Source organism: Vigna angularis, chromosome 7 (genome assembly GCF_016808095.1).
Source record: "Vigna angularis cultivar LongXiaoDou No.4 chromosome 7, ASM1680809v1, whole genome shotgun sequence".
NCBI classification, from domain to species: Eukaryota; Viridiplantae; Streptophyta; class Magnoliopsida; order Fabales; family Fabaceae; genus Vigna; species Vigna angularis.
In genome coordinates, this window is record NC_068976.1 from 4,663,165 (window position 1) to 4,735,253 (window position 72,089).

The window sequence follows — 72,089 nt, forward strand, 5'->3', positions numbered from 1 at the left end:
TTGGAATAATATTATTTTATTTATTGTTTAAAAGCCAATATACTATTTTAATTTTAGGGCTTAAAAATTGGTGAGATTTGCATAGGCCCATTTTTCAGTCTCTCTCATAAGTGGTACTGTCTGTCTCTCCCTCTTTTGTTTGTTATTGGATTCTCAAACCTTAAACATTTTTCCAATCCCAGATTTTAACTAGATTAATGTTTTTGTGAATGAAAACAGACTAAGACAAACAAAATGATAAGTTGAAAAGAAAAAAATGTAAGTGTTCGGTTTCATGTGTTGTTGAATGTTTTCATTGTTTTCTTTAGCATTTAAGGTTTATTTTGTATGTATTTTCTTAAAGTTGAATAAAAAAAATATTATTTCTTACTTTATTTTATATTTTACTCCCACTCTTAAAAATAAAAATTAAAAAAAATTAAAAAATTAAGAATATTACATCTCACACCTGATGTATACAGATATTATATTATAGTCAATTTAACAAACTAGATCAACTTTAAGAAAAGGAAGATTTGACTGAACCCAAAAGAAATAAAGAGAATATACTGAATCAATCTAATAAATAAGAAGAAAAGATTTATTAAACCTTATTTTAACAAGAAATTGTGATACTTTTATTTTCTTCAAATTCTACACATATCTTCCACTATTGTTGAAAATCTTTAATTATCATATGACCATTTTCTTAAGTTTTAATATTATTACAATCACAGATCCATAAAAGTATAAGTATAATTTAGAAATTTCAAACTGTTGGTGTAATTTGGTTTTATTATTATTATTATTACTGTTAGTAATAACTGGACTTTTTGTAGTGGACGTTTTTTTTTTTTGGTCCGTCTCTTTCTCATCACACACTTAAAATGAGCACGGCTCTTCAGTGTCTCCAAGTTGAAAACTTTCACATTAGGATTTTACTGTCAAGGTATTGTTCGTACTTTTTGCTTAGCTCGAATCTAGTTTTGATATAACTTTTTGTTATTGTATTTTATCTTCGAAAACAAAATAAAAAATTGTTGTTAGTATTTGAAAGTGTATTCAAAAGGTGGGAATCTGTGACTTGCTCGGTGATGAAAGCATGTTAGATTAAAAATCAGATGATGCGGGTGTTCAAGTGCTTATTCATCCAAAACCAGTGTTTATGATTTGAAATTGTTTGGTTGATAAAATCTTCAATTTTTTGTGGTATCTGGTTTGAAACTGGGTTGGTTTGGCTTATTTCAACACATCTTTTTCAGAGAAGAGGGTTTTGCTTGATTGTGAATTAATTTTGTGTTATTTAATGGTACTTAAAAGGTTAAAATTGAAAATAGATTAGTTAGATGGCAGTGGTTACTTATATGTGCTTCCTAAGTTGATGACTTTGGTGAAGAATCTGCACACAAGAAAAGTTTTGGGACTAAATAACCCTAGTATAGGTTTGCTGTGGTGCTTTTCAGTTTTTTGCTGGCAAATCTTGTCTTGCACTGAATTCAATTGTTATCTTGATTTGGTTTTGTGCTTTTATGCGCTTTGGATTTTTCAGTTGCAAATGTATTCGTTTTGTTTTGAATATAGGTAACCTGCAAATTCTTTGTTCGCATGGTGGAGTGTTTGAGGACTGAAGTCTGAACTCTATCCCAAGCTGATCTTTTATTTCTTATAATTTTTATTGTTGTTTCAGCAGAAGGAAAGAAAAAGTGGAACAATCTCTCCCTTAACTGAACAGAATGAATACAGTTCACATTTCTCCAAACCATTCAATTTCTCAACCATGTTACAAACCCAGGCAGTTTTTCAGTTTGGCAAGAGAGAGCATTTTGATTGGAAGAAGTCCCGGTATTCAGATCAGAGGTCGGAGTGTTGTGAGGGCATGTCTTAATGTGGATGTTGCTGCACCAAACACTGGGAAGGCAAAATTGGCGAAAATTAAGGATGTGATCGAGATGGAGGGGAAGCTTTTGGTGGGGACATATGCAAGAACAGCAGTGGTACTTGAGAGGGGGGAAGGTTGCAAATTGTATGACGTTGAAGGAAAAGAATATTTAGATTTGAGTGCTGGGATTGCTGTCAATGCTCTGGGGCATGGTGATGTAGATTGGTTAAAAGCTGTTGTTGAACAGGCCGCCACCCTTACTCATACCAGCAATGTATTCTACACAATACCTCAGGTTTGGGCATGTTACTATATGTCTGAGTTATATCAATTTCTTCATATGTATGTGTTAGTATACAGACTGTAGTTAACCTGCTTGGTTTACAAATGTATTGTACAACTTCTTATTTTCTTTGTACTGCAACAGGTTTACATGTAAACTATTTTATTACTTTGTACAACTGTCAGTTCTTATAACAGTTAGTAGTAAACTACATCTATAAATACTGTTGTACTCATGGTTCTAAGTGTGATACAATAATAAAAAGATTCAATTCATGTTCAATTCTCTCCCTTTTCAGTTTTTCTAAGATGGTACTTACAGCTTTTTCTTCAACCATCTAGTCTCTTCAAGTCTTCCGTGATTTCTTCATTGTTCAAAGTACAATTGCTTCTGCTTCTCCTTCTTGTGATTTCAATTGGTTATTTGTATGAGACTGATTCACTTCATCAATTTATGTTTTTGATTGCTGTGAAGAAACCTCCTCTCAAAAGTGTTATTAGTACTGAAATAGAAATAGTCACTAGGAATACATACAAATCAACAGAAAACAAGGGATCTCAGAGATAAGAGCCCGTAGAAGAGATATAGCAGTATCATTCTGTCTGCCCCTTTTCCCCACTCTCATTTCCTGATAAATACTATCCTCAGTCCTTCAATCGTGCAGGAATAGTCACCAACAGCTTATTGGACCTAACAAACTCTGGTGCCTCATGCTCTTTATCATTGTGGACTGGCAGCTGTCCCTTGGTTACACTATGTGACTCTCCTACCTTAGCTTGTGAGAAAGTTAATTTTCAGGATTGATTACTGTTTTATACTGTACCATTAGTTAATTGAAGGGAAACCCAGTTGTTGTTATCAGGCATTAAGCCCTAGAGTATAGTGCCTACTTGATTGGTAATTCTGTAAATTAGAATTGTCTAGAACTCTAACAGGGAAAGGGAAACTAAACCAATATATAAAAATGATAAACAAGTTCCCAATGAAACATACATAATGTTGTCAGCCCTTCAATTTAGAAGGAAGGATAATTTAGATATAATGATAAGCCTTGTATTTATATTTTTTAGTTTACAATATGAAGGACTTCGAGTAATCCTCAGTTATTAGTCTTCATAGGTGTTAAAAGATTACTTTATATCTCTCCAATTTTATACTCTACTGTTCATAGAATCCAGAGTGTTGTAGTTTCCCATTATCAAATTTCTTCCATCCCATATATGTTTGCATAAATGCCAGTTAATCTGGCATTATGAGTCCTTGATTTTATATTTGTTAGACAAATGGAAATAGATTTGTCAGTGATCATTTGGTTTGGGGATTTCATTATTTATTGTGCTTTGCAGATTTTAGAGTAAAACATGGTCATTGATCATTTGATTTTATTATGTCATTCTGTTATTGCATCTATATTATGAAAAGGAAAGAAAACAACTTATGCTTTATCTAATAAGTATATGGTTCTAATATTATTGGACATGTCTTTATTATAACTTTATTTTTTATCTACCTATTTGTAATTGTTTCATAGTGGTTCCATTATGCTTTACTTTGGTTCATTTCTTGTAGAAACAGGTTATGTGTCTGGTTTTGCATTGCATTCTATAATTATATTTGAATTGTTGCAGGTAGAACTTGCAAAGCGTCTTGTGGATTCCTCTTTTGCTGATCGAGTGTTCTTTTCAAATTCTGGAACAGAATCAAATGAAGCAGCTATAAAATTTGCAAGAAAACATCAGAGACAAACAACTACTAATGCGAAGGAGCCAGCAACAGAGTTCATTGCTTTTAGTAACTGCTTTCATGGGAGAACCTTGGGTGCTCTTGCTTTGACAAGTAAAGTACAATATAGAACACCTTTTGAACCCATAATGCCTGGAGTGACCTTTTTAGAGTATGGAAATGCTCAGGCTGCAACAGAATTAATTAAGCAGGGCAAGATTGCTGCAGTTTTTGTGGAACCCATCCAAGGAGAAGGTGGAATTTACAGTGCCACAAAAGAATTTCTACAGTCCCTGCGCAATGCTTGTGATGAAACAGGGACACTTCTTGTGTTTGATGAGGTATCATGCATCTAATATTTGATATATTACTGTTAATGGTAATGCCTAGTGTTCCTAAACTTTTAAACTTAAATTTGTCTATGCCATACTCCTTTGATTTTCACTTTTAAGCGTTTTTTTTTTTTTCAGTTTATTTCAAACTTGCTTTGGAAAAGATTGTCTAATATGTTGATGACAATGTGACCCAAAAAATGGTCTGTTGGTCTATCTTTGCCATGTTATTGGTTGAATGATGAGAAGAATGACATTGTCACATGAATTATGTTGTTCATAGAGTGACAGAATATAGGTGTCATATGTTGAGGTATAATTATAGCTAATTTAAGTGTTGTTTTTGGTTTTATATACTATTCTATTAACTATATGGTTTTTGTGATTTTGTAGGTTCAATGTGGTTTAGGTAGAACAGGGTTTTTATGGGCCCATGAGGCATATGGTATCTTCCCTGATATGATGACCCTTGCAAAGCCTCTTGCTGGAGGCCTACCTATTGGAGTAGTTTTGGTGACGGAGAGAGTTGCTTCTTCTATAAATTACGGTGATCATGGAAGCACTTTTGCAGGAAACCCTCTTGTTTGCAGTGCTGCTCTTGCTGTTTTCGATAAAATATCAAAACCTGATTTCCTGTCATCTGTATCTAAGAAAGGTCTCTACTTCAAAGAACTACTCAACCAGAAGTTGGGAGGAAACCAACATGTGAAAGAAATTCGTGGTGTTGGGCTAATCATAGGAATAGATTTAGATATACCTGCCACGCCCTTTGTTGATGCTTGTCGAAATTCTGGCCTATTAGTGTTAACTGCTGGAAAAGGAAATGTAGTGAGGATTGTGCCACCATTGATCATATCAGAGAAGGAGATCGAGCAGGCTGTGGACATTTTGTTCCAAACTTTACAAGTTCTTGATAACTAGGAGGGAGGAGAAAGAGGATTGACATTGCAAGCAAAAGTTAACTTATTTGATTGGGTATTGTTGAGTAGTTGTTTCATATGCCAATCTCACTAATTCCCTTTCATTGAAGAAGTTTCCATTATAAGAATGTTTCAACTATGTTATTAGTAATGCATGCCAGATGAGATGGTTCGTATGAAGTGCAATAATGATTGTAAAATCTTCTTAGTTCCTAATGTAACTATATATTTCCTTTTGTAAAAGATGTTAGTTGTCTATGATTTATCTGGATGATATAACAAAAGATAATATGTCAAATACAGGGCTAAAAGAAAATGACTATTTTTATGCAGAGATTAAAATAGACAATATATTAAACAAATGAACCAAATTCAATACAATTATAACTTTAGTAAATAGCAAAATTCAATTCTAAACATTTTTCATGTAATGATTAAAATGTAAAACTATTTTTATCTTCGTATTAGGAAAAGGAATGGCTAAGACCTATTTTTGTCTCTATCTTCATAAGTTTTGTTTAAAGTAATTATTGATTTTTTTCGGCATTCAAAGTGGTTTCGATTTTTGTAATTTTTGTTCAGTTTGGTCATTTTCTATAATAACGTCTAAATCGTTAATCACACACTGCCTACATTAGTCATTACTAAATGGGGTAAGTTGTTCATATACGTGACAACTTAAATGAAGGTGACTTGGAATGATGGTAATTGAAAGTGGTTTTTGTGAAAGGCGTTTTAGTTTACTTTAAGCCTTTTTAGTGGTCCCTTGTTGTCGGTTTCCATTTGTAGAGTTAGATTTAGGACGTGTGACAAGAGGTTTGAAGTTGTGGTCTACCATGATGGAACCTTGGTAAAGGAGATTCCCTTTAAATATATTGGTAGGGAAGTAACTTATTGGAATGTTGACCCCGGCAAATGGAGTTATTTTGAAGTCGTAGATGCCCTTAAAGATGTGGGCTATATTGAATTAAAGGAGTTCTTTTATAGTATTGAAATTATGATGCATAAGTTGTATGATGATAGGGTTGCAATGAATATGATAAACGTGGAAAATTATTATGGGCAAGTTCACTTATTTTTGGTCCACGATGTGGATGAGCCATAAGTTGTAGAAAATCAATTGAATGAAGGTTGTCAACTATGCCATGGACCTTTAGAGAGTGGAGAGGGTAGTCATGTTGGTGATTTGGCAGATGTTGAAGTGGAGTTTAGGGGTGGTGATGAAGGTAATGTTGAGGCTGAGGTTGAAGTGGAAGTTGTAGGTGATAATGTAGTTCAAAAAATGAGGGTTAAGAAGAATTACAAGTTGAGGGCACTGTTGAAATGGAGGTGCACAATGACACTTAGTTGTAGGTGTAGAGTGAGCCTGAGTTGTAGGTGTAGAGAGCGGCTGAAGTGGAGGTGTAGAGAGAGGTTGAAGTGTTAGGTGTAGTGTTAGCACGAATTCTAGAGAGAGGTTGAAGTACAAGTGCAGAAAGGGGATGAAGTACATATGCATGTTACTTCAAGTCAAAATGATAAGCAAGTGGAGGAGGCAAATGTAGTGGATGAAGGAGCATTGGGTGAAGGACTAGTAGATATTGATGTAGATATTGATATTGATGTGCATAACAATGTAGAAGATTCTACGGAGGTAGAAGCCTATGCAAATGCAAAATAAAGTGATGAAAAAGATAGGGCTGAAGAACGTGATACCAAAGCAACAGCACATGCCAACGGGTTATCGGATGATAAATGGGAGTCTAAAGTTTTGTTAAGTCCAGAAGGCACTGGAAGTGAGGATGAATGTGATGAAAGACAAAGTTGTGGTCCCTTTCGCACATTTAAAAAGCAAAAGTCAATGGGAAAGTATAAATGGGAAGTTGGCACAATCTTTACAGATAAGCATGACTTCAAGGAGGCTATTCGAAGCTATATAGTCACTGTAGGGAGGAATTTGAAGTTTGTGAAGAATGTTAAACATAGGATAAGTGTGAAATGCATGGGTTCCCAACATAGGTATCCATGGATAACTTATTGTGCTTTTTTTCCTTCATGAAAACTTGACAATTAGGGAAAATTGTTGATACCCATACTCGCAATAGACAATTCAACATTAAAATGGTGAATGCACTAGTAAAAAACAAGCTTTTTAACGCGCTATATACGCTTCGGTTTCACAAAAACCGAAGCGTATAAAAATGCGGTGGCATTTTCGTAGTTGTGGCGACATTATATGCCTCGGTTCATTGAGAACCGATGCCAAACAGATATACTGCCTTGATTGCTGCTCAGAACCGAGGCAGTATCTCCTGCTAGAACCAGACATCCTCTTAACTGAATGTTATAATTCATTTTGTCCTGCCACAAGCACACATCCTCTGAAACCGAACGTTCCAAAATCCATTTTGGTAACCTTTATTGTCTTGGTTCCTTCTTAGCCGATGCCGAACGGGTATACTGCCTCTGATACTACTTATAACATCCCAAAAATATAGCATAAAACTATATACAAGTGTCATCATTTAATAATATGATAAAATAGTTACTGGAGAAATAAAGTTAACCTTATAGTTATTACAAAATAACCATAAATTTAAAATTTTACAAAAGTCCTACACTATTCCAAAACTATGTACCTAACCGGACGATTTTTACTAAGGTAGGATCATAACCGAACGGTTCATACAAAACTATTCACAAGACCGAGCGGTCTTGTACTAAGCCGAGGGGTCCTCTCATTCCAAGGACTGCTCCACTGAGAGCTCCTCTCCAACTGCTCATACCCACGGGGTGATCATTGCAAAAGAAGAATCGAACAGGAAACATGGACCAAAACAGGAAATAAGGGTAAGCTAATGTAATTTAATTGTATACACATACATACATTTCACACAAGACCGAACACTAACACATACCTCCACACCGATTACATCTTCTAATACTGCTCTTTTAAGGACAAACTGATTGATAATGTGGACCTCCACAAGTAAAAAACCTCACATTCCCCGAGAAGTTTGGCTGATCGTGCGGCACTGGAGGCCTTGAAGACTGGCCTCTAAATCCTGAAGAAGAAGACCGAACATAAGGAGTCTTCCTAGGACCGATACCACTTTTGGAAGACATCGGTCCTCCAAAATTCTACTGTTGCCTTTGCTGACTTTCCATTTCCAGCTTGGTCTTCTCTAAGACCTTGGCTCTCTCCACCAAAGAGGGAAACTCCTTGATGCACAAACCGGCAACCATCAACTTGAGATCCCCTCTCAATCCATTTCCAAACGTTCTACACGGTCATTCCTCGTCCATGGCAATGTGTGGAATCTGAATATATGCTTAAACCGATCGGCATACTCAGACACCGAAATGTTTCCCTGAACCAACTATAGGAATTCCACTTCCTTGGCAAACCGAACATTGTTTGGAAAGTATTCGGTATAAAACTTATTCTTGAAAATTTCCGATGAGATGGGAGTACCACTGCCCTCTAGTAGCATCATCATGCTACTCCACTAATGATTGGCTTCTTCAGTCAGCAAGTACTCGGAATAGGCCAACATGTTGTCATCCGAGCACCTCTTGGCGTTAAATATTCTTTCCATGTCACGAAACCACTGGTCTGTTTCATCCGGACTGCACTTGCCATCAAACTTGGCCGGATGGTGTCAAAGAAAATTTTCCAAACTACACTCTTGAGGATGATTGGTGGAAGAAGAACTTGTTGTAGCCCGACCACTTAGCATTAAATCCAAATATTGCCTCTAGGATGTCTCAGCTGACACCCTAGCAGCATCCAATTGTTGTAGAGCTACGATATGTTGATGAACTAATGCAATATTTTGTTCTTGCATTGCTTCCAACATTAATTCCATCATTCTCAGAACGTTGGACATATCAGGATTGTAAGGTGGAGAAGGAGGAGATCTATTTGTCATCTTCTGTTTACACATAGAGAAAAAGCCATCAGTCTAGCTCAAGAAGACAAAGACAACCACTATACATAACTAAGAGTACACAAGCACAAACAAGGCACACTCAAAACCTACAGGATTCCTAAGGAAAGAACTGTTCTGATACCATTAATGTAACATCCCAAAAATATAGTATAAAACTATATACAGGTGTCATCATTTAATAATATGATAAAATAGTTACTGGAAAAATAAAGTTAACCTTACAGTTATTACAAAATAACCATAAAATTTAAAACTTTACAAAAGTCCTACACTATTCCAAAACTATGTACCTAACCGGACGATTTTTACTAAGGTAGGATCATAACCGAACGGTTCATACAAAACTATTCACAAGACCGAGCAGTCTTGTACTAAGCCGAGGGGTCCTCTCCTTCCAAGGACTGCTCCACTTAGAGCTCCTCTCCAACTGCTCACACCCACGGGGTGATCGTTGCAAAAGAAGAACCGAACAGGAAACATGGACCAAAACAGGAAATAAAGGTAAGCAAATGTAATTTAATTGTATACACATACATACATTTCACACAAGTCCAAACAATGCAAGACCGAACACTACAACATACCAAAACCGAATACAAGCATGCATATACGAACCGAATACTCAAGTGATTATGACCAAACGTTATAATCATGCATAGAAATAACACCTGACTTGACCATCCAGATTATATGAATGTCTAGCTACAGGTGTTTTTGCACTTGTGGTGGTAAAACAACAAGACACCCATCAAGCTACCCCACAAGGTAAGTCCAGTGAAAATTATCTCGATACTCTGAGGTTAAAGGACCTACTGTCATTCTCACACATGAGTTACTCCTCTCTACTTGAGAATGAGCAATCATAGAATATCAGGATAAACACCAGCTTAGCACGATATCCACATTCATACTTTACAATTCAATAACTATCCACGAGACATTCCACCTTGGAATTCTCTTCCACAATACTTAAAATATATTCCTCATCATTTAACATATAATATCATTCAACCATCATATCATCAATCATACAACCCAGAACCTTGTGAATGTTGGAGACTGAATGGTTTCTCACTACCCAAGGGTGTGACCGAATGCTAACACTAACATAACTACTAGTGTAAGATCGAGCGCTAACATTAGCATAACTGATAGTATAAGACCGAGTGCTAACACTAGCATAACTGCTATTATAAGACCGAGCGCTAACACTAGCATAATTGCTAGTATAAGACCGAGCGCTCCTAAGAAACTACCCACTCACCTAAGACCGAACGATCATGAACGGGTAAGACTCCCAAGAGACCGAACCCAGTTAATGACCGAGTACCTGAACATGGCCAAACGGTCAATCAGCGCATGGTCGAGCGGTCAACAGCGCATACTTCGCGTTCTGCAGAATTCTGCAGAATTACGAAGAACACCAGAATTTACCCAAAACTCAATATTTTCCAACTTCTAATCTTCCAAACATGATTTCTACATCCCTTCAAACCTATCTATGGATACCTAAACATCTCTAACCTTCCTTCACCTAATTTCACCCAAAAGCCCACCCAGAAATCTGCATAAACTCAACTCAAGAACCCAAAATCAGATTTTACCACTTTTATATATTTTTTACCATCTTAATGATTATAACAGGTCACAATACCCTTGTTCAAACTCACCTTACCGCCAAAAACCACTCCCAACCTCTAACTCTCATTTTCACCCTCTCACTTCCTCAAATTGATATTGGTCGAACACTTTTTCTGCATAATACTCCTCAAATCCAGTTCAATGAGTTCATTCCTCACATTCAATCAAAAACATAAATTCAACATGCATTTCAATCAATCATACAATTCATTACAAACATATAAACATACAAGTTAAATTATTTAGCTTCTTTTACCTCTTAACTAGACCGAAAACTCACAGTTGCAGAAACTCGCTCACCACCAAAATTTCTAGAAACATATGGTTCACCGATTAATGGAAATAGACCACCCAAAATATCATAAATGTGATCAGAATTTAAGAGAAGAAGATGATAAACACATGCAACCAGAAACTTGGCTTGCATGTGCCAGAAAACAGAATTTCTAAGAAGAGGATGAACTTACTAGCTCAAAACAACAACTTGATCGGTTCAAAAGAAAGCTCTTGACACCAGGAAAGCTCAGGCACGACCTGATTTATAATCAGATGAAGAGAACGTGAGAATTTCTAGAGAGAATGAGGAGAAAATGAAATTCAAAAACTTGGAGAGAAGAAGTGCATGTATAGGAGAGTGGCACGAAATTTTGAAAATCCTTTATATACTACCGTCAAAAACCGATGGGTTCAATCAGCTGCATACACTTGTCTTCCACTTTCTCTGAATTTCTGAATCCTTACACTGCTCAGAACAGAGGCAGTTCGAACGTTCCAAAATCCATTTTGGTAAACTCTATTTCTTCGGTTCCCTCTTAGCCGATGTCGTGGGCTCTTTATGCTTCGGTTTGCCCACGGACCGAGGCAGTATGTCTTGCCACATGCACATATCCTCTGAAACCAACGTTCCAAAATTCATTTTGGTAACCTCTATTGTCTCGGTTCCCTCTTAGCCGATGTTGTACGCATTTTATGCTTCTGTTTGCCCACAGGCCGAGGCAGTATGTCCTGCCACAGGCACACATCCTTTGAAACCGAACGTTCCGAAATACATTTTGGTAACCTCTATTGCCCCAGTTCCTTCTTAGCGATGTCGTTCACGTTTTATGCTTTGGTTTGCCCACGGACCGAGGTAATAACATGCGTTTAGGTTTAAATTTCGCGAAGAGAGGCACTTTTAGACATAATGCCTTTGTTTAAGTTTTGCGCCGCTGCTCTCTCTAACCTTTGGGGTTCTCTTCGCGCAATGTTTTGTTCTCTTTTTCACTCCTATGTCGTGACTTCACAAGAAGGGGGAAGCACTCATCTTCATCTTTTTCTTTTCTTCTCGTTTCGTTTCGCCTCATAATGAGGAAGGCACGAACCTCCTTTTCCTCTACTCCAACTATGGTTCATGTTTCGTGTGACACCCGGGCACTGACGAGGGCGGGGAGTGATCGTCGGTGCAAGAGGCACGAAGTGCAAGGGGCACAAACAAGGAGCGGCTCCTGGCAGGCTTCCAGTGGAAGGGACACATGGATGAATCGAACATACACCGGATGTGAGGGATCTAGAGACTGTATAGGTATGGGACTATACAGTTGAAGGATAGCTTAAAGGGATTGATTTGACTACTCATATCACTAAAATGCATTTGCTTTTCAGTAGCCTAACCCATAAGAACTCCACGGTTAAGCGTGCTTAGCCTAGAGTAATTTAGCGATGGGTGACCTTCTGGGAAGCTTTCCCGGAAAGTGTGCGAGTGAGGACAAAGCACATTGGAAAGCCTCATGGTGATGATGTGGGGGCAGTCAATATTCCCTGTAAGTTGTCGGGGCGTTACAAGTGGTATCAGAGAATCAAACATACACCGGATGCGAGGGATCTAGAGACTATATAAGTATGGGACTATACAGTTGAAGGATAGCTTAAAGGGATTCATCAACCGAGGTAGTAGAGTCCGACATACTGCCTCGATTTTCCTCGATTCACAACCGAGGAAAAAAACCTACCCATTTTGCCTTGCCTGTAAATGTTACAATTTCTAAAGCACGCAACATAAGGCTAATGACATCATGTCAAGTTGAAGGTTCCTTTAAAGAACAATATAGAAGAATTTATGATTATTGCAGCAATGGAGTTCTTAAATATAGACTTAGAAAATTATATTCCAAGTTATTTCAAACGATCCACGTATGAAGAGACATGTGCTTCCATCATTTATCCTGTGAATGACCACCTGCTATGGAAAACAACAACCTTCCTAGACGTCCTCCCACCATTTAAGAGAAAGTTGTCTAGCAAACCAAAGAAAAAAGAAGCTTAGAGCATTGGGAGCTAAGAAGAGATGAGTCGTAAATGACTAAAGGTGGCCATAGAAAAAAAATTGTAGCATATGTCGTATAGTTGGCCACAACAAAAATAATTTTCCCTTGCATCCTCAAATAGTAGAACCAACTCTTGAATCCAAACAACCATCAAAACCACCAACTGAACCAACTCCTTAATCCCCACAACCATCATAACCACCAACAATACCAACTCAACAATCCTCATTACCATCACAACCACCACAACCAACTGACCAATCCCCTCAAGCATCACATGGACCACCATAACCAACTAAGGAATTGACACATTCATCATGCGCACCACTTTAGCCAATGCAGGAATCCATACAACAATTAAGTCAACCAATGAGATGGGAGAAATTAGATATTAAGAGGCAAACTGCTTAGTAGTTTGTAAAAGATTATTGGAAAGAAAGTTTATGTCATTTGATTATATACTTTTCAACATTTGACTATCAAACACTTATTTTTTGTGATTGACTATGTTCACATTACGTTACTAAGTGATTAATGAAACAAAAGCTATTGGTCAGTCTATTACGACTTTTGTTTAATATATTATGTTCCATATCCTTTTTATGTATCAAATTAACACACATAATTGAGACCAAATTGACAAATATTTAAGTAAAATGGGACTAAATTGAACAATTGATAACCAATTCAAATATTCATCGTCATTTTTTATTCATTGTTTGCATTGCATGTCATTATCATCAATTCGATAGAAAATACTATAAAAATTTGAGAACAAATTTAAAGCATTCAAAACAGTGGGATAAATGAAGAAAAAAACCGTCACATGAAACAAAAGAACTATTAAACCAATAAATTATAAGGATTAAGTGCAATTTACATGGAAGAATTAGAAGAACTAGTGAAGCTTAAGTCACTTGACATTGTTTCATCTGGAAATAAAGTAGGCTTTGGAGGTATTTTCAAGCTTTCAATGTCTCCTTCAAGCATTTTAACTACTTCACTCATTGTGGGACGGTCATTTGGTTTCAATTGTATGCACCAAAGTGCAACTATAATCATTTTCTTTACTTCTTCCTTTTCTTCCTCTTTGACATCTTCAATATCTATATCTTTTTCTTTTCCAATATATTTATAAATCCAAAAAGGAAGATACAATTGACTTGAATGTTGTGCATGTGGATTTAGGTTTTTTTCTTTTGTTTGTCATCTCCATAAGAAGCATTCCAAAGCTATAAACATCAGCCTTCTGAGATATTCTTCCAATGTTATTATAAAATAATTCTGGAGCCATATACCCAATGGTTCCTCTTGCTCCTGTCATTGTAACAACATTATTATCTATTGGATATAATTTTGCCAATCCAAAGTCCGAGACCTTTGGGGTGAGCTTTCCATCTAGTAAGATGTTGTGGGGTTTGATATCAAAATGCAGAATTTGCATCTCACACCCATGATGAAGATAAGCTATCCCTCTAGCTATTCCAATTGAAATATGATATATTTCATCATAACTTAAATGTATATTTCCATCTTTGGAAAAAATAATTTTATCCAAAGATCCATTAGGCATGAATTCGTAAATAAGAGCACGTTTTGATCCTTCAACACAAAATCCAACCAATTTTACAATATTTTGATGATGAATTCTTCCGATAGTTGCAACTTCACTGATAAAATCTTGACCATTACTTGTTGATTTACCTAACATTTTTATTGCCACATAAGGTCCACTAGACAACTTTCCCTTAAACACAGAACCATATCCTCCTTCACCCAATTTATCCTTGAAACCTCCAGTCATTTTCTTGATTTCCTTGTATGAGTATCTGATAGGCATCAAATTGGCATGTTCCAAGTAATTTTCAATATTTTCGTACATGGACAAATGCCGACTTTTCCATTTGTATATCAATAGTGCAATAAATAACGTCATCCCAAAAAAAAATTTGCCTAGCAAGAAGGATGGTAAAACGTAGTGTCCAATAATTAAACCTAATTTATTGTTGCCGAAACCATCAAATTCTTTTTGTCCTTTTAATGTTTCAACCAGACCTGTAAGTCAATATAATAAAAATAACCATGTTTTAATAAGTAATGGGCAAGTGCAATGAATTGTTAATGTTTGGAAGTTGGATGAAGAAAAGTGGTTGAGACTGTCATATAATCAAAAGTAAATAATAATTCCAATTTATTTAAAACTTTTTGCATGGATACTATATATAGAAGTAGAGCAACTGACCTATCCAGGCAGTATAAATAGTATCTGCAAGAAAAATTAAGTTGAGTGAATACATAGTATGATAAATAATTGTTTGATTGATTATAATGTTGACATGAGATGCAGTGAGTAAGATATCACGTTATTTAAATAAAACATCAATTTGATTCCTAAATTGACACACACTTCCTAAATTGAAATATCCACACACACACACCAACGAACGATTTTGTTCCAAGAATTGAAATATCTACATGTATTTAAGGACTTATAACTTTAATGGAACAACTGTAGATGCTAAAAACTTTATGACTACTTAATGTAATTGCATACTGATCAGTTTGATATAGGTTTTTAACAACCTCGTTTGAGTTGGCTACGTATAATTGGCCATTAACATGTGTGCATTGAGTTTATCACATGAATAATGAATTAGAAATTACATATAAATTTTTTACTGTGCATAATGTTCTGATAGTTATCGAAAAAGAAAAAATATAATATGAAAGTTGTGAAGCATAAAATTTGGTTCTTGTTAAAGGTAATGAAGTGGAAGTTACATAGTGTTTTACAGCGCATTATTGAATATGATAATTATCCAAAAAAAAAAATATGATAGTTGGGAAGAATAAAATCCATTCATGCTATTATGTATGTATCTAAATGAAGCAAAGGTAAACAAACTAAGATGATAAAATTCTTACCTCTTGCATATAATAAAAGCTGGTACCATATTGGCGTGCCATCTGAAAGTGAAACAAAATATCATTTTCCGACTTCCTTTTATCACAAAACAATTAAAAGAGATAATTTTTATTCAATTGAAATCAATAATTAAAGAAGAAATCAATTTAATTAAGCGTAAATATTTTTTTTACGAAGTTAGAACTGTCTACGAAAATGATTATCTATAGAGAATAAGGAATAAAATTTAATATACGTAGGTTGAATATTTTAAATGATAATTACATAATAAAGGGCTATACCAAATATTAAAAAAAATTTATAAGTGTACTCCTCCACAAAAATACACCTATTTCATATTTTTACTAGTTCGTTAAATTAGTGTAATATTTTGACTAAATTAGTATAACTATTAGTTAATTCCATATCATCAACTTTGTAATAATATGAAAAGTCAATTATCACTCAATTAGAACATAGAAGCATGATATCTTAATTTTTTTAAGATCACAATACTTTGATTAAACCAATACAATATATTAGTTAAATTACAGCATAATTTGAGTTAAAATCTATATAAACAGTACCAAAGGTATATACAATTTAAATTTAAAGAGTGTACATCTATCAGCATAAGCATTCATATCTTAAATTTCGCAATGGTCACAAGAAATTCATAATATATAGAATGAAGTATATTTACTTTCTTACCACATATACTCAAAATTGACAGGAACCTGTGGCAGTTGGGCGAGCAATCAACCCTCCCGGAAGTGTCCCATATGCAGGACCTATCCATTGAATTTGCACAAATGTCCTTGCAGGCGCGATTCATCCACGAAATCTCAAACCCATACGCTAGTGCCTTGTGCATCTCACTGTAGGAATATTGAGGTGTGCGCAAACCCCACCAAGATGTGGGAGTAACCAGCTTTACATTACAACCAACTTCTAAGTCCTCGGATATTAGGTCCCCAGCTATAGCATATGTATAACCTTTGGAGTGCCAATTCACGCAGGGAGCAGTATCTACGTACTTACCATTGTCACTCACGGAATGGTTACAATTCATGAAAACTACATGTTCAGAAACCGGCTTTGGAATAACTTCGTACATTCTTATATGATTAAAATAGGTAGGTTCGGATCGTTCTTGAGTAATTTGGTATGCATCCATATCAATATCGAGGTAATTATAGGTATCACTGAAATTGGATGGAGACAAGAAATAGCGAGGAATGGAGGAGCAATTTGATTGCCGAACACCGGGATCAACCACTCGGATTGTGAAATTATTGTAGTTGATGGCCTGCACATGGTATTTTCCGGAGTACAAAGATAAAATTGTAACGTTATTTTCACAGGCGAGCTCATACCTGTGGTCGCCGCAGCGATCTGGGTCGCCTTTTAGTCGGAATGGATGCGTTATGTTGGTGACTTTGCCACAGGAAGAAGGGAGACACGAATGAACATAGTGCTTTGTAGCAGAAATTTGCTGAAATCGAAACAGCAGAATCACCAATAACGCACTCTCTCTCCACATACCGTTCCTTCTCGAATCTCAACGATGAAGGCAGAGACTCGCCCTGATGAATTTTGTTTTGGTGGTATCTTTTTGTTTTATCGAGTTTTTATTTAGGCTAATGTTACTAAACAATGTTAAATAATGCAAGAGATATGAACACGTTTTAGAAAGAAATTGAAAAAAGATAATATCATATTATATAGAATATTCCACAAACCATTTTACAAAATAGTTTTTTAATATTGAATTATGCTTAAAATTTCTCTTCTTAACCTGTATCAAAGTCTATCTTTTAAAAAATTGATTTATTGAATTTATTGTTGATCCTGTTATCAGTTATGATGCTATCAGTTAGTAGGTTCGTGGAAGTTACCAATATACGTGTTGAAGAGTCACAAGTGGGCCTTGTATTCCAAATCGCATTTAAGATTGGAGAAGACTTGGAACAGGGGACTACGTTGCTTCCTTGGAAAATTCAGCAATAACACTTAAAACACAGACGTAGACTTTGACGAAAAACTGCGATTTTGGATTCTTTCTTTCTAACGGGATTCCTAGGGTGACTGTAAATAGTAATAAAGAAACATATAAAATAGTGCAAAGATAAATCAAGTTTGGTTGTCTCTCGTTTTCTCTTTTTCCCATAAGAGATAAAGCAGCTGCAATTCTGGGATGGCGGAGTCTAGTGTGCTACCTCTCCAAGGTGAGTCCTTATTGATAACACTACTGTTAATGTTCTTGCTTATTGTAAGTAGCAGCGGTGAAAAAGAGTGCTCGGAATTGCCTAATTGTGGGTCTAAAGAACCGCCTATTAGATTTCCCTTCCAACTCGTCCAGGGGATGAAAGATGCATGTGATTCTCCTGGTTTGTGTGTATATTGTAGTGAAAATAAGGAGACCATGCTTCTTCACCCTACAGTAAAACTCCGTGTCACAGATATACACTACAAATTTCAGATTATTTACTTGAACGATTCAGAAAATTGCCTTCCGAAGAAGTTTCTAAACCTCAACAATTTTACGATTCCTCCTTACCAACTTGGTTCATCATATGAACCACAAACAAACTACTTGAATTTCTTCGATTGTTCTTCACTTGGACTTCCACACCTCAGAAACAGAGACCAGACATACTCGAGTTCGCAAGACATGATTCGTTGTCCGACTTACGTTTCTAACTCTGACGAAAGTGTCCTTGAATTGGACCTAACATCTTGTTCCAAGATGTTCAACATCATTTCGCAGGCCTCGGCATCTGACCTGCGGAGGAATTGGTTGAATTTGAGATGGTCCGAACCAAACTGTGGTGAGTGCGAAGCAAAAGGCAATAGATGTAAATGGAAGACGAACAGCACAACGGAAATCGAATGTGTAGACTGCAGTCCCAAACGACACATTCACATTCACAAATATTCTATTTTCACTGCTACAGGTGAGACCAGACTCTATGACATTACTTGACTTATTTCTAATTTTCTCTCTCTCTCTCTCTCTGTTTAATCCAGTCTCCCTATGCTATTGTAGGTTCTATTGTTTTGGGGCTGGTGGTTATTGCAGTGTTTAAGATGGTGCACCATTTTAAAAAGAAAGAAGAAGACCAAGCTAGAGTGGATAAGTTTCTAGAGGATTACAGAGCAGACAAGCCTGCAAGATTTACCTATGCTGATGTAAAAAGAATCACTGGTGGTTTCAAAGAAAAGTTAGGGGAAGGAGCTCATGGAGCTGTGTTTAGAGGAAAACTTTCAAATGAGATTCTCGTGGCTGTGAAGATCCTCAATAATACGGAGGGAGATGGGAACGATTTCATCAATGAAGTTGGAATTATGGGAAAAATTCACCACATCAACGTGGTTCGTTTGCTTGGTTTTTGTGCTGAGGGACTCCATCGGGCTCTTGTCTACAATTTGTTTCCAAACGGTTCGCTACAGAGTTTCATATTTCCACCGGATGACAAGGACCATTTTCTTGGCTGGGAGAAGCTGCAACACATTGCTCATGGCATTGCTAAAGGGATTGAGTATCTTCATCAAGGTTGTGATCGTCCCATTATTCACTTTGACATCAACCCTCACAATGTGTTACTCGATGAAAACTTCATCCCGAAAATTTCTGACTTTGGCTTAGCCAAATTGTGTTCAAAGAATCCTAGTTTGGTGTCCATGACAGCTGCAAGGGGAACCTTGGGATACATTGCACCAGAAGTTTTCTCCAGAAACTTTGGAAATGTGTCTTATAAATCCGATATCTACAGTTATGGAATGTTATTGTTGGAAATGGTTGGAGGAAGGAAGAATGTTGACATATCTTCAGCACAAAATTTTAATGTTCTGTACCCGGATTGGATCCATAACCTGGTTGATGGAGATATCCATATCCATGTTGAGGATGAAGGTGAAGTTAAAATTGCAAAGAAACTGGCAATTGTTGGACTTTGGTGCATTCAGTGGCAGCCAGTGAACAGACCATCCATAAAATCTGTCATACAAATGTTAGAAAGTGCAGAGGAAAACCAGTTAACTGTTCCTCCTAACCCATTTCACTCAACGTCCTCCACTTCTACTGGTAGACTCATTTCAACAAGACGTCCTATGGAGTTGGATGTGATTCAAGAATGAGGGAATAACAACTTTTACCCTCACTATTTTATTGATGTATGCGTAGTGGTAGAAAATAGTATATTAATTTGTAAAAAAGAAAATCCACATGTAATATCATTACATTCAAACTAGTGTTTAAATGCATTTTCTTTTCTTTTCACAATAAAAAAATTGTTGGGTTTGAATTAACTCAATATAAAGGTTATTCTATATAAAGTAAGACCAACTAAAAATATTTAATCAAACCCATTTTTACTGACAAATACAATTTATGCAATTGTCAGATTTTTAATTTTATTTATTTATTGTAGGACTACTCTCAATAATTTTCGTAATATTGATCAAATTTACAAATTAAGTATGTTTATAAGTAAAGTATGTATAGCAACTCTTGATCCTAATTAGGCAGATGTTAATTAAAAGCTCAATCTAAAATTTATAAATACATATTTAAGGTAAGAAGGTAAGTCATTAAATTTATTGTAAGAATTAACTTTGTTTATTGAACAATCATCTGTTGACGCAGCAAAGGAAGATTCTAGCTACTCAAGGAACATTAAGCATCCTTTGTTGGTCACTGAGCATGAACTACTTTGGTTGGGCGAGCTAAATCTTGTGTTGGGCGACCATGCTTGCTTCATCTCCTTTATTCCAAGTGGAAATTGCATGTATTCTTCCCTTCTTGGTAGCATTCTTCCACCTGATTGATCGTTCCTTTGTCAAATTCCTAATAGGAGATTCAATGGTTGGCCTTATGTCATCATCTTGTTCATCTTCAGAAAGATTTGTCCTTAAATCTGGCAGGTCGTTTTTATTCTGAGAACTTCGAGATTTATTTTCACACCTCTACGAGCTTAACCTAACTGCATTTGCATTAACACACCTCAAAATATCCAAAGAAAGAACATTTATCCAACTAAAAAACTATTGTTTACATATTTTTGTATCTCATGATCAATAAACCAAATTATAACAAATCTTAATTAAGATATTCTTTTAAAGTACAAAAACCAATTAAGAATTCAAGATTAAAGATTAAATGAGGGCATAAATATGCACTCAACGGTTACTAAAGGAAATGAGGGTAGTCATAGAAAGAATATGTTTCCTTCTAGTTATTGTATGGAAAAAAAGGTTGTGTTCACTAATCATAGATGGAAGAAGTTGCACAATTATGATCGACACAAAATCAATGACCATAATGAACTTAGAAACTAAACCTCATCCTAGACCATATAATCTACAATGGTTAAGCAAGAAAGGAGAGTTAAAGGTTAAAAAACAAGTAAAGATTGTATTTTCAATTGAGAAGTATGTAGACAATATTATTTGTCATGTAGTTTCTTTAGAAGTTAATCATAGGTTGCTTGAAAAATCGTGACGGTTTAATAGAAAAAAAGAAAAGAAAAACTCAACATAATGGTTACACGAACAAATATATACTTGTTTACTAAAATCACAAAGTCACTCTTATTTACTCTTATTTCTTTATCACCTAAAGAGGTTTGTAAGCATCAAAATAAAATGAGAAAGAAAAAAGAATAAAAAAAAGGAAAGAAAGAAAAAAAAAGTTAAAAAGAAAAACAAATGAGAGGAAGAAAAAAAAAACAAGATAACAAAAATATATCGTCCTAGCTTAGCATACATATATATCATATCATTTCAAACATAACAAATTAAATCCTTCTCTTACCATAATATCATCCAACATAAAAAAAAAACACACATTCATAGAGTTAGCTATCTACGTATGAGAGAGAGTATCATCCAACATAACAAGAACACACATTCATAAAGTTAGCCATAGAGTTAATTTCCCTTACCTTTTTCTTCTTAAGATCTCACAACATAATTCTTCAGCCAAGCACTAGGTTACATAAAACAACTCTATAATCATTATTCTGGAACTTCTTATTTAAGTAAGCTCTCTAAAATCAATACTTAGAAGAATCTCATTCTGAGAGCATGTACTTATGATCTACAATTCACAAGAGACTATACTTACCTAACATCATACTTTGAGCAAAATACAACAATTTCTCTTTTGTCTCAAGTTAAACTTGAATGTTAAACACCCCGTGTTATCACATTTTTTGAGTGTTTCATCCTGCACCTTCAAGCATTTCATCCTGCACCTCCAATATCCTAAAATGCCCTTAATTAATAAGTGGTTTAAAAGTTTAATCTTTTGATTATTAAAAATTTTTGTGCCACCATTGACTCCACCTCCATTTTCCACCAATCAAGAAACATGCATTCTTGCCTTCTGTACCTTTTCACCCCTTGCACCCTTCACTCTTGCACCCCTACACCTCGTGCATCCTACACCTCCTGCATCCCATTTCATTTTTATAAAAGAAACCCTACGCTCTTCCACAACTCTTCACAGCTCTTTGATAATATTTTTTCTCTTGAGAGTGATTGAGTATTGTCTAAAGAGAAGGATTGTTCGAGTGTGCACTTTGGAGTGGTGTATCGGCAGCTTGACTTTGTGTTGGTGCAGTTTCGGTGCCTTTGTCTTCTTTGTGCTTTTGCTGTAGAGAGAGGTTAATATTTGTTTTTAATCTGTGTGCATAGATAGATTTCATGGTTGGAATGTTATTGATGGAGATGTATTTTATTTTCGTTAATTTGTTTGCATGCTACCGAAACTGAAGGAAAAACGAAAAAACGATATGAAGTCATCGACTGCGGATAGCCGATGCATGCCAATCGGATGTGGAGATCTGATGGATGCAGATCGGATGTGGACATCCGATTATAGGAAATTTCGGATATAGATATCTGATACTCTAACTTAGATTATATTAAATATTATGTATGTTTACCTTATTTAGTTTATTTATTTTTAATATTTCTTTTATTAGTTTAAATTAATTTTTTTATTTTACATATGATATTAAAACAAAATAAGAATAACCGAATGAACAGGAATCAGACTTGGAGATTCGATGGTGATTCGGATATCAATATCCGATACATGTTTAATTTTATACATAAAACTTTAATTATATTATTATTTTAATTATTTTATTAATTTATAATGAATTTTAAAATTATGTATGATTTTGTATTAGTCTATAATAAAATTAGATATTTTTTAATTGATATAAATTTTTTTCTGAATTTATTAAAATTAATAAAAATAATTTAGAATAAATATATGTATATATATCGAATTTCCACATTCAAAATTATCTACACGATGTAAATTTTTTCTCGCAGTGTCTATATTATTTGTAACAGTGCTTGTTATTCAATTATTACGATTAACATTTATTTCAAAAATTGAAGATGGAACAATAATCATGTATATATTAGATTTTCATAACATATTTGACAGCCATTCATTTATTTTGTTATTTTACTTATTATTTTATTATTATATTTAAGTTTATGTATAATTTTTATGAATTTATAATATAATTAGATAATACGTAATTGTTAAAAAATAATTGTTACGAATTTTTCATATTTTTGCTTGTTGTTTTATGAATATTATTTAAGTAGGTTTGTTTTATATAAAAATTTAATAAAACGAGTTAACTTTATTTTTATAATTATTAATTTTGTTAATATAAAAAATGAATTTTAAATATTTAATTTTTATAAGTTTTAGATATAAAAATTGTTATGAAAATTTTTAATAATTTTTTATATAGTTTTAAGTTTATTTAACTTGGTGGATTTTTAAGTTAGATTATATTGTTAATAAATTTATAATTGTATAATTATTGTATTAGTTTTTGATTTTATAATGTAATTATAAATTTTAAATTTATTGTATTAATTTTTTATTTTTTTATAGGTGATTATAATTTAAATGGACGAATATCATTATTGGATGGATTCTGAAACCATGTTATCAGAATTTTCATCATTTATAAATGAGGTTGCTGATGAAGATCTGACGAATAATTTCACAACAAATGAAATTTTTTCTTCTCGGGAAAACTTAATTGAATGGATAAAAGGGATTGCATATGATCTAGGATTTGTTGTGGTAACTATAAGATCCGGTAAAGCTACCGGTCAACCTGGGAGGAAGACGTTTGTGTTGCTAGGATGTGAAAAAGGCGGAAAATATAGAAAATACAAACCCGACCAACCTAGTACATATGGTACCCGAAAATGTGAGTGTCCTTTCCAGTTAAGGGGCAAACCATCTGGTAATGGCGATGGGTGGATATTACAAGTGATATGTGGATATCATAACCACGATTTAGCAAAAACTTTAGTGGGGCATCCTTATGCTGGTAGTTTAAATCTTACTAAACAAGCAATACTTGTTGATATGACTAAAACCCAAGTAACACCAGCAAATATTTTGTTGACTCTGAAACAAAATAATGAGCATAATGTAACTACAATAAAACAAGTTTACACATCAAGGTATACATATAAACGCTCATTGAAAGGGTCGAGAACTGAGCTGCAACAATTGATGAGGATGTTAGATCGAGATAAGTATATACATTGGAGTAGATGTGCGGAGGATTCTGAGGTTGTCAATGACCTCTTTTGGACACATCCTGATGCAATCAAGTTATTGAATGCATTTAATGTTGTTTTGTTAATGGATTCAACTTATAAAACAAATAAATATCGGTTGTCATTGTTAGAGATTGTTGGTATGACATCTACTGGGTTAACGTACTCAGCCGCATTTGCATTCTTATCAAGTGAGCATCAAAATAATTTCACTTGGGCTCTTCAAAAGCTTAGAGGTTTATTTTTTACATCTGAGGTCGGTCACTGTTCGCATCTGCAGTGAGTGGGTCTCGAGGGATGGACTGCTGAAATCCAAACTGCCTCAAAACACACTGTTAAACTCTTTGGCAAGTGCACCAAATCGTTCAAGTAATAAACCGTGGTAAGACCAGGTATCATTTTCCCAAGAGACTCGTAATACTAGAAAATTGTGCGATTAACAACTTATCTAGACTCAAGAACAACTCATCATTTAAGAATATGTGATAAAAGATAAATTCACAAGTAATTACAAGGTTGGACTTTGGTATTTAAGGCACTTGGAAATGGAAAAGACTAGAAATGGTATGAAATGACATTGTTAAGATTAGTTTTCACTAATGCACTCTTGTGTATAACTAATTTCATCTCCTCTCTATCAATTTACTAAAGTCAATCCACTATAACACTCTAGCCCTAATCCCTTAGGTGAAAGAGCCTAGGTTTTCCTTATCAAACTCCAATCCCTTGGACAATCTAACAAGCAAACCCGCATTAAGAACTAGGATCTAAGACAACGTGTGAATCATATCCCATCCCTGGCTCAATGACCCACAAGGACTCTTGTTTCAGTTCAAGATTTCATATCCCATCCTTGGCTCAATGAAACCCCAAAATCAAGTCATGAACGTCCCCATTACATGCAAGCTTTAAGATCGGAAACAAGAATACTAGTAATAGATAGAAAAGGCATTTATAAATACGAAACAATCATTCATTACACAAGAGTTCATAGGCTACATCTAACCCTAACAAGATGAATCTGGTTCTCCATTTCCATGGAGAACCCTAAAGCTTACAAACATGGAAGATGGAAGAAGAAGGAGACCCAAAGGAAGAGGAGGAGATGTTCCCACACACTCCTCGCGCCCTCCATGAGCTCCAGACGTGAAATCGCGCCTCTAAAGAACTAAAGACCATTTTTCTTTCTGCCTCGTGAGTATATATACTGCCCGAATTCTTGCTTAAGCTAAATTATTCTCGCTTAAGCGAGAATAAACTTCTTGGAGAAGATAGTCATTCTCGCTTAAGCTAAATTATTCTCGCTTAAGCGAAAATGACTTTTAAATCGACGACTTCCTGGATCACCAAGGCTCTTTAATGTAATGGAGGATCTTCCTAACATCGAAATAGATCAAAAAACAAGGGATTAATGTAGCTCAAAATATAGATAAATACTAAAACTAAATAAAAGAGAGGATTTAAGAAAGTAATAAGCTAAAGAAGAGTTGATTTTGCTACTAAAATTATGCTTAGATAATGGTAAGAATTAGCATTATCACACGCTTAGGCAAATGTCGACACAATGTCTCACCAATCCTGATCCATCCTGAGAACATACAAACGCCATAAAAAGGACGACTCTCCTGATGTGACTCATAAGGGTACTAGATGACTGAATCATATGTCAGCGCATCCAAGTGTACCCTGACCTCTAAGAGGGTGGAACCCTGCCTCGGTGACTCCCACTTTGCAGCACTTGGTCTGTCTTCCATGTACGAAGACACCAGACGCCTTCTTCCCAATGTAGGGAAGTGCTCATATATACAACTCTACAAAACAAAAAATTATAAATTATTTCATAATCGACATCGAAAAAATTCAATCAAATCAAATTGTAAACTAAATTTCTACCTGTAATAGAGTCAAATAACCTGCCATCTGTCTGGTCGAAGCCAAGTTGGCATCTCTTAGCTGGTCATACATGTATGCTAGTGCAGCAACGCCCCAGACATATTGGCCACATGCGTGTACGTCTCTAAAGAGCAAAAGATAAGACACGCGAATGGATGTGGCAGTCTTATCAGCAAATATACGGCATCCAACTAGATGCAACAAGTATGCCCGGGCAGCGTACTCTCACTGGTGCTGCTCACAGTGCTCAGCGTAGATGTCTCGAAGCCAGTTCAATCTGACTTTTGCACCGTGAGCTGCATGTAACTCAGCACCAACTCTCCCGCTATCCACGCCTAAAAGCTCCACAATGGCGCGTCTACTGCCTTCAAAATCTACTTCCTCTAGATGACATAACTGCCCTAAAACTGGGAGGTGTAGTGTAAGATCCTTGAAAATATTTGTAAGTTAGATACTAGATAAAAAAAAAATTAAAAAAAAAATTATTAATAAAAAAAAATAGTGAATAGTAAATTGTGAATAGTAAAAAGTGAATAGTAAAAAAAAATTATTTTTGGAAAGGATAAGTGTTACACGTAGCTTTGAGATCAGAATTCACCAATTTGCAAATAAAAAATTATTTTTGTAATAGTAAAATGAATAAAAAAATGAATAGTACAAATGAATAGTAAAAATGAATAGTAATTTTTTTTACTATAAATAGCCAAGGGGGAAGGCTGAAAATTTACACCAAAGAACTTAGAAAAATGTTGAGAGAAGAAAGTTGGAAGAATTTCTAATTGCAAAGGGGATATTCTGGAAGTTTTCAGAGAGCGAGGAGATTAAGTCTGTAATAGAGGTAAGGGAAGCCACTCTTATACTTTGCTTTTCTCTAATCCTAAATCTTGAATATGTAGTATTTTGTTGCTGTATGGTCTTGAATTTTGAATGAGAACATTTATTTGTTTCTTTTGTATTTTGGAAGGACGAGAAGTTGTCTAACCGGCTCTGCCAGATTCAACTTCTTATTTCCCCAAAGCTTTGGTTGTTTCTTATATCTTTATATGGTATTTTTGGAAGGACGAGAAGTTGTCTAACCGGCTCTGCCAGATTCAACTTCTTGTTTCCCCAAAACTTTGGTTGTTTCTTATATCTTTATATTGTATTTTTGGAAGGACGAGAAGTTGTCTAACCGGCTCTGCCAGATTCAACTTCTTGTTTCCCCAAAGCTTTTGTTGTTGTTTTTTTATATCTTTATATTGTATTTTTGGAAGGATGTGAAGTTGTCTAACCGGCTCTGCCAGATTCAACTTCTTGTTTCCCCAGAAATTTTATTGTTTTATCTATTCTTTTTATTGCATCTTTGTGGAAGGATGAGAAGTTGTCTAACCGGCTCTGCCAGATTCAACTTCTTGTTTCCCCCGAATTTTTATATTAATATTATTTTAATGGTAAGGGCAACTAATTATTTTTGTATGAATTTATAAATATACGAATGTTGAACTGGTGTTCTCTTGCGAAACTGTTTTATGACTTTTATTATATTGGGTGTTATAACTGAAACTGTTAAATTGTACATGTTGTGATGTGATGAATTTATTGAATGAGTTTGTTGGCTGAAATTGATCTTGTTGGAAGGTCTGGAGTAAGGGTTCTGTAATAGCTTATATATGAGTATTAAATAGATATACAGATACTGTTTGAGGTTGTTGTGAGAGGAAGTAAAAATATTAAAATTAGGCATTTTAGATTTAGAGCATAAGACAACAAGGTAGATAAATTAAATAAATAAATTGATTAATTATTGAGGGCCTCCCTTTGTTGGTAGGATAGAGGAACCTTAAAAACCTGAGTTGGCACATCCCTGATCATAGAGCAGCCCTGGCCTGGTCCAGTCAGTTGTGACTAGTCATATGTGCTGGCGTCGAAGGTGAGTTTGATGCGTTCAGACATCTGGGTCCTCTCCGGTGACCAATTAGGGTAAAGAAAAATCTCTACTAGGATGAAAATAAAATAAAACAAGTTGATTGTAGATGCATAATATTATCATGGTAAAAATTTCATATATATTTTATTTATCATTACATTAAGCCCAGACTTTAATATGTAGTTCCTACGATATGTTGATATATTTTGGTTGATCCATGATCTTTGTTTGGTGAAAATATGTTGAGTTATACTCGTTATGGGCAAAATGAGTTTATAATATGAAGCATGATATATGGCAATATGTTTAATTTATTGATACCAAAACGAGTTATTATGAATTCATGATTAAAGAATGAACATGATTGAGTTAGGTGGATAAGAGGGTATGAATTGTTGGTTTTATGAAATGTTGGAGTGGATATGAGAAATCATTACTTATGAAATGATGTTTACTACCGGGAGTAGTATGTTCGAGTTATACCATGAGAGTTTGGTATGAGCAACGTAACACCTGAGGTTTATGAAAGCAGGCAGAAAGTGGTCTGACCATAAGGCTTTGACATAAACATATGATTCGTAAGTTATATAGAAGCAGGCAGAGAGGGGTCTGACCATAAGGCTTCAGAAAGTAAGACATAGTATATAAGTGAGGCTTAAGGAAGCAGGCAGAGAGCGGTCTGACCATAAGGCTTCATGAGTAAGCATGGTACACTTGTAAGATTTATGGAAATGGAAAAGATGATTTTGATAATGATGAATTAATGACATCGGAATAATGATATTTTATCAATTGCAGAAATACATGATTATAATATTTTTATTACAAGTTTAATGATTTTATGATATGGTTGGCTTACCCTTATTTGTTTGTACTATGATCATATAACTCATGTTATATGTGATTAGATAATGTTGCAGATGCGGTTGAAAAAAAAGCTTAGAGATGAGAGAGATGCGGGGAAAAACTTTCAGGGATTTTTGTAAAAAGAATAAATTTGTATTGGGAAGATTATGTTGTGTAAAACTTATAAGTTGAAATTTCAATGGTGAAGACTATATTGTTAAAGTGTGTAAGTTTGGTATTGTACTTTGGAGTAATTGAAATAAATTTTGATTGTTTATATGAGATATCAAATTAATTTAGTCTCTACTATCAGTAATACCCTTTAAAATATTAGGGTGTTACATTTTGGTATCAGAGCAATGGTTTTCGAAAATATTTTGGGACTCTGGGGAGTGAAATTATTATTCTTAGTAAAATATCAATTGAGTTGATTCTTGTTTTATTGGAAACTAGACTCAAAGAGCTTCAATTTGACTACTCATACGCATATTTTGGACTTCGGGAAGGGGTCTAACTGAGCTGGGGAAAATGTGACAGTTTTACTGTCCAGGGGCTAGCGTCCAACCTTAATTTTAGGTGTATTTTTACAAGTTGCAACTTTTTGGAGGAGAGTAGAGAGGTCCTTGGTGGGAGGTGAACGAAATCCTAAGTGTCCTAAGTGTGGAGGCTGACTTGGTCTAGCAAGGAGGAGAGGAGTTGCTCTTTTTGAAGAAGAGTTTAAGGTGATTTAGTCTTCATGAGGTAAGGGGAGCTAACTCAACTTAATTTCTAGAATTTTGTAGTTAGAAATATGGTTCCAATTGCTTGACTTTGATGAAGGGGAGCTAATCCTTTCTTGTTATGATCATGAATACGAATATGAATATGTTAAAAATTTGGTAATGGTAGTTATCTATTGACTTGTGTAAAATTTGGTTTTCATGATTATAATTTCTTATTTTCGAGTTACTGTGGTGATAAATTTCTATTAATTGATTTCACCGTTGGATTTAGCTAAAATTTTAATATGTTAATCCTAAGACATATTACTAAACTTTGACTGTTCGGATTTGAAAATAGAAGTCTGTACTTGGAGAAATAAATCCTATAAGTTTGAGTAAATTAGTTACCCCTGTAGTTCTGTTACTAAGTTGTCTCAGTAAAATATAGAATTCTGACCTATTTGACCGTTAGATCAACCTCAAAATTTGATATAGAATCTCTAAGACATATTAATACACTGTGACCGATCGGATTTGAAATTGAAGGTCTATGCTTAGAGAAAGAAATTTCGAAAGTTTGAAATATTTGATGAACAATGTAATTCTGTTCTTAAGTTATAATGGTAACAATTTCATATATATTCCATTTACCGTTAGATTGAGCCCAAACTTTAGTATGGAGTTCACAAGACATATTAGGTGATCTTGACCGTTCAGATTTGGAATTAGATGTCTGTTCTTAGAGGAATTCATTCCGTATTTTGAGTTTAACCGAGAACCACTTAAATTTCTGTCTCTGAGTTACCTCGGTAAGACCTTCATATCTACTTAGTTAACCGTTAGAGGAATTCATATATATTATTATTATTAATATTATTATTTTCCTTTATTATTTATTCTTAATATTACTTTCATTATTATTATTAAAAGTAACTAAATTTCGCACTTGGAATTGATTCTCTCATCTATTGGATTCGATTACAGTATTGCAGCCTATTTTCTCACATCCTCAGACGATTCCATGCATTTTCATACATTATTACAAGGGGTAAAAGTGCTTTTTCACTACAATCACCCCGAAATCTCTCCTATAAACTAAGAATGAAAATTTTCTATACCCGATAAATCATCATCAGTCATCACTTTGAAATCCATGAAAACAAACGTAAATTAAACCGTAAATTAGTCAAGTCAAACCATCGTTTACAGTACATCATCCCAAAATGAACATAACATAAGCAAGTTTAACTCCGGCTCAACAAAATATCATTATATAATTTTTTTTTACAAATGGTGTGATTGGCTCAAAACCTACACTTATAGATCTTTAAGCATTTTCAAGCATTAGAAAAACGTATTAGCTATATCATTTAAAATATTAATAATATTAAAGAATGAATAATAATCTCTTCAGGATATTTTAGTGTATCCAGAATATTAAATTTCACCAATCTCTCTCTAAACTTCATTATCAAAATTTCAAAATATGAGTCTTGGTTCTTATTGTTTTTAAGAATGATATTCTTGAAATGAGTGGAGGTACATCATTGTCTTTCTCACCCTCCAAGTCCCCAAAATGTAGAAATTTATTGGAAAGATCATTCACTTTCACCAAGAGATCTTCAATTGAAGTAGATGAATTGATAATGCTTATATTAGCCAATTATATCACTACACTATTTCTTTTTCTTTTTCAAAAGAAAGAAGAGAAAGGGAAGTATAAACATAATATTTATGGATCTCAATCTTACATGACATTTTCAAATTTGTTATGACTTATAACACACGGAATAACACATTTGTTATGATTAATAATTAAGGCTAGAATATTTTTCGTCGTCTTTCCTATGTAGCATTTTTCATCCTCTTTAAGTCTTCTATTATAAGTACACATAATCCTTAAGAATTTTAGCATATTTAGGATTTACTTAATTACTTCTAAGAGAGGGATTTTCACCTCATTTTATAGAAAGTCTTCAATAATTTAAAGTATAACTTTTCTCCCTTCTTTTTTTATGCGTTGTCGAGCAAATTAAACATGTAAATTTTTTGAAATTGAAGGACAATTAAAGTAGGTAGATTGAGGTGAAATAGGTACAAATTTTCCATACTTCTGTCTTGTTTTTCATCACTTTTTTGAGTTGGACTAGGATTTTGCAGCTCCTGACTTGTTCCAAGAGCTAAATACTTACATTCTTAGGATTAAGAGTAATTTGGGCAAGTGATTTATCAATTACTTTTATATGTTGTCAGTTTCTGATGTTTTTTTATTTTTCCGGTTTGAACGTATAAAATATTTATGTTAAGTTTGTTTTCATTGAAACTACAAGGTATTAGAAATTATTATTATCTCCTCAAAAGTTACTTTAAGAGATTTTATTTTAATTCATTTAAAGTTTAGGACTAATTAAAATCTTGGTATACTTAACCAAAATGAAAATTTTACCTGAAAATAATAATTTTTAACCATCAATTACCTGAATTAGTTTCCTAAAGGTGTTTCACTTCACTTACTATGAGATCTTGATTTTGCTTGATGAAAAATATATAAAAAAGAGCACCGATTATTTGTTGTGAAACTCTATATGGTATAAACAAGTTTGCGATTATTGAATCTAAATATATTATAGTTTATATTTGTTGTGCTCAAATCTTGTCAATGAAACAACAATTTTCTGATTTTGAATTGAATGGATATCATACCCCTGTTTTATAACAACACGAATAAGAAATATAATTAAGAATCCTATTTTAAACTTTCGGACTAAACACATAAATAAACTTATACCAATTTATTAAATTTCTTTATAAAAGGTTATCTTAGAAAAAAAAAGTTATCTTTTTGAAAATCACCAAATTAACCGTTTTTATTGGTCGACGAGTTTAACAACATAGTTACCATTTAGAATATTATTTCTTTTATGTATAACTTATCTCCTCTATTAGATAAAAAAAAGTATTTTCTAATATTTGCTCAATCAATAAAAAAAATCACATTTAGAAGTTAGATTTCCCAAACTTGACTCCTAACACGTTCCTTTTAAGTGAAAAACGCATTGAAAAGTTGGACAACTACTAATGAGTTGTAAAGAGAGCCATAATTTTGTAATTAATTTAGAAAAGAGAACATTCTTAAAAAGAAGACTGTGAATTAGTAGTGTATGAGTTGAAATTTATGAGATATTCAATAAACAGTTGAATAATATAAGTCCCACCACAGCACAAAATTGAGTCACAAGTGTCCAATGAAAGAAGTTAAGGCTGTCGCTAATTGCCAGTTACGTGTGTCTTTTTTATGGAAACTCGGCGCCGCAAGTAGAAAATCGCTGCTGGCATAAGATATTTTTCCCATAACTTCGGGTTACACGTCTCACTACATTAATTCACCAAGTAGAATGTACCCAACATTTAAAAAATAAAAAAATAAACAAAACAACACAAAATCAATCATACTACAAAAGTATACAAGTTAGAAAAATAATAATAATAAATAACATAAAAACAATTTTTTTATAATATTGACTGGAAATGACAAAAACATCCTCACATAAAAAAAAATCCACAACGAGTATTTAATAAGTTTTCGAAATAACTATATGGAGACACGGGTTTTTCTTTATTAGACAAGCAGAGACGGGTTTTTCTTTATTAGACAAGCAGAGACGGGTTTTCCAGTACTAATGAGTAACGGCTATCCATACGATTATTGAGATGCTATTTTATATATATATATATATATATATATATATATATATATATATATATATATATATATATATATATATATATATATATTAGAGTATAGAGTCGAGATTAATGGTTTAATGTTCAGTGGGTTATTTAAGAATTTAAAAATTGTTTTCAACTTTAAGAGAATGCTTATAAAAGATATTCTCATGTAAAAGTCACCTGAAAATTTGATAATTCAGATATTAATGATGTAATAAACGTAGATTATCTAACTTTTTATCTTAAACCTATATTTATGGATTTTAGATTAGAATTTTGATTAGTAACGAACTAATTACTACCAAATTGTTACTAATCATAATTTACTTTTAAGTTGTTTAACATTAGAGTTAATTGCCTTGATCATTGACCAAACGGTCAAACTTCTCGATCGTTCGATCCTGGTAGTGGTTCATTTGTGCATCTGAATAACAATTGACCAAACAATCATATGGTACACAAGCCTCAAGCTCGAGCTTGAAATAACTGGTGAATGAGTTTATAATTGGATGGGTGACACTCATTGTTTAGGTTGTTTTCATGGGTGGTTATGATCCCTAGTTGTTTGTTTGAGAAACCTTTAAACCTTTAAGGGAAGGGCACGTGACACTTTGAATCTCACACCAACCAAAATTCGAAGAGTCAAATGTTGTGAGTTCCTGGATCTGGCTTAATCTAACAGTTGAGGATAGTTAACCGAAACGCCAAACAACGTGTCCAACCTTAATTCCTATGGCTAAACACTAAGCAATCTAGCAACACTTTGCATAACCTAAATATTTAGGCAATTAATGGTAAATTTGTTTGGCCACCATCCAAAATTAACCACCAATTATGCTCATAAACCTTTCCTCACCAATCTAGTTTAATTAGGAAGGAAGAAGTCCCTAGCCACCTAGAAACCTATGGAAATATTTTCTTGACACTATAACCAATATTTTAGTATAATTTAGGTTATAACCTTGTATAGTCCTTATATTTGTACTGAAATTTTAATTCGGTCCTCAAGTTTCAAGTAGTTTCAATTGGGTTCTCATTTTTTAAAATGTGATGCAATTGGGTCCTTTCCGTTAGTACAATACTCATAATGTTAACTCAATGACACATGTTAGTGATGACTCCATCTAGTGATGATCTGAAAGCCATACTCATGTATGAGTTCACCAGAGCAAGGAATAAGTAGTAGAAGACTAAGGAATGAAGGATAATGGATGCAAATTGAGGTGGAGGTGTGGTGTTTGGTGTATTTCGATGCAAGCAAGCTTGACTAGCTATGGAAGGAGGCTTGAACTCTAGTGACTCTGAGTAAAGAAATGACTGGAGTAATTTCAACAACTTTTCTCTATATAAATGTCAAAGTTCCTTTTACAAAGGTGGAGATGTTGAACTTATAGATCCATTCAACCCTCTTCATGATCAATTGTGCCCTTGATCATCAGTCCTTAAACAGGGATCAAATGCCACATGTAATGACATGAAAAGAGATAAATGTCTCACATGGGAAAGCAAACCAAAAATCTAATCATGTTCTGAGAGTTGGAGGTTCACACTAGGCGCGACGTCGTGGGCGAAGGAGATGTGCATTAAACGATTTTATGCATTTCCAAGTAAAATAATGTTTCTTTAGTCCTTCTTTTGAAGTATCTTCTAATTCTTCTTGAATTCTTCTCATCATACTTCTTGTAATATATCTTTGTTAGTCCTATTATATATATATATATATATATATATATATATATATATATATATATATATATAAAGGAAGATAAATTTTTTTGTTTTTATTTTATTTATTTTTTTAATTATTATTTTTTTATTTTTATTATTTTGATAATTATTTTCTTCAATTCAAATATTTTGTTATTTTAGTAATTATATTTTTAAATTTAGATAATCAATCATAATAAAAACTTATTTACATAATATTATTTATTTTAATATTTAATTTTTTTTATTAATAACTGTATTTATTTATGCTAATATTGATAAGGTATTTCAATGACATGAATATCTTTTAAACTCTTCATAATTAAGGGCGAATAAAATTAAAAGCGAAAAAACAAGGATGTTTATAAGGGAAATATAAATTGAAATGTTCCCTATTAATTTTGTTTTACGTCATACATTTTATTAGTAGTTTTTAGAATTTATGTTCTGAAACTAATTCATATATAAATTTGTGTTATCGAAAAAAAAATTAATTTGCATTTAAGTTTATACTGTTGATTGATCAAGGTAAAAAAGAAAACATTTTCTATTTTTGGAATATCTACTCACTTACGTGAGTATTTCTTTCGAAGTATAATGTAGTTGTCAAAGTGGATACACGAGTGATTCGTAGACATAATGATGTTTCTTCTACGTAGCTACGTCGTACGTTGTCATTCCTAATACCAACTTCTAGGAAACATACAGAAAATAAAAGAGAGAAAGGTGTACAATAAGATCAAGTAAAGCTATAAAAAATAATATTACTTTTAAAGTATTTAAAATTAAACTAATCCAAAATATAGAATTAAAAATGCATCAAAATAACTTCGTTTCACATTTTTTTAACTTTATATTTTTCATCTCATATTTAAAATTTAAAATTAAAAACCAAACCTTATTTAATTTAAACATAATATTATACGCGTCTAATGTAATTAGAATGAAACAAACATACATAATATAACTCTTAACGATTACTATAATTACAAATACAGTAATTATGAATAAATTAGGGCATAGATCTTTATTTAATAATTTTTTATGAGAAAATTAAAATAGAAATCAGATGGCAGACACAGAAATGAAAGGGGATGTGTGCTGTGCAGTGGTTGGAAGAAAAGAGTGAAATGTTATGTGAATGGCAGAAATGAGGGACGCAACCGAGGTTGAGTGAACACGTGTCTTGGAACCTCGCGGAACTGAACAAAAGCAAAATTTACGGAAAGCAACTTCTGTGATGCCACGTAAACTAACCTATGACTCTGACCTTTCTCTCTCTATTCATATCATTTCCTTTCACCAACTGGCCCCACACTTACCTCATCTTTCACACATCCGTATCGCATCCCCCAACATCAACGCTCCACGTACCTGCCTTTCAATCTCAGTCGTCCACGTCTCCTTCACAAAAATCCAACTCACTGGTCCATAAATATCCACCTGTTACGCCATCACACCCTCCCTTTCAAATCGACGGTCCACACTCCACGCCTCTCAGATCTCGCAATCAAACACTTTAAATTCCCTCCTTCCACGCTACACCTCCTTTCTCTTTATTGCCGTTTTTCTTATTTCCACCTTATTGGCTATCCCTCTTCTGCTGTCTTCTGCTTTGTTCAGTTCGTTGCATGCAAAAACCACTATGAAGAAGCCAAAACACCACTCATCGTCGGCCAACGCTGACCGGCGAGTGGAGCCTGATTCCGGTGAGTTTGTCGCCAAGATGAAGAACGGTCGCCAGAGACGGCTCAAAATCAAGCAAATGAAGTACACTTGCCAGGCGAAGATCCGCATCAGGAATGGAACCGTCGGCGTCTCGCCGACGCCGGCGGAGGACCGGGAGGGAGGGAGCAGAGAGATTCATGAGCGCGTGGAGATATCTTTGTCGCTGGCGGCGGCGTCGTCGTCCTCGGAGGAGGAGGAGCGGTCATTGTCGGAGAAAAGCGACGGTGTTTTGTCGTACGGGTCAACGTCTGTGATTGGGAGCAGGAAGGAGATGGAGGACGCGGTGAGTGCGGAGATAGGGTTTGCTGCGAAGGAGAGAGGGAAGTACGACTTCTTCGCGGTGTACGACGGCCACGGCGGAGCGCAGGTGGCGGAGGCGTGTCGCAAGCGGTTGCACCGGCTGGTTGCGGAGGAAGTGGAGAGGAGTGAGAGTCCCGTGGAATGGGACTGGCAGGGAGTGATGGAAGGGTGCTTCCGTAAAATGGACAGCGAGGTCGCCGGTAATGCGGCCGTCAGGACTGTGGGTTCCACGGCGGTTGTAGCTGTGATCGCGGCGGAGGAGCTTGTCGTCGCTAATTGCGGTGATTGTAGGGCTGTGTTGGGAAGAGGAGGTGAGGCCGTCGACTTGTCTAGTGATCATAAGGTATAGGTGTTACATCTTAAATTAATTAAATTCTCAAATTTCTACTTTATTTTTTATTCCACAGACAGTTCATTTTTTATTTTTTTTTTGTAAAATTTGATTTTTGTACATTATTATATGTTAAAAGATGGCGTAGTACCGTTTTCATTGGCAATCTAAATATGTATTTACGCATATACTTAAACAAGTCAATGTTCTTCAATTTGATGGCGAAAAGTTTAGTTTGTCAAAATTGTTGCTGGCAAGTGAATGTCTGGAATGCGTGTATGTGTTATGTTTAGCGTCCAGAAGAGAAAGATGTCGTTTTGTCGTATTGGAGAGTCAATTATTTCAATTATTGTTTCGAGATTTACGATCTTCTTTGAAATGGGGTTATAACAGCTTTTGCATTGTTAATTAATTTTTCGTTTCCTTTTTTCATCACAAAGCAAAATTTATTGTAAGATAATGAATGACATTGTGGTTCCCTTCTGTGTGCACACAGCCCGATAGACCAGACGAGTTGATGCGAATAGAAGAGGCTGGTGGAAGGGTCATTAACTGGAATGGCCAGCGCGTGCTTGGTGTTCTTGCTACTTCAAGATCCATAGGTTAGTTTCCACCTTTAAATCTTTACTCACTATAATAATACTGGTTTTCAACCGTTAATTAATTAATCTCTTAGCGATGTTGCTTCGGGGTCGTGTGGTTTATCCTTGTGGTTTGTCATTTTCTTAACACAACGTTTTTATCTGATCAGCATTGAAAAGACAGAAGAATCTTGGCTCCCTCTGGCTTTTTATTATCAGTGTCGTGAGTATGGCAGAGCAACGTTGACCAACATGAGTATTATTATTATTATCGGCTTTCTCTGACCTTGAATTAGTACCTTTAAACTCTTTAACTACTAAGATGACACAATGTTGCTTTGATCCCTCCAGTAGATAGGAATATTAAAGAATGTAATTAACGATGATTCTGCTATGTAAAACAAGTTGCCCATAAACCAATGATACGTTGGACATAAATATAACAATTATTCAAAAGCCTTAATTGCTTCTCGTATAGGGTCAATTACATGGAACCCTTAACTAATAAATGGAGAGGGTTTTGTGGTGTGGATATGGTTTACCTCAAGATTAAGGAATCTTGATCAATCAAGTTCCATGGAACAGTCTAATCTCCATTTGTTAAAATATGCAAACTTGAATCATTTATTTTGCGCATCCTTTTTAATTGGTAAAGTTGAATCTGTGCTTTATGTAACAGATCTAGAAAGGATAAATGAAAACCATAATATTTAACAAGAATGACTGTATCTGAACATTGTTTGAAATGCAGGAGATCAGTACCTTCGACCTTATGTGATATCAAAACCAGAAGTGACAGTGACGAAGCGAAGCAGCAAGGATGAATTTGTGATACTAGCAAGTGATGGATTGTGGGATGTTATGTCGAGTGAAGTTGCGTGCCAAGTTGTAAGGAAATGCCTGAATGGACAGATTAGGAGAGTGTGCAATGGAGTTGGGAACCATGAAAACCGTGCTGCCGAGGCTGCAAGCCTCTTAGCTGAGATAGCATTGGCAAAGGGAAGTAAAGATAACACCAGTGTCATTGTAGTTGAGCTAAGAGGAACAGTAACATAACATCTCAGTGTCTACAAAAACATGTATTTTCTTCTCTAATTCTTGCCTTCTGCTTTTGGACTAATATCCACTCAGGTCTTGCATCCTCAATGCCACGAGAGATTATCTACTACCACATAATTACGAGTACTTACATTAGTGTTTCTTCTTTTAATAATGGCCTCTTATTAATTCTTCAAATATCTAAAATGTCGCTAAAGTTTTGCAATTTTTTTTTGCCAAACTAGCTTGGACAATGTAAAGGACAAACATTTGCTTTACTCACAATATACATTTTTAAGAAAATTGATAGTCCTATTTTCTTGAATAAAGGGCTATTACAAGTATAACATTTAGGCCCTGTTATTTTGAGTGGATTTGAGAGGATGAATTTGAGGGGATTTGAAAGGATTTGAAGATAATTTTTTTTGTTGTTTATTTGAGTGAATTTGAAGGTAAATAAAAATGAATTTGGAAATAATTTTTTTTAATTTGTCATGTCAATACAATTTTATACTAATTTTCACAAATTTTATTTTCAAATTCACTCTCATGTACCTCTAAATTCACTCAAATAAACGACAAAAAAAATTATCTTCAAATCCTTTCAAATCCCCTTAAATCCATCCTCTCAAATCCACTCAAAAGAACAGGGCCTTAAGCTTGAAGATTCATATTTTACAGCATAGGAGGAAGGATATTTTTTCCACAAATGGCATTGTTGAGAAGAAAATTTCCTTAATTTGACCAGTTGTAACTTGAATTTCCTAAATAATGTAGAAAAAGGACCAGAAAACATGCCACACATACACTGAATAATATCGTGTAAATCTATGACTGTGATGTTATTTATGTACAGGGTATATATTAGAGAGTCAGAAGCAAAAACATGTAACAACAGAAAAATCTAACTTTGATTTGATTATCTAACATTCCTATTCAAGTCAAAAGCTTTGTAACATTTTATAACACCGATCAATTCTCTTATACGGCTAAACCTTTCATATTTTAGAACTTTTGTTAGTATATATTAACTAGCTGAACATCTGATATGCAATGTTAATTCTCTAATTTCTCATTTTTGATATGTTTATGAATGAAATAGAACCTAGTATTTCTCATTTTTTTTATATGTTTATGAATGAAATAGAACCTAGTTTTAATGTATTTGCTTCTATCATGAATGGTTAGCTTTATTTAGTTTTGTTTTAAACTTTAATAAATAAATAAATTGAATAACTCATATTTACTTGAAACATTATTTATAATTATAAGGAAATCAAATCTAAAGACTTAGACTTTGTTTACTTGAAGGAGATTGAAAGAGCTGATTTGGGGAGAGTGAATAGATGGAATTGAGAGAATTTGAGGATAAATTTTTTGTTGTTTATTTGAGTGGATTTGAAGGTATTTGGGAGTGGATATGGAAGTAAAGTTTGTGAGAATTAGTGTAGGATTTGATTGATGTGACAAATAAAGAAAATTTGTTTAATTGGTAGAAATTAAAGAATACTAAAATGATCCTAGTTATTAATGTAATATAAAATGATAATGGTTAATGTTATATTTAATTGTAAAAATATTTATAAAGAGTAAAAAAATTAAAATTAATTATTAAAGTAAATTTAAAAAATGTAAAAAAATTATAAATTAGTAAAATGAATTTTTTTAAATGCAATATTTGTTTGTAATATAATTTACTACCACGTGGTATGATTTTATTTGTTATCAAAGTGAGTTGAATATTTTTGAAGAAATAAATAATGAAACGAAGTTAGAAGATTACACGACATAAAAAAATGCGAACATAATAACATACAAATATATTTGTCATAGTTTATGATGAAGTTGCTTCGGTGAGGTATGTAAACAATTTATTGAAATGATATTATATTGACATCCCTATTAGACGTCTTGTATGGGATGGATGTGAAGATAGAAAGTCGAAGCACTGTCTGAATAAATTATCATCTTGAATGTTCATAGTCTGTAATAAGTTATGAATTTCTTCTGAAGTTGGATTAGATGAATGAATCCTAGCCGTTAACAACGAATTTCGACGCTCCATGACCTGTATTTGTCGTTCAAGAATTGCACATAGTCTTCTTCTTTCAGTAATTCCCTTTTACAATTCATCAATGATTCGAGAATCCACCTGATTTACAGTTCATTAAGTTGACAATAAATAAAAGTATGATAACTGATGTCAAAGCAAGTAGAATTGAAATATAGGTAACGTAAGAAATTAAACACATAAGTCAATGTAAGCAAATAAGTCATGTAATAGAGTCATTCAATAGTAAAGAACTTAATCATCTAAATGGTGAAAAATTAAGTTAACATTCTGATTCAGGTTAGCAAATTGTTGGTTAATGTCGAGGGATAAGTTTGCCAAGTTATCTTCGATACGTTAAACCCGCCCCTGCATTTGTTCCACATCCTGCATTCTGTGTTGCAAGTCTTGTACCCCCTCCCACATTTGAGTCATCATATTAGGATTTGAAAGATATGGAGGAGGTTACACAGGGTTGTCATGTTGAGGACTATGATGTTGTGGTTGCTCTTCGTCTTCATCATCACCGACGTCATTTTGCCAAACACCATTCACATTAACAATATTCAACCTCTTCAAAGAATTAGTTGAAAAATGTTGTATGGTCCGAATCTGAGTGTTGGCATCGACATCAAAATGTACTCCATTGTAAATCATGATTTGGGTGATAAGGAGACCGTATGGTAAGGGTGTGTCACCGGCCTTGCATTTAAGCATATGTTGCATGATGTGATGAGGTCAATTGATAACTATATTATTTTTAAGCAGCCATAACATAAAGACATCCTCGTGTAATAACTTTGCAAAAATTCCAAGTCGTGGAGTCAACATGTGCACAATAACATAATGTAGAAGTCTATCATTAATATTCAAACAACCAATTGTTTTAACACGTGGACCCTACATTTCTGGTCTAACCATAATAGTTAATGACATCTCCCAGTCATAGGAAAAGTCATTTGGGATATTTGCATAACACATATTCTGACCCTCGTACTTCATATGAGCAACATTGAACCAATCAGCAAGTTTCAATCTAATTCTTCTCTTGTTGACCTCACTGAAAAGATATCCATTTCTAGAAAATCCTCATATTTGAATAAAAGACTTTGATCAAATCCAGATAGAAGGGTCGCTCCAATGTCAGAAAATCAACCACTCCTTGAAATACAAGATGATGTTGAAAATATAAGCCTGAAGCGACAAATGATTTGAAATTCATTATTTTTGGAACAAAAATATTTCTTGTGTAGAAATCAATGGCATAGTGTTCCACCTAATGGTTGTCATTGAAAAATCGTTGTTGATCTAATACTTCCACAATAGATGGTCTGACATACGTAGGGGCTTTTGTCTCATTTGTGGGTTCTTTTCCGTTACGACTTTTTCTAGGCCTTTTGGATGATGTCATTTACCAATAACTTCAACAAAACAAAAAATAATAACAATAACAAGTTAAGTCATAAGAACAATTCAATATTAATAATAACAAGATCATTCACAAACCATGATGAGTCATGACCATTACTTAAATATTGCAGAATTTGAAAAAATAACAAGTCATAATTACAATACAACTAAAACTATGGCACAAACCGATGTCGTCAGTCACCTCCCATCATCATCTTGCATAACTTATTCCACCTCTTATATGGTGGAAGTCCCATCAATCTTTTTATAAATTTTGGATTTCCACATAGGAAATCATAACATTGCTCTAGCAAGCTTTCATCTGAAATATTCATTGCATTCAACATCTCATATATGTCGTCCTCTATCGCCCTCTATGTATGTAAATAACTCGCGTGGATTTTATGGTACCCTATGTGTAAATTCTTTCAGGTGATATGTGACGCCTCTATATGGTGTTAGAATATTACTTTTCATCATAAAACCAACGTCACCAAGATAGTATTTTCCTACAATATTGTAGATGTATCGGTATTTAGTCATAGTAAACAAAGTTATGAAGATGGCATTGAAGATAGTGACCTTGAGGCATAACCAACGAATCATCTAGATCAAGGGCATTCTTTAAAATTCTTGAATCAGATGTTATGCCTTCTCATCTAGATAGATAAAACATTTTGAGTTGGCCAATCTTTTCTTCCCCGATATCTCGGAGCATCTTATTTTGGCACCTTTACTCGAACATGAGTTCCATCTATGGCCCCTAAACAATCCTAAACATAGAATTAACAAGTCATCATAAAACTAAAAAACATCATTCTGCTATGATATAACATCATCTTAATAATTGTTGAAATCATTACCTTAAAGTATGAGTAAAAGCGACTGTTGGTTATGAACCTCATTTCCTAATGGCTGAATTAAAAATTCAGATTCTAGATTAATAATACCATCCAACACATTGTGAAAGTGTTTGCTAACAGTTGCTCCAAATCGATGGAAAAAAAATGATAAACTTTGATTCTTAACATTATGGCCAACTATATGAAAAAATTGAGTTACTTGTTTCCATTGTCGACCGAATGGCATCCTTAACATACCCAGTTGTTCTTAGTCTCTCACAAAGATTAATAAATGCATATGGACTCATTCGAATAATGTCGCGACACCGGTTAGTATGCACAAGGTAGGATATTAACTGCTCCCTATGACAGTCTTTATCTAGTACAAAATTGCTAACACTTCTTGGATCGCTCGAGCACATATTCAATATATTCAACGCATGTCCAACAATGCATAACATTGTTAGTGCGGATAATGTGGTGGTTATTTATAATTGTCGATGTAGCATTGCGACTATATTGAACTCTACACCAACCACATCATCGTCTATATCTTGACCATCCAAATAGGAGGGATCTAATTGTTCTTCCATTTATATTTACTTAAAGAAATAAACATACTGTAATTAAATAAAGTATAATACATTCAAAATAACATAACATTAAATAAAGCATAATACAATCAACATAACATACACTTAAATAAAGTATAATACATTGAACAACATAACAAAAGCTTATTACCAAATTCATGCAAATATTCATTACACATAGTTCATTGATATATTCATACATTCATATATCATATATTCATATATTAAATAAACATAATACATCATTACATTCATATATTCATTAAAAATAAATAAAAATAAACATAACACATTAACGCATTCCTATATTTGATAACAGTTGAAAAACTGTTATTTTCATGCTTAAAATTGATACTAAAAGCAACCTTTAGACTTAAAAACTAGCTTGAAATCATGCTTTTATCTTTATTTTCAGAAATAAGAGAGCTGGACAGGTTTATGCTTGATTTCAGTGTTTTTGTGCAGGTTTTAAGGTGAATTTAGTGAAAGAAGTGAAGAATGAGAGAGAGGGAATCAGAAAAGGAATCAAAGAGTGAAAAAGGGGAAGCCGAAGTCACCGCTCAGCGGCATTTTACCGCTGAGCGGCACTCAAGAGGTTGCGGGAGGTCCGCTGAGGGGCAAAATGGCCGCTGAGGGGAGAAAACGAGACGCGCAATCACTGCTGAGCGGTATTTTACCGCTGAGCGGCACTTTAATGGGCTTGGGCTTGACTTTTTGTAATTTACGAATGGTATTTAAGCTTTAGGGTTTCCTAGGGTTAGGTATCTTTGGCAGAACGGAGGCAAACACTCTCTCTTCCACCCCTTTGAAGGAGGATCTTGGATGCTCAGGCTACCTCTTCACCTTTTCAGGGTTTATTCTTTCATACTTTCATTGTAATTCATCTAGGTTCACCATGAATATGGTGAACTAAACCTTGTATGTTTGTTGGGGAATCAATGTAATCTCTTGAAGCTCTCATATATGGAATTTATGCTTGCATCTTTTAATTAAGACTTATGCTTTCTTTCATCATTAGTTAGGGTTTTTCCTCTTTGCTTAATGCTTGCATTGTTTAACTCATTCTAATGCATGATTATTGGTTTTGTCGATACGGACACGTACGGGGAAGTCTAGATCCGGGGAATTTCTCCCAATATTATATTGGTTGTCGTTAAGCTCCTGCACTTATGAACTAATCATTAGGAATGCTAGGAATTGTATGAACTCGTGATTAGGGAGAAGCCATCTAGAATGGTACTTTAGAGAGTGGCATTAACAATGATGATTTGAATGTTGAATTCCTAAAATGTATGAGAGTGGATGAGATGAAATTGACCCCCAACAACATATTCATTCATATATTTCATTGAAAGTGTTTATCTTTTGTCTTTGCCGTTGATCAAATTTCATGCATACATGTTTATTTTCGTCTTTTGCATAATATAATCCAAATATTTCGTTTGTAAGTCTTAGTTAATCAAGAAACCACACAACTAAACTAGGCCGTGAGTCCTTTGGGAAGAACGATACTTGGTCTTACCAAGTTTATTACTTGAACGATTCGGTCATACTTGCCGATTGAAAAACAAGTTTGTGACATCATATTTTGGTGCTTACAAATTTGTCCATCAAGTTTTTGGCGCCGCTGCCGGGGACTCGTGGTTTAACTGGTTAATTTGTGTGATTATTGATTATCTTTGACTTTAATTTTGAATTTCTGTTTTTATTTTTCTGTTTTTATTTTTTCTGTTTTTATTTTATTTTATTTTATTTTATTTTCTGTTTTTATTTTTATTTTATTTTATTCTCTGAATCTTATATCTTCTCCTATATCTTTTTGTGCTAACAATTGTTTTTAGGGTTTTGTGCCTAATGTCTGCAGAATGCAATTTGGTCAAGAATTTAACTATATGGGCACTCAATTCTACCAAAGTAATCTCAACCACTGGTGGGAACCTCACTCAAGCATGGATCAAAGACAATTTTGGCAAGTTGCTGGACAATTTGAGAACCAACCACAACAACAATGGCAGCGGAAACCCTCTCTATCAGAAAGTTTGGAGGACACCCTTCAACGATTTTTGAAAAATTCCGACTCTACTCAGAAAAGCATTGAAGAATCATGTAAAAGGATGGAGATGCACTTTCGTTACATTAGTCAGAGATTGAATGATGAGGTTAATACTGAAGTTAACCTTAAGGAGGAAGGGCAAACCAATGTCACTGAAAGTGACAAGATTCTTGATGAGAAAAAAATAGAGGGAGATGCGGAAAAGATAGAGAGAAAAGAGAAAGAAGAGTTGAGTGAGAAAAATAAAGATGAAGAAAAAGAGAAAGAAGTGGTTGAGAGAGAAGAGAGAAAGAAGATTTGTGTGAAAATAAAGAAGTTGAAAAGAAAAAGAAAAGGGAAGAAAAAAAATAAAAGAAAAGAAAAAGAGAAATTTTAGGGAGAGAAAAAGGAAGAAAAAGAAGATGAGAGGAAAGAAGAAGAAATCATATGAAAAATCCCATCCTCATCTAAAGAAGAATCATGGGAAGGAAAAGAAATTCAAGTGCTTTATGGAAATCTTCAAGAAATTGGAGATTAAAGTTCCTATGATTGAGACACTGCAACAGGTTCCTGGTTTGATCAAATTTCTGAAGAAGTTCAGTAGAAAGAAGAAAAAGAAGAAGGAACTTGAACTTTATTGGGTCAAGCTAGTGACGTTAAAAGAGCGCTTGCTGGGAGGCAACCCAGTGATTTACAAACTTTTGATTTGGATTTTGGTTTTGTAACTTTTACTTTGTGGTCATTATTTTTGTAAATATTTTGTTGGATATAGCATCTACTGAAGGATGCTAGGTGGTTAAGTATCTAGTGAAGGATACTAGGTTTGTAACACCTACTGATGGGTGTTAGTGAGAAAATTTTGCATCTACTGATGGGTGCTGGTAAGTTTGAAACACCTACTGATGGGTGTTGGTGGATTTTGGGTCAGGCTCGTGACGTTAAACAAGCGCTACCTGGGAGGCAACCCAGTTGATTGATTGTTTCTGTTTGTTTATTTTAGTTAGGATTTGCATAAGCATTTTTAACATTGAATTGCAGGGAACCCATGAGGGGCATGTAGGGAAGACACGTAGGTTAAGAAAAGAAGGAGAGGAGCACATCACGAAAGTGCCGCTGAGCGGTATTTTACCGCTGAGCGGTACTCTCGCAGATTGGGCTTTAGTTCCCCTTAGCGGGACCCGAGCCCATTAGGGTATTTTAAACCCTAAGCTGCGCAAAGTCTTATACTTTCTGGCTTTTCTCTGCACAAACACTTCCACACATCTTCTCTTAGGTTTTCCACATCTTTTCACTCTTACCTCTTAAGAAAAAAAATCTCTTCCACTCACTTTTTCACTAGTGTGCCATCAAAGTTTGGGGTTGGAAGAGAGCATTCTAGCTTGGAAGCATTCTCATTGCATCTAGCATCTCCACCCAAGTAAGTAAAATGCATTTTGTTCATTCTAGGGTTCTTGAATTTGAATGTGATTGTCAAAGCATGAATATTTAGGGGTTTTGATTTCTATGCATGATTTGATGATATATTTAATGTTTGAACCGATTAAACTACATGATTATGAACTGGAAAACTGAAAATTGCATTTGGGTGGAGTTAGGACAGCTTTAAAATAGGTTTTTCAAAAATCTGCAGAGTTACCGCTGAGGGGTAATCTGCCGCTGAGCGGCACTCTGCCAGATTTGATTTTTCTGAAATTTTGCGTGTTGGAATGTGGCACTGGTGGCGCTGAGGGGAAATTCTGACCCTCAGCGGTGGTTTAGCTTCGAAAGGAGTTGTGTTCTGTGTTTTACTAATGATTAACATCATGTTCTGTGGTTTTGTTTGTGTTTTGAATGTAGGAATGGCATCTTCATCAGGAAAAAGATTGAAAACCATGGCAACCAAGAGAAAGGAAAAGGAACCAGAGCAACCCCATTCTGGCAGGTTCCTCTCTAGGAAACATGAGAAGCACTTTAGGGTGGTTCAGGACAGGAGACTTCTGATGGAGAGAAAGGTTGGAATGATACCTAACTTTGCTCCTCAATTTGGAGAGCAAGTGTTAGGGAATGATTGGGGAAAGCTAGCCACTTATCCTGCACCTGCCAACATAGCTGTGGTGAAGGAATTTTACGCCAATGCAAAGAAGATTGGTGATTATCCAGCTGAGAATTATTTGGGCTATGTCAGAGGCCATGCTATCAGGTATGATCCTGATTCTATCAACAACTTCCTGGATACTGTGTGGGCTGGTGAGCAATGTCAGTTTGCTCTTTGCATGGAGGAAGGTGCTGATTTTGAGGATGTGGAGAGAGTGTTGTGTATACCTGGAGGACACTTTCAAAGGAATAGATCTGGCTCAGTGGTTAACATTAGGAGGACAGATTTGAATCCTCTTGCAAAATATTGGATGGCATTTTCTCATGCCAACATTCAGCCATGTTCACATGTGTCAGATATTACTCTCAGCAGGGCACTATTCATCTACTACGCTATCAGAAATTTGAATGTTAATATTGGGCAGGTGATAGCTGATGAAATTAGTGTATGTGCTAACACCTCGAACAACAAAGCACCGCTAGGACATCCTTCTTTGATCACTCACCTTTGCAAGCTAGCTGGGGTGGACACTTCTGTTCCACCATTTGAGAGGCCAAGAAAAGCTATTGATGAGGCTTATTATAGACAGTACTGTGAAGGTGAGGATGTAGCTCAGCCAGTTCCACCACGCCGGGGGCGTAGAGAGAGAGGGCCAGCACAGAGCCAGACATCTGCTGATACACATGAAGCAGAACCATTCCAGATGAGGGACATGTATATGTCTCTTATAGGTGCTCAGTTGCAGTCTATTCACAGAGGGCAGGTGGCCACTGCTGAGATGATAGTGGGGATGTATGATACACCTCCAGCCCACAGGTGGACTATGGATGAATTCCACAATGTAGTAGCTTGGCCAGAAGAACCAGTACATGGAGGAGGAGCTGGAGCAGCTGAAGCTTCAGCTAGAGATATGGAAGAAGATGAAGCTGAGGAGGAGGATGCATTTGATGATGATGAAGATGAGGAGGAAGAGGAAGATACAGAGGACAGCTCAGACTGATGAGGAGCTGAGATAGCATTTACTGATGAATGCTATCATATGATTATGCTTTTGCGGTTTAAGTTTTCTGAACTTATTTGTTTTTGTTTTTAGATTAGGTTTGATGTACTCTATTGAAAACCTGGTTTGTTATGATGGTTTGCTATTAACTGTGATTGTGTGATAAGTACTGCTTGATGATGCTTATTGATTGATTGATGTTGAGATAGATGCGCACATTAAAATGCTTATACAGGTGGTTCACAAGCTTTATGAACAAATGCATGATATTATGATTGTGATTGTGAGATTAAGCAGGATGTGTATGTCAAATGTGAATGAGCTTATATGTGAGGTTTTGAGCTCCAGAGTTTTTGGTATGATTGAATGCTATTACTTTGAAAGCATGAATGATTTTGCCCAGGTTTTATATGATTGCATCAATTGCTTGTTTTGCATCATGTGATCAAGGCCATTTGTTGTAACCCTTTTTATTGGCCAAATTCATAAAGTTAACATACTAAAAGAGAACACGTTGTGTTCTATCCTTTGAACCCTTAGCCTTGAACATACACTGAAAACCTTTGATTGAAAATCTTTACCTTGAGTTAAGTAGAAGATCTTGTATGGTATTGTTAAATGTTCAAGTTTGGGGTTGTTGAGAAAACATGAAAAGAAAAGCATTGAGCTAAGAGCTAAAAAGTAAGAATATGCAAAGAGAAAAGAAAAAGAAGTAAAGCTCAATGCAAATGCAAAGGTAAAAGAAAGTTGGGAATGAATAAGATGATTGTGTTGTTATGATTCTCTTAACTCAAGGATTTTGTGATCCAGAAAAACCAATTTTCTTGTTAGCCCAGCCACATTATAAGCCATTGAAAAGTCCTTGTGATGATGCATGCTTGTGAATGTTTTTGATTGTGGTAAAATGAAAGGCAAAGTTGATTCATGTGACATTGTGATAGTAGAGTGAAGGAGTGAAACACTTTACCTCTTATACACTTGTGTGTTGAGTGAAACACTTTACCTAGTGAGGAAATATTCCATAAGCACATGAACATCCATGCTTAATTGATTGATCATTCATGAAAAATAGCATTTGTTGGAATTTAAATGACTTTGTGAACACTAAAGCATGTGCACATCTTGATTGAACTCTTGGTCATAAGTTTGAGTGAAGTTGTTATTTATCTTGAAAAAGAGGATTTTTGAATGAGTGAACCATCATATGAATTGGTTGGAGATTGAGTTACATTTTGTTTGCTTGAGGACAAGCAAAGTTCTAAGTTTGGGGTTGTGATAACAGTTGAAAAACTGTTATTTTCATGCTTAAAATTGATACTAAAAGCAACCTTTAGACTTAAAAACTAGCTTGAATCATGCTTTTATCTTTATTTTCAGAAATAAGAGAGCTGGACAGGTTTATGCTTGATTTCAGTGTTTTTGTGCAGGTTTTAAGGTGAATTTAGTGAAAGAAGTGAAAAATGAGAGAGAGGGAATCAGAAAAGGAATCAAAGAGTGAAAAAGGAGAAGCCGAAGTCACCGCTCAGCGGCATTTTACCGCTGAGCGGCACTCAAGAGGTTGCGGGAGGTCCGCTGAGGGGCAAAATGGCCGCTGAGGGGAGAAAACGAGACGCGCAATCACCGCTGAGCGGTATTTTACCGCTGAGCGGCACTTTAATGGGCTTGGGCTTGACTTTTTGTAATTTACGAATGGTATTTAAGCTTTAGGGTTTCCTAGGGTTAGGTATCTTTGGCAGAACGGAGGCAAACACTCTCTCTTCCACCCCTTTGAAGGAGGATCTTGGATGCTCAGGCTACCTCTTCACCTTTTCAGGGTTTATTCTTTCATACTTTCATTGTAATTCATCTAGGTTCACCATGAATATGGTGAACTAAACCTTGTATGTTTGTTGGGGAATCAATGTAATCTCTTGAAGCTCTCATATATGGAATTTATGCTTGCATCTTTTAATTAAGACTTATGCTTTCTTTCATCATTAGTTAGGGTTTTTCCTCTTTGCTTAATGCTTGCATTGTTTAACTCATTCTAATGCATGATTATTGGTTTTGTCGATACGGACACGTACGGGGAAGTCTAGATCCGGGGAATTTCTCCCAATATTATATTGGTTGTCGTTAAGCTCCTGCACTTATGAACTAATCATTAGGAATGCTAGGAATTGTATGAACTCGTGATTAGGGAGAAGCCATCTAGAATGGTACTTTAGAGAGTGGCATTAACAATGATGATTTGAATGTTGAATTCCTAAAATGTATGAGAGTGGATGAGATGAAATTGACCCCCAACAACATATTCATTCATATATTTCATTGAAAGTGTTTATCTTTTGTCTTTGCCATTGATCAAATTTCATGCATACATGTTTATTTTCGTCTTTTGCATAATATAATCCAAATATTTCGTTTGTAAGTCTTAGTTAATCAAGAAACCACACAACTAAACTAGGCCGTGAGTCCTTTGGGAAGAACGATACTTGGTCTTACCAAGTTTATTACTTGAACGATTCGGTCATACTTGCCGATTGAAAAACAAGTTTGTGACATCATATTTTGGTGCTTACAAATTTGTCCATCAATATTCATTAAAAATAAAAATAAAGATGGTTTAAGAATTACCTCTTGAAGACTGATCAAAATTTAAGCAAGATTGACCAAACACAAATTCAGTGAACCTCCAATGCAGTGTCACTCAAAAATTGTCCAAAGATTGTCAAATTGAAATGTCAGTTTTCAAAGACTCACCCTAACAAACCAAACATGCAAACATAATTAGGATTATATGAATATATTATAGAATGCTTCATTGATAACTTTGTTAAACATCATCTACCTTCAACCAACTTCAACCAAATGCAGACAAAGCTTCACAAATCCTTCAATTTTAGTAGATCACTCAAATAACTTGGTTGCCCTTCAATGATACATGACAAATGAACCATAAACAATGCTAATCCAAACAAAGAAACTCCTCCTTAAAACACTTTGACCACCTTCATAAGCCACCAACCACCCTGCTATTTCCTAACACCTGTAACACTATACATACTTGTTAACAAGGTTCCCACCACTACGAAACTCAGTTAGGTAAAAACCTTCACAGTTTCACCACCTTCGGTATCTTGACAAGTGCACCACAAAGGTCCATCACGAGCTGCACAAGCTTGACAACAACTTCACCTAGCTCGACAAAGCTTCACCTAACTCTACCACCTTCACGTACCTCAACCACCTTCACAACTCCTTCACCTACAACACAAACAAAATGAAGGGTTAGGGTGTTGCATGTAATCGTGCTACTTCAATTATTCTAGTGCATCCTCAGCTTCGTCACGCACTTCGACACAGTCTACATCCTTCAGTCTGCATCCTCCACCCTCCACCACCTTTGTCACCGTCATGGCATGGTCCAATCTTGGAACGATTTTCAACCTTGAAGCTCGCCCAAGCATCATGTAACGAAACTTGTTAATGGGGAACCGAATACCATGAGCTGGGAACCAAATACACCACTCATCTTGCCAAATGCACAAGCTCGGAATCGAATAACCATGGCTGGAACCGAATACACCAGTCATGCAAGCTGAAGGGGAACCAAATACCATTCCTGGAACCAAATACACCTCCCTTCGATATTCCTTGTTGAAGTGGAACCGAATACTCCTCTTGCGTAACCGAATACAGCTTCCTTTGCTGGCCTTCATTCTTCCTCTTCAACCACATATATGCTTCGTCTTCACCCATCAAACTCGTTACCTTCAACAGAGAGCACCCCCTTCTTCGTCTTCATCTCCAACAAATGCCTCCAACCTGCAACAACAATTCAAGATCTCACAAAAAACCATTACATGAGATCAACTTCGCTCCTCTCAACCCACAAAAGTTCAACTCAGCTCATACACCACAGTCGCACACTCCCTTATTTGCCTTACACCAAATTTTGTTGTCTCAAAGCAAATAAGCTTCAGTAAATACACACACCAAACAAATGTGCTTACCCAAGTTCTTATAAATGGGTTTTTGTGGTCAAAGCTTTCTTTTCAAATTCAAACGCTCACAACCACTGTTTGTCCAGGAATCCTTGCAGCACTATAGTGTATGGTTGTGTCAAGCAAAGAATTTCATGTTTGCATAAGCCATCCAGCTATAGCTGCCAAAGTAAACACAATAATGCTCGTGATGCATGGGTTGTCCAAGAGTAACAAAGTTACTCATCACATGTGCAGATCGCTATAGCAATACAATTTTTAAACTTATGTTAAGATGTATGGAATCGATTATGGTTAATGGGAGGAATCGAATCCTGTAGGTGTTATGGTATTTTAGAAATGAACAAGGGCAAACATGCCATTTTGACTGAAATTAGTGCAAATCTCCTCACTTAAGCGAAGATTTCGAAACCCCGCAATCCCGCAAATCTGTCTAATTCCATCACCTTGTATCCACTGAAGCGAACACAATTTCATTCACAAATCAGTTGCCGCATTTGCTCTTGAACAATGTTATCCACTAAAGTGAACATTGCCTTAGAGTTCCATGAAGGGTAAAATTAAGATAAAAATAGAAAAAAAATAAAGAGGAGAGGCGTGATGATGGAGGTCTAGCCAAAACTAGCCCTCTAAAAAGGGTTTTTCATATGCTTCCCATGAATTTTTCTAATTCTCTTTATATATAAATTAGGTTTGGGACCTTTTTTTCATTTTCTCTTACTGTAATATCTAAAGATATATTTGTCTAAATTATTTTTCATAAAAAATATTATTATATTATCACTCAAGCCAATTTTGTCACTTTACCTCATTTCACACTTTTTCATGCTATTTTTCTATCTTCATAAGATGCTTGGTTTGATTTCTTGTGACTTTGATTATTTGCTAATTTTGGTTTGTTTTTGGAGGTGTCATGAAATTTTGGTCAATTTAGTTTCACAATTTCACGAGCATATTTTTTGCTGCAATTGCACTAACACACATTAGAATATCCAAAACATATTTATGCAACTAAAATGTTTTTTTAACATGATTTGGTAACTTATGCTCAGCAAGCCTAATTGTAACAAATCTTAATTAAGATAATCTTTTAAGTACAAAAAACAATTAAGAAACAAAGATTAAAAACTAAATGAGGGCATAACTTTGCACTTATAAAAAAGGTCAATGGTTGACTTGTTATCAAAAGAAACTTTATTCTGCAAGTTTGTTCATCATTAATTTCCTTCATCAATAAACCAAGCCAAGTTGCTTGATGGGGAACTTCAAATGCAACATGTTTAGTCTTATAGGATGATAATAGAACTGTTGGCGCCTTTGTAGAGCTCCATCAAATTGGTACTTCTCCAAGAAAGAAAATGTAGCATGTTGTTCTTTTTTTGTCACTCTAATCACCACAATAGTCAACATTTGAATATCCTATTATGTTCACCAACTCATCACCTTCTTTTGGCAACAAAATTCCAAAACTTGAAGTATCCTACAAGTACCTCAAAATTCTCTTTACAACCAACATAAGTGATACCTTAGGATCTTGCATATAACGACTGATCAATCCCATAATGTAACTAAGATAAGGTCTTTTATTGCACAAGTATCTCATACTCCTAACAATCCTTCATAAAGAGTTGAATGAACTCTTTCTTTACCTGTTAGTTTTTCCAATTTTAAGCCAAAATGAGTTGGTTAACTTGTAGAATTGAAAATACATAATTTTTCTAGCAATTACGTATGTATTTGGTGTAGTCCATAACCATTCCATTTTGAGTAATCTTAAATTCAATTCTTAGAAAATAACTCAAGTTTCCCAGGTAACTCATCTCAAACTATTTATGCAATTCAACCTTGCAACCTTGTATCAGTTCTTCACTACTACCAATAATTAAGAGGTCATCTAGATACAAACATATAATGACCTATTCGACTTTGTTGGCCTACCAATTCTTCACGTAGACATCATGTTCAGATTTTATAAAGTCTTTTTTTGATATGTCTATTAAGGAAATTTTATTCAGTTATGTATTTGAGAACCTACGCTTAAGAATGATTATGAATCCAATATTTTTAATTGTTTTAGATCCAATTTCAAGATTTTAATTGTGATTACGAAGATTTCAAGTTTTAAGGCGTTTTAGTGACTCTCAGATTACTACTGCCAGTGTCGCCGCCTTCTACTGTTGTTGTCGCCTTCTATTGTTGCCATTGTCAAAGTTTCAGTTTCGATCAACGATCACATTGTTTTGATCGTCTCGACCAAGCAACCATTATACAGTTAACGACCGCCCTAATAATTTTGTAGTTCTCTACATTTTCTTTTTCATTGTTGTCAATTGTCCATTGTCATTGTCCATCACCGTTCCCCATGAGGAGGAGTCTCTTTCTAGGTGCTTTGATGAACAAAGGAGACCATTATTTTGAAAAGTCAGATTTTTCACCTTCACTGTCTGTCATCGAAATATTGTTATTTTCATTGTTCTCCCGTGAGGGGTAGTCTATTTCTATGTGGTTAATATAGTCAATGCATTTTATCGTTGTTAGCCACTACAGGCTACCATAAGTTCTAATGACAATCTAGTCCCTGCAGTTTGTTGTTGTTTGCCACTATTGATGGTAATCTTATTTTCAAAGTTATTATTATAGCTGAAGTTTCACGGTAGTCTACTATTGCCTAATACTATTCTCCACAATTGTTGTTAGTAGTTTATCAACCTCTATTCACACTCTTTATCAATTAGATGTCAATAATGCATTTATCAACGACGATTTGTAAGAAGAGATTTATATGAAGCAACATCCCAAATTTGTTGCTCAAAGGAAGTCTTCTTGGGGTGTATTTCGTCTTCACAAATCATTATCAAATTGATATCACTCGAGTGTAGAAGTATATATTTTCACTAAGTCTTTATTAATTATATTAGATATATTATATTTATCTTTTATCTTTAGTTAGTTTGTTATTATTTCTTATTTTTAAATTTTAGGCTTAGCCCATATTTCTTTTATTATAAATAGAGCACTTTATGTGTATATTTAGCACAAAAGAGATTAATCCCATACATAGTTTTCACTATATTCAACCATGTCTATGCAAAAAGATTGTCAAATGTTTACAAACTTTATTCAACCCCCTTTCTAAAGCCACTTTGCACTAATAATCTTTCCCTTCCTCTTATGAGCTTCATGGTTAAGGATACATTTAATGCACTATGTGTAATATTAATTGATCTTTCTCCATTTATGTAATATCGCAATAAATGGATGTGCTTATATCCTTCTTGAGTAGTGTGTATTTCCTTGAATTAACTTAAGTTATCATGTTGTATGAAAGTGACAATTTTTCCAAAGTTAACAATGTTTTGTTTAAGCATTTGCTGAAGATATGTATCTCCTTGATGAGAGATCTTCTTATGTGTTATTCTTTGTTAAATGGATCCCTTTATTAGATGGAAGAAATAAATATTTCCTACAATCATAGAGTAAGCATATATATTTTTCATGTGATGTGAGGTTAACTCACTTCTTTGTTTTTTTTATTGTCTAAACATTTTTTACTTTATCAAACATTATCCAAGATTGCAGGATGTTTTATCTCCTATCAAATAAAACGCTTGTCTTACATAATATATTGTTTGTTTATCACATTGTCTTATACACGAAACATGATCATGTTTTATATTTAGTTGTTTTTAATACTTAACGAAAATGTTAAACTTTTTTTTCTAACAATTTTATCTAATTAGTTCATCCAACAAGTTATTTAGTAAGGATAATAAAAAACATGAGTTCCTAATTACATAAACATAAAAATAAATTCAAAAATTCCAACGTAGGTTGAATATAAAATTACACATTTCCTCATCCATTATTTAACTTCAAATATAGTTTTACGTCTCCTTCTTAAATCTTTATCAACTATCATAATCATTATGATCTCTTTTTACAATAGTGATTATTATCACTAATTTTGTTATCATCATCACCAATTTCATATTATTATCATCTCGAAATTATTATTGCTATCATTCCTACCACTATTATCACTCTCAAACATTTTATTATAATTTGAACCTGATTATAATACACATCAAATATTTGACAAAATTAATGTTTACTTTATGTTTTTATTTTATCATTATATTCTATCAAATCATGACAATTAAGAAATTCATAAAATTCTAACCTTGACAAAGTCACGATAGTACAACTTTCGGCGCTTAAAAGAATCAGCCATAAACTTATCTTACATGTAAAACATAATTTAAAATGTGCTCAAAGATATCACAAACTCAAAATTGTTATTCTTGACATCACGAACTACATTATTAAATTGTCCATAAATACCATTTATGTAATATGATAGCAAAGCATACATTCGATTATAACCTTCAGGTTTGAGTACTCATTTAGTCTTTATACGGGTATAAACTATCTTTTAGTCTCTATTATATCATTTTAATAATTTTTGTTCTCTTTAATGCATAAAATTTTAATCTCTTTTAGTTTCTATAGTTTAAATGTATAGACACTAAAAAAGATTAATTTATAGCAAAATGATTTTTAAGTAGAGACTAAAATATAAAGTTTATATCATTATTATAATACCAAATAAGTAGTTTAACCTAATATTTATTAATAGAGTTTTAATTCTTTCCTCAAAAACGGCAAATTAAGTCCAACCATGGGCTCCAAGAGGAAGGGCCCAATCCTCAATATAATCTGGACTGCTACCAACAGTCCTTCTGGACTGTGATCGAATGCCATTAATTTTTGGGCCTGGACTTCTTGGAATTTGGTAAGCGGTGATTCCTCCACCTGAACTGGACGAGTCACAGGTGGATCCTCCCTTAGTTGAGGAGTTCCACTGAGGCCCAGTTGATACCCGAGGTTTAGATGGGCCTTGAACCCGAACCTTGGCTTTTGCAGACTGAGTTGGGGCCATATAGCGTCTATTTGGGCTTGGAGGTATGTGATAATTGTGCCTATTGGAGAGTGGGCTTGAATCAATAAAGTCTAGGTTTATGGGACTGATGCTTCTGACATTGGTTGGGCCTGGAGTTGCAATCATATCCATTTCCACGGTCTTCTCAGACATGTTATCTGTGGTGGTTGACGTTGTAGAAGCAGGAGTAATGTAAGAGGTCTCACGTGGTCCCATGTTCCTCACATTGTATGGCTGTGATGACATCCAACGCTCCAACCAGTTCCAACCCCATTGCCCTTTTTCCTTTATTCCTATATCATCCTTACCCTTCGATTCAGCCAGTAAATATTGTTTTTGCTGCTCTTGCTGTAAACAAAATAGTTCTCCACAATGTTTACATATTCTTTAATGAAGTGAGTTTTTCCCTATTTTTTAATATATATTAACTGATAATAAAAAATTTATTAAGTAAAACTTATAACTGATATTACATATACACACGTAATAATAACAAACTGTGATATTTCGAAATATTAATTTTAATTTTCTATTAATCAATCAAAATATTTTATCTCTATTTACTTAAGATATGCTCAATTCCAAACTATCAGCACATTTTTTATTTTTTTATTTAAAAGAAAGAAGCTTAAAATTATAAAAAGAAGTGCATACTTAATATGAAAAGTATATGATTTAAATGATATAAATTATCCTACAGATATGTATAGATGAATTTTTTCACAAAGACTTCTAAAAATAAGTAAGAAATAAAATTAAAACTAACTTCTCCACTATAATTTTTTAATTTTTAATTACAATTTATAAAAAAGTATTTTTTTTTTCTAGAAGTTCATTAAAAGAAAAACATATATTATAGTTTGCAAAGATACCTGTTGAAAGTTGAAAGCGTATGCGAGAGCTCTCTCCCTCTTCATTGCAGCCTCATGTTTCCTCAAATCGTTTTCCTTAATTTTGTAGCTACTTTGACGCCTGTTGTCCCAATCATTATTGATGGGTGTCCTTCTCATGGGACTCATGGGCATGGGTTTGGGCTTGGGCTCGGGCTCTTCCATCTTCTCATACTGTTGTCTTTCGTCGTCGACGTGACTCAATTGGAGTCGGCGAGCCCTTACTCGTGCCTGCACCCTCACCAGTGCTTGCATGCATCGCATCGTCATTTGGGCTTGCTTTCTCACATTGTGTCCCCTCACCAGTGCTTGCAGCCTCACCAATCCCTTCAGTGCTCGCAGTGCTCGTCGAGCCTTCATGCAATTAATTAATTAATTAATTCAACACCCCATGCTACTATTCACTTTACTCAGCTACTTTTTTCAATAAGATTTTTCACACAATTAAAATACAATTGCTGATTTCTTATCAATTGGAAGTAAATAATTAAGATTGATAGTCCCAAGAAGGGATATCCCACTTCGGAACAGGTGACATGAGATTAGTATGGTAGTCAAAATGATAAACATTATAGTTATTCACGCTTAATGAAAGATAAACCAGCCTTAGAACATAGGATGTTTGAGAGATCCATACCAAAAAAGTCTATTAGTATGTTCATATAAAGAAATGTAAAAATTGTCTTCGCCTTCTGTCATTGAAATATTTATGTTAAAGTTCAAACCTTCATTCAAATATATTTTTTTAATTCAAACTAAGGCTAAAATTTTCGTCAATTTTATCTAACATATGTATATTAACTATGAGTATAACTTGCGTTTTTATAACTAGAAGAAATAAAAAGCTATGTAATCAATATAGATAAGTATTATAAACCATCAAAGAAGTTGCATAAAGAAGAAAAATTCAATTAATATTGCATGACACATTTATTAGATAACAGAAGTGTTACTATATATATTTTAAGAGAAAATAAATACATTTTAAGAAAAAATAAATATTAATAGTGATGATTAAATACAAAAGTGTTAGATGATTGTATAAAAGTGTAAGTGATTTGTAATATGTAGTTTTATTAACGTAATTATTTTTCAGCATTTAAATAATTATTTTTATTTTTTTAATTTTAATATATAAGTAAAGATAAAATTAAAACATGAAACAATTATTTTATCATTAAAACATGAAATATTCCATGAAAGTACAAACATTAGTAATCCAATTTGTATTCTCTATTACCTATTCCAGACAACTATACATAATAGACGAGTATAAGACTAATAATGATTAGTAGTAAACAAAATAATGACCAATCTACATTCCAAGAAATAATTGTTTCGCTAAGTTTATGATATAGATTTTCTTGAATAAAGATAAGAAGAATTTTTTTAATGAATCATTACACATTATAGATTAAATACAATACATTATATCACCAAAAAGGTTATAAATTGAAATATAATAAATACAAGTTTCAGAAAATATTGATCTCTTCATTTTAAAATGACACGTGTTTTCGTATAAAAAAAATCTTATTACTTGTTTAAGTTTTTTAAAATAATATTTAAGCTTTTATTCTAAGATTGTAAAAAACACCCAAAAAAAAAGAAGCTTATACAATTATCAATCTTTTAACCAGACCGGAAATAATAAGCAATTAATTAATTGTAAAACTATTTCAAGAAATAAGTTATTATTAGTTTTAATTGTACCAAAACATTAATTGAGCAACTATAAAGTATCCTATCAATAATAACACCCTTGATAAAATATTGCTATACAGGACGCACTATTCAACAAATAACATCTCACCGGTCCCACGGTAAAAAAAAAAACACCATTTAGGTCAATATTTTTCAAAACTTATCCAAAAGGACATATTTAAATAAATTACTAAAGTGAAAATTTTTTAAAGCAGTCGATTGTAAAAGAGAATATTTTAAATTAAAATTGTGTCCTTTTTATTAAAATTGAATTAAAATCGTATATCATCTAGAAATATTTTAATTTAAAATACACTAAATTAAAGTTGTGTTATATTATTAGGACTTTAAATTCATTTTTCATACTAAATTTTCATTACTTATTCATTTTCATAATTTTGTTGTAATATCTTAATTTCAGTAATTTTGAGAAAAAAATTTGTCACTGACAGACTTGTATTTTTTTATAAAATTAAATAAAATATTTCCACAAATTAAAATTAAATTATTACAAATTAATTTATGACAACATAAATTAATAAGTTTCTTTATGATCATATATTTCTTTATTGTCATCATAATTCTATAATTAATGTTAAAACTAAAATAAAGTATAAGTTTTTAATATTTAAAATGTATAAAATAAAAATAAAATATGTGTATTAATAATAAAAAAATTATATATAAAATAATAAAAATGAAAATATATTATTTATTTTGATCATTTTAAGATCAAATTTTAAAATAGTGGTATTGTTATAAAAATTTTAATCAAATCAATTTAAGATCGATTTTATCAGTTTCAACATATTTTTTTTTATTCTTAAAATGTTTATTATTTGGTTTAATATATTACTTGACCATGTTGGATTATTAAAAAAAGAAGTTTATATTCTAAAATTAAAAAAGCAAATGGTTAGAGATTGAGCAGACAGATAGAAGGTCTTACTAAATAGCCTCTGTAGTATGATTGAATGAGTATTGCTGCTCTTTCTTCCTTGGAGTGGCGTCCATAACCGGCCAATCTCACCACTCTTGCAGCTGCTTGAGCAGCCGCCACGGCAGCTTCAGCAGCGGCGGCAGTTGCTGCTGCAACGGCAATGGCGTGGCTTCTATCTTCTGTAAATGGAGTTGAAGTGCCACTCTCTTCATTTGTCACATTATTATCTGGAGAACTCTCTACTGGGAAATGCTCAAAAGAAACCACCTCTGCCACTTCATGCTGTAATTTCTGTGTGCTATCTTTCTGAAATTGAAAACCACACAATTTGTGATTTTAAACAACGAAACTCTTTATATGCATCAACATCGTTCAACAAAAGTACTTTTAACAAATTTTCTTCTATCTTTTTCTTTCTCCTTTTCGCCATTTTTTTACATGATTAAAAATCCTGCAATTTAGTCTTTCCACCATACTTCTAGCTACATTCTCTGCACAAGTTTTTGACTAAATAATCTTGAGCACCAAAATCCCATCTGACTTAACGAGACAAGGACAAAAGAGAAATATATAGATGCCACTAATTTCATATCAGATAAAACTTTAAATGCGAGAAATTTCTTACATAGACATTGAATTAGTCTTATTTCATTTACACTAATTATGGACATCAATTTTCATGGAGAAATTATAGAACAAATATCCACCACAAATGCAATTTTTTGTACATCTACCAATGTAGTCTTGCAACAAACAAAATAAAGCAATTCATCTGCTGAAATGTCATCATCATCATCATCAACCCACTATTCTGCCTTAGTGTTTGTTCATAAATGATATAGTAAAGAAATTAAAAATCAGAAAATAATATTTTTTGAAATAATAAGTTTGCAAAAATCATCTTTCGTATTTTACACTCCAAAATAACTACCTATCTACCTACTCCATTGATAGTCCCCCTGACTATACAGTATTTTCCCCCCATTTTTCTGTTCTTATAAAAAAAATAAAACTGGAAGAAAATATCCATACATACTATGTTTTCTTATTCAAAGAAGTACATATTACAAAAGGACTGAGGATTTCGGTGATTTGCAACAGCTTGAGAAAAGCACATAATGAAATATCATTGCCTTTATGTTTGTTTAGGATGATGAATAACATATAACTTAGAAAGCACACGATGTTCAAGATGAATGATGTGATGGGTTTGGTGGTATGATAACTATGTGTCACACAAGCTAACAAATGCATTTGATACATGTTGACTTAGTCGGGGACCATACATACATATACATAATTACATGCTGTATCAGGTTGATGGTCCCGAAAGCTGAGAAATTGCCAGGCACATCACGCCATTATTGTGGAGGAGCGCACAAAAAACACAAATTACATTACAGCAAGCAAACCAACTTTTGTTACTCAGCCTTGGATAAGGTTTTGGCCTTTAGTGTCAAAAGCTGAAATTGATTATGATCATGACATTCCCTGTGCTGCAGGCATATAGATATACACTTTTCTTTTTCTTTGTTGATTGTGGTTGAGGAAAGCCCATAACTAGTTCAAGAACTTTTGATCGATGACATAACAAGGGATTGGAGTCGATGATTTAAGAGCATATTAAAACAACACATTGCTCACTACCCTAATGAGGTACCAGTTTACGCTGATGTCTTCAGCCTCTAATTGAAGTGAAAAAATAAAGGAAAGAGTAATTTTGGTATACAAAATTACAGAGGCTAAGAACTCAATTTTGTCTCGTAAATGATTTGAAATTTTTAAACTTGTAAGAACTTCTAAATCTGAAACTAGGACAGAAGTGACATATTCTTATTTTGAAATCTGTGTAACTGTTAACATCTTGATGAATTAGAAAAAGAAATATTTATAAATTATTCTTTTAGACATTCAACCACACCTCATACTCATATTCCGGTGTTGAAGTTTCCAAATAAAGTAAAAATATGATTAATGGTGTTTATAGTCCCAAAAAATCCCAAACACAAATGCTCCAAATCTTTAAGAAATAAAGTGAAAAGTTATGATAACAGAGCACCTGCAAATCATCTACTAAAACAACATAAGAATAAGAAGAACACATGAACAGGAAGAGGAGAATGGATTACCTTCTTCTCAGGCCCTGGCAAGTCTTTAGAAGATGACTTGAAAACTTTCTTCACGGACGAGAACCAGCTGCTTCCTTTTCTCCCCATCTATGAACAAAGGATCTGTTTCTCATGGACATCAATCAACATCGTATACATTACCATTTCATCCATGTCAAAACATTATAATTCATTCAACTATCACTACCACTCAAAAAATCCTTTCTAACGCACGTAAACTTCTGACCAAGGCATAAATCTAACAGTACCAAGCTCTGGACAATGAAACTAACCTGGCGAAACAATTGGTGTTGCCGTTTTGCATCACTTCACATGTTGTGCCTGACATTTTCGAGATTCATGGTAAAGAAATGTTTTGTTGATTAGGGATTGTGAGGGCAGAATTCAGAGAAAAATAATGAGGACGCTGAGAGAGAGATAGAGAGAGCGTGTGTGTGATTAGTAACTGTGTGCCCGCGCAACCGTCGTTGGTATTTATCAAAATCACGGATGTGTTGGACTCGGTAAGTAAGAAGGAACAATAGCAACTATACCACCACCATGTATTATTATTATTTATTTTATAACCATAACTATTAATAATCTATTCCATTAATTACACAATTAATTCAATTATCTTTATAACTGTTTTATATACACAGTTTCGTCTAAGTAATTACTCTGTTCGTTTTTATCCTTATAAATATAACTAATTTTATTAATTTTACAATATATAAAAAAATTATCTCTTAATAAAGATAATGGCACTTTTCCTGATATTATAATTATGTAATTATAGTATTCTAACTTTAATCCGCAGGCCCTAAGTATAACAATTGTGTGACTTTAATCATTCAACATTTTACATCATTAAATTTCTATTAAGAGGAAGAGTAAATTGCGTCATTATAATTTTAGCGTCTAAAATCTTATATTTATAATATTTAAGTTACTCAATCGAGATAATTAAAACATAGGGACACAGTTGCACAGAGAGGTTTGATTAAATATGTCTGTGTTTAACGAAATTTAGTATTTATTTCGGTTTCATCATTTTGAACATTTAAATTTTTGTATGATTATTATTTCTATTATTATTAATAATAATATCACTATTATTATTATTGACTTTATTATTTAATAACTAAACTATAATAAAATCCATTCAAAATTTAAATGATATATATTCGATCCAAATGTGTTAAGGCACACAGTCTAACAAGCATCAATTATTAAATCTCAATAGTTTTATTATATCTTTCAATAGTTATTAATGTCTATTAATATCATCTAGCTAACCAAAGATATTATCTATTTAAATCACATGAAAACATAAAATTCACATACTCTATAAATACATGTGATGTTTTATTGTATTTTGAAATTCATACTTGATTTTAAAAACATACACTCTAGATTCCTCTAAGAATAATATATAATACATAGTTTTTTCTCAAATATTTAACTAAAATTTGAAAATTTAAATATATATATATATATAAACATAAACCATGAGAATGAATTTTTTTATTGATTATTGTAATTAATAAAATCATTTTAATATATTTGCACTTTTTTTCTCATATAAACAATCGTTTAAGAAAAGTCTTAAAACAGTAATTAGCAATTTGTTAATGACAATCTAATTATTATAAAAAGAAATTCAACTTAAATAATTCTATAAGGAGCATGTGTACAGCCTAGATAGTCATCACATCAAATAAATTTGCTTAATCTTACGCCTGAATGAATTTTTTTAAACAATTATTATTTTTATATGAAATTCAAAGTACTTTTTACCAGAAATCTAAGAGTAATTTAATTAATTAAAACTATATAATTTTAATTATTTGAAGAAGTCGTCATCAACTAGCAATGTTTTTAGCAACGTTTGCCAATATTTCTTTTAAATCAAACTCAATCATATTTATGTTTTTATCATAAGTTTTTCTAATAATACATATTAATAAACTATTTGTTTTCGAATGAATGCCAATCAATTTATTTTTTTTCAATTAAAGTTTGTATTCAATTTTCGTTTACTGCCTACATGGTTGAAATAGTAACTCTTTACAGTCAATTTTGTTTTCTCTCTACAAGGTTGAAATAGTAACTCTTGTATTTAATATTTTCGTATTTGACAATAATTAAAATATTTTATCCAAATAATAAAACATAAAATTGAATAAATTTGAATTATTCTATTCAAATAAAATATTTAAAATTTTAAACATGTAAAACAAAAATTATTCAAATTTTATATTTTAATTTAAACAAAGAGCTCTTTGTTTTTCAATAGAAGAGTAGTGTCATTAGATTCAAATATTAATAAATTTAACCTCCTTACGACAACATACAAAGTTCCTATCCATGTCAATTACTAATTAAGGGCAAACAAGTATGAAATACAGATGAATTTCTTAGATCTAATTAAAAGTAAGAAAAATATTCTTTTGAATTTCTCAAATATTTGTATTTGAATATGGCGTGTGTAATAAAAATATAATTTTAAGCTAAAAGTAATTGCTGTTAGGAGAAAAAGAGAGGGCTATCATATTGCTTAATGTTAGGTTAAGTTTAGGCTTGAAGATTACTGAAAAGCAGTAGTTAAACAATTCTTGTCAGTGCGTAGCAAGACCAATTGAATGTTTCTTTCAGCAATGATTAATAATAGGATAATGTGTCACACTTTGCTTTGCTTATTTCTAGCTAACATACATTTTAGCTCATTTTGTTTTTAGTAGATCTAGTTTTCGTTATTTTTTTTTTCTTTTTCTCTTTCATGTTTTAAACATTTAGTTTTGGTCATTTCATCACTTTGATTTATAGTAATATGATTAATATTTTAAGTTTAAATAATTGACTTCAATACTGCAGTAATTAAATTTTTTAATATTTCTATAGCGCAGGATTTTTGGCGTGAAATCTAAAACATCAATTTCGAGTTAGTTAATTTCAATATTTATTCCAAAAACATGGTCTCAATAAGACACTCTCCAACTTCCTCGAGTCGTCGTTAGTACAAAAAAACAAAAGGATATTTGGAGAACATTGTCGAACGCATGCAACTCGTTAGTGTGTTAGAGTTGAAATAAAACTTCAACCAAAAATTTTGACCCTACAAAAACAAGTTCAGAAAGTGTTAAAGGACTTTTCGAAAATTATAAGGAAGGTATAACATAATGAGTTCACTATGTCATTTTTTAACTTTATAAAAAATACCATAATAAAAAACTGACTAACAAGGATGATTTATTGCCTTTAAGGAGTTACAAGAATGTATATATTTGTTATACTGGTGGTTATTCACAATCTCACTTTAAAATTGTTTTTTAAATGATATTCAATATTAAGCAACTAGGACTATTGTCTTTATTTTGTTGTAGTAGGATAAAAGGTCTAATTTCTAAGCAACTAAAATATAAATATTTGTCTTTGTTATTTTGTTTAAATCCTATTATTGAATTATGATTTCCATATTTATAAATATAGTTGATATATTAGTTTTAATTTTAAAACATTTTGAAATAGTATTGAATTATGATTTTTGTATTTATAAATATAGTTGATATATTAGTTTTAATTTTAAAACATTTTGAAATATTATTGAATTATGATTTTTGTATTTATAAATATAGTTGATATATTAATTTTAATTTTAAATCCGTTGAAATAATATTGTTAGGATAAATTATTACGTTTAATATAAGTTTGGAATTTTGTTATTATTTTATTTTTAAAAGATATCTTAAAGGGTTATTGAGAAAAATATATTTAAATTGTTTTAACTTTAATTTTTAAGTGATGGGAATAGTCTCCAGTCGAGAGCTAAAAAGAAGATTCGTTTTGAAACTTTTTTTGTTCCACGGTAATATTTTGACTCCAGTTTTAAAATAATATCGTCACACCAGATCTGATATATTATTTTGTTTGGTAAGTTTGGATAATTGTTCTTTCACAATATTTTTCTAATATATTTTAATATCATCTACGTATTATTATGTGATTGATTCATATTAATGTTTATAAATTTTATTATTGATTATGAAATAATTTTAAACCAATAACATAATGACACGTAGATAATATTAAAATATTATTAAAAAATATTGTTAAAGTATCATTAACCTTTGAGTTTTATTATTAAAAAAGTGTTATAAAAATAAATATGATTCTCAAAAGATAAAAAAGGTAGTATTCTTACGAAGATAAATTTGTCCCTAAAGAATTGATTGTTGAGTTATTAGTAAAGATTAAGGAAAAATTCACGTGTATAATGATGATATATTATGGCTATATTGTACTTCAAGATTTCATTCAAATCAGGGAAGGAACTATAAGAAATTATAATCATAAAGAGTGTCTTATTACATTCCACTACCTTAGTAGCGGGTGCTGGAGATGATGCCAGCAGGTTTTCCTGCAAGCTTTTGTGTTTTACGTAGACACTCAGTAGCATCAAGAAAATGTCTAATTTCCAAGCAACTGGAATAAAAAAATTTGTTTAAATCCTATTATTGAATTATGATTTCTGTATTTATAAATATAGTTGATATATTAGTTTTAATTTTAAATCCGTTGAAATATTATTGAATTATAATTTTTGTATTTATAAATATAGTTGATATATTAGTTTTAATTTAAACCCGTTAAAATAGTATTATTAAGATAAATTATCACGTTTAATGTATTATCTGATGTGAAGTTTGGAATTCTATTATTGTTTTATCTTTAAAATATATTTTAAAGGATTAAAGGAAAAAAATGTATTTTAATTATTTTTTACTTCAATTTTTAAGTGATATGATTCATCTTTGAAATATTGTTTTTTTCTCATAAACGACAGTAATATTTTTAACTCAAGTTTGAGATAATATTATTAGAGTTTATCATCACATTTGATGTATTATCCTCTTTGGAATTTGGAACTTTATCATGGTTTTATTATTAAAAGATATCCTGGAAATGAACATGATTCTCCCAATATAAAAATAAAGGTATTATTCTTAGGAAGACAAATTTGTACCTTAGAAGATTGATTGTTGAGTTATCAGTGAAGATTAAGGAAAGATTTGTTATAAATAAGGTACGAGGTATATAGAGATTAATATGAGAGAATGTATTTTATTAAATAGCAAAGTAAGGCTTATATAAGCTTATACATCAAAAACTGCCTTGTATAATTGGCAGTTATTAGAATAATAAAACTGTCACCTATCTAGGAATAACAATATCATATAGAATAATGACTAATTCTCCCTAATAATAAATAAGAGATTTAATTTAAAACATTAAAAGCTTAAAAAATAACTAACATTCTATCTCTTAAGCTATATGCATGTGTTGCATTTAGCTTACTTCATTTATGTCCACAACTCCAAGCATGCGACGTAGGCTTTCAAATCGCTTAAGCTTCAATTCTTTGAGCGACAATAACTAAGATAAAAAACTTGGTTTTTGACTAAATCTCTAAGAAAATGAAATCTTGCTGCAATGTGTTTACTTATTACATGGAAGACAGGATTCTTGGACAATTGAATAGTGGAGTTGTTATCACATAGGATTCCTATTGCACCTTCTTTTGATCCGTGATGTTCTAAAATTCTATGAAGCCAAATACATTAACATGCATAAAATGTTGTTGTAATGTACTCAACTTCAGTTGTACATGGGTTGTTTCTTTGAAGCCTAAGAGACAACTCTAGTACCCATTAAAAAATTGAACCAAAAGTAATCTTTCTTTCATCTAAGTTGTAACATCTCAGTATCTCACACTTGATAATTCATAGTTGATATATTGTAGCATTATACAACCATTCATAAGGAACATAAAGGATTTCACACATGATATATATATTTAAACTCATATTTCAACTACAACACTCATAAATATAACTCGAACTCTTCTCATTTATTTTTCTGTCTCTCTCTTCACTGGCACTGGATCGGACGACATTCCCTCATCTACTCCCGTATAACACACACGTTATACGATCATCATAAAAATAAAAATACAAACACAAACAAGTAGGGGTGAACTAACATGTAACAAATGATTCATCCAACATGCATAAATATATTACTACACCTAACAAAAATCATATTATCATGCAAGAATTATACTAGATTTAATCATCACACCATACAATAATCATACTAGACACAATCATTTCATTATACAATAATCATGTCAAAGACACTCATCTCATCGTATAATAATCATACCTTACACACTCATCTGGATGATATGTTGATGTACGATCACGGGAGGTTGTGCACTTGTGGTGATCTCTACTTTTCTTTACAGATACACTTCCAATACAACACTTCATGTCATCCACAAGGTAAATCCGTTAGCACCTATGCTTAAAACCAACACATAGACTAGGACCTTCTGCCCCTCTCACCACATAACTCATCCTTCTCTACTTGAAACTGGATGATTATTAGAGTATCAGGATAACCTCCAACAATAGGACCCTCAACATCAACATGTACACTAATTACTTACAACCACAAAGTCTCTCTACGAGATCCCTGACCAATCTCACATCATATTCATCAACCCATTCATTATGCAATACATTTTTTATCCAAAATAAGGTTCGTAGCTTAGCATAGAATAATGTTCAAGTCAATGATATAATCAAACATACAAATCAATAAATAAAATTACTCAAAATTTCACCCAATATAATCAAATATTATTAACAATTTAAACTGTTATAGTATTACGTAGGATGATTATTACACCACTAATTAAAAATTTTTCCGATTAAAATAAATAATAACATGTTTAGAACTTACTGTAAAAGTTTTAGTTAGATCCAACAGTTAATGAAGTAGGAATCTTAATTTTACTTAGCTTACTCAAAAACAAAATTTAAGGTGGGATAAGTTATCTAATAAATCTGAAATTATTTTCTCTAAACATATACATCCAATTACAAATCCGAGTGGTCAAGGTGAATAAATATGTCTTAGGAACTAAATATTAAAATTTTAGATTAATCTAACAGTTAATTAGGTTTAAATTGAAGTTTTATCGTAGTAATTTAAAAACATAATTTGAGTAGTTTTCAGATCTATCCAAAATGAGAAATTAATTACTCTAAGCACATACATCCAATTAAGAATATGAGAGCTCAAGATGGTTTTATACGTCTTAAATATGCTTTTAGTCCCTCAACTATCAAGCGATTTTAGTTTTCTTCCCTCTTTGAAACTTTGGTACACTTTGATCCTTGTCCTTAAGGAAACTATAATTTTTCGTCCTCCAAAACCAACGATGTTAAAAATAAGCTGAGGTGGTGAACGTTTGGCCACGTGTGATGACATGTTTCCTTTCTAATGTTTGCCATGTGTTCGATTACATGTTTCCTTTCTTACATTGCTTTATGCCATGGCGGAAGAGGCAGAAACTCTACCTACGTTGCATGATGAAGAAGCCCAAAGCCGTTGCCTTCTCCGAACAACCAGAATCACTAGCTCTTCACTCAACGCCACCCCACGAGTCAACGTTCTAGATGCTCGTCACCACCAAAACCGCAATTGCAAAGAAACCCTCTTTTATCCAAGGTTGGGTGGTCCGCGAGCAAGGAGCAACAAAGAAATTGGGAAAAAGAAAAATAGCCAAAGATACTTGAACATAAAACAAAGCCATTGTAACATCCCGATTTTTGGGATGCCCCGATTAAGAGTAAAATCATAATACCATCGCGAAAATCCACTTATATGATACCAAAATTTGGTAAAGTAAAAATGAAATAAAATAAACCTGATTACATTGTCTCTAACATTTATAGTACAAAAACTTTAAATAAACCAAATATTTTTCCCACTCTCGCGTCTCTATCGTACATTTGGAGCATCTGCAACATCTACTCCCATATAACCAAAAGTTGTACAATCATCGTAAGACACACACAACCACAAACACAAACAAATATGGGTAAGCTACCATAGCACAACCAATAACAATAAAATATGTACATAGGAAGTAAACACAACTCAATAACAAATCAATCATCTACAGTGTTATCCTACTAACAAAATCATCTATACACCATGATCATCATCAACATTATCATTAACTATATCATGACTATACCATCAATGTCATCCTTATCAACATCGTCTTCAAACACATCGTCACTATGAATCATCATCACATGTACCTCCATCAGAACTATCATTGTCATGAATCCTTCATCATGAATAACACCATGAGCATCCACAATACCATAACTCCA

The 72,089-nt window shown here is 33.3% G+C and overlaps 5 protein-coding genes across 9 annotated transcripts; 3 read left to right on the top strand and 2 right to left on the bottom strand.

Moving 5' to 3' along the window:
• Nucleotides 1–814: 814 nt before the first annotated feature.
• LOC108336195 (acetylornithine aminotransferase, mitochondrial) lies at nucleotides 815–5,358 on the top strand. 2 transcript variants are annotated; one of them, XM_017572542.2, is made up of 4 exons: nucleotides 815–928; nucleotides 1,670–2,153; nucleotides 3,770–4,204; nucleotides 4,589–5,358. In XM_017572542.2, exons 2-4 carry the CDS (start codon nucleotides 1,713–1,715, stop codon nucleotides 5,114–5,116), a joined length of 1,404 nt encoding a protein of 467 aa, XP_017428031.2. In that variant the 5' UTR covers nucleotides 815–928; nucleotides 1,670–1,712; the 3' UTR covers nucleotides 5,117–5,358. The 2 variants fall into 2 exon arrangements, with proteins under 2 accessions (XP_017428031.2, XP_017428032.2); XM_017572543.2 differs by having other exon boundaries at nucleotides 837–928; nucleotides 1,667–2,153.
• A 4,131-nt stretch (nucleotides 5,359–9,489) lies between these two features.
• LOC108337432 (LEAF RUST 10 DISEASE-RESISTANCE LOCUS RECEPTOR-LIKE PROTEIN KINASE-like 2.1) lies at nucleotides 9,490–17,861 on the bottom strand. The gene is given in 5 exon segments (XM_017573958.2): nucleotides 9,490–14,185; nucleotides 14,187–15,046; nucleotides 15,234–15,257; nucleotides 15,917–15,958; nucleotides 16,608–17,861. Coding segments are annotated over 5 exon segments (2,076 nt in total). The 5' UTR covers nucleotides 17,440–17,861; the 3' UTR covers nucleotides 9,490–13,867.
• A 100-nt stretch (nucleotides 17,862–17,961) lies between these two features.
• On the top strand, nucleotides 17,962–20,770 carry LOC108337180 (rust resistance kinase Lr10). Its single transcript, XM_017573647.2, has 2 exons — nucleotides 17,962–18,853; nucleotides 18,946–20,770. Exons 1-2 carry the CDS (start codon nucleotides 18,094–18,096, stop codon nucleotides 20,034–20,036), a joined length of 1,851 nt encoding a protein of 616 aa, XP_017429136.1. The 5' UTR covers nucleotides 17,962–18,093; the 3' UTR covers nucleotides 20,037–20,770.
• Nucleotides 20,771–36,769: 15,999 nt separating this feature from the next.
• Nucleotides 36,770–39,416, top strand: LOC108337077 (protein phosphatase 2C 51). Of its 3 annotated transcripts, none has more exons than XM_052881053.1 (4): nucleotides 36,799–37,662; nucleotides 38,147–38,252; nucleotides 38,402–38,487; nucleotides 38,983–39,118. In XM_052881053.1, the coding sequence occupies exons 1-3, from the start codon at nucleotides 36,937–36,939 to the stop codon at nucleotides 38,476–38,478; spliced, it is 909 nt and encodes a 302-aa protein (XP_052737013.1). In that variant the 5' UTR covers nucleotides 36,799–36,936; the 3' UTR covers nucleotides 38,479–38,487; nucleotides 38,983–39,118. The 3 variants fall into 3 exon arrangements, with proteins under 3 accessions (XP_017429011.1, XP_052737013.1, XP_017429010.1); XM_017573521.2 differs by having other exon boundaries at nucleotides 36,800–37,662; nucleotides 38,402–38,454; nucleotides 38,983–39,416; XM_017573522.2 differs by lacking the exon at nucleotides 38,402–38,487 and having other exon boundaries at nucleotides 36,770–37,662; nucleotides 38,983–39,416.
• An 18,409-nt stretch (nucleotides 39,417–57,825) lies between these two features.
• Nucleotides 57,826–64,355, bottom strand: LOC108337349 (protein IQ-DOMAIN 21). Of its 2 annotated transcripts, none has more exons than XM_052881054.1 (5): nucleotides 64,131–64,355; nucleotides 63,859–63,945; nucleotides 61,739–62,035; nucleotides 59,068–59,439; nucleotides 57,826–58,543 (listed from the first exon to the last, which is right to left on the bottom strand). In XM_052881054.1, the coding sequence occupies exons 2-5, from the start codon at nucleotides 63,943–63,945 to the stop codon at nucleotides 57,923–57,925; spliced, it is 1,377 nt and encodes a 458-aa protein (XP_052737014.1). In that variant the 5' UTR covers nucleotides 64,131–64,355; the 3' UTR covers nucleotides 57,826–57,922. The 2 variants fall into 2 exon arrangements, with proteins under 2 accessions (XP_052737014.1, XP_017429343.1); XM_017573854.2 differs by having other exon boundaries at nucleotides 63,859–63,960; nucleotides 64,131–64,354.
• Nucleotides 64,356–72,089: the final 7,734 nt, after the last annotated feature.

Bases quoted from the DNA above. Each gene is read 5' to 3' on its own strand.
- LOC108336195 (XM_017572542.2), top strand. From the start codon at position 1,713: ATGAATACAGTTCACATTTCTCCAAACCATTCAATTTCTCAACCATGT. The intron at 2,154-3,769 runs GTTTGGGCATGT...GAATTGTTGCAG, and splicing joins TATTCTACACAATACCTCAG to GTAGAACTTGCAAAGCGTCT. The intron at 4,205-4,588 runs GTATCATGCATC...GTGATTTTGTAG, and splicing joins CACTTCTTGTGTTTGATGAG to GTTCAATGTGGTTTAGGTAG.
- LOC108337180 (XM_017573647.2), top strand. From the start codon at position 18,094: ATGGCGGAGTCTAGTGTGCTACCTCTCCAAGGTGAGTCCTTATTGATA. The intron at 18,854-18,945 runs GTGAGACCAGAC...ATGCTATTGTAG, and splicing joins TTCTATTTTCACTGCTACAG to GTTCTATTGTTTTGGGGCTG.
- LOC108337077 (XM_017573522.2), top strand. From the start codon at position 36,937: ATGAAGAAGCCAAAACACCACTCATCGTCGGCCAACGCTGACCGGCGA. The intron at 37,663-38,146 runs GTATAGGTGTTA...GTGTGCACACAG, and splicing joins ACTTGTCTAGTGATCATAAG to CCCGATAGACCAGACGAGTT. The intron at 38,253-38,982 runs GTTAGTTTCCAC...TTTGAAATGCAG, and splicing joins TGCTACTTCAAGATCCATAG to GAGATCAGTACCTTCGACCT.
- LOC108337349 (XM_052881054.1), bottom strand. From the start codon at position 63,945: ATGGGGAGAAAAGGAAGCAGCTGGTTCTCGTCCGTGAAGAAAGTTTTC. The intron at 62,036-63,858 runs GTAATCCATTCT...TTTCAATTTCAG, and splicing joins TGCCAGGGCCTGAGAAGAAG to AAAGATAGCACACAGAAATT. The intron at 58,544-59,067 runs GTATCTTTGCAA...TTTTGTTTACAG, and splicing joins ACGCTTTCAACTTTCAACAG to CAAGAGCAGCAAAAACAATA.